Genomic DNA, 72,089 nt, shown 5'->3' on the forward strand with positions numbered 1-72,089 from the left:
CACTACAATAGTAAAGGAGGAATAGGAGAGTCAGTTGGCCTGTGCAAATACTAAAGTGAATTATGGGTTCCTAAAATATTTCAGTATAAAAGGCTAATCATAATTTCTCTTATATAATCACACTTGAGTGGGTAGCGGGGCACCCATAGCTTATGCACCCATAGGTTATGCTATGAGTCTGCCCGTGAATAAGTGGATTGGACAATTTTTTTATACGACATAAATATGACACAAAAATTTAATTAGTATTTATATTTTTATTTTGAGTACACTACATGAAAATATACGGCTACAAGTACACGATCGAAATAATGTTGGTTTTGCGTTTATATTTTGCATACGCGATATGACAGGAGACACATGAAATAAATATATTTATAATTAAATATTAATATTTTTTATAAATTGTTATGGATAAAAAATTAGGTTATAATTATTGCGGTATTTATTGCTAGGGTTTGCGAGCGCAGGGCCTTTAATGACTACACTTGTGTTTCGTAACTTAAATCCGTCTTAATAAGATGCCTATGTATCTCTGTGAATTTAGAGAATCAAGCCAAAACATATTCTGAATGGAGGGGTGAGACCCTTTATATAGATATCGGATATCCTTGAATTGGACTAGGGTTAGGAGACTTGTTAAATAAGTCTCTGTTTTAGAGTAGACTTTGGAGTCCTAATAAGTAGGAAGCAGATTCCTTATTGGTTTGGGTGCATTAGTGGCTACTCAATGAAGAAATCTATCCTTTATGAGATATACTTAATGAGCTGTTATTTTACCTTATTTATTTATTACAAAATTAATAAATAATCAATGCTTTGTACCTCATTAACTGGGCTTCTTTACCAGACCATATCGGGTTTAACTAATTCAACATTAATTATGCTTCTAGGCTAGTTTCAGGCCCACATCATTTGCCCCCAACTTTTACGAAACCTGGCAAAGACTTCGCAGAAATTAAAGTTTATACCTTTTTTAGCTATCGTTTTATCGTAAAGTGTGGAGCGACCTACACATTTACAATGATGCTCCCTTTGGAATTCATCCCTATGGGCTTCCCTAATTTTCCAGGAATTTTTTGGTACCTTTTGATATTTTTTATGATTTTTCCTTAAATTTCAGGAATATTCCAATACTCACAGGTATTTTCCTCAATTTTTCAGGAATATTTTGCTCAAAATTAATTTTAGAAGTTATTTTCTAATTTTTCTGAATTTTGGGATTTCCCCCTCCATTTTTCCTATTTTTTGGGAATTTTTGGCTATTTTTTCTAATTTTTAGCCCTTTTTCTGATTAATTAAATAACCAGAAAAAGGGCTGTAAGGTGTCATGCATCCTCGGCGTAAGTCACCCCCGCCTAGGAGACACTTTGCCAACAACCCCTAGAAATCATGTCTCCTAGGCGTTGGCTCTCATACTCACATTCATCCTAGCGTGGGTCATCCCCGCCTAGGAGACGCTTTGCCAACAACGCCTAGAAATCATGTCTCTTGGGCGTTGTTGGCTCACATACTCACATTCATCCTAGGTGTGGGTCACCCCCTCTAAGGAGACGCTTTATTAACAACGCCTAGAAATTATGTCTCTTGGGCGTTGTTTGCTCACATACTATCATTCATCCTAGGCGTGGGTCACCCCCGCCAATGAGACACTTTGCGAAAAATGCCTAGGATTTATGTCTCCTGGGCATTGTTTGTTCACATACTCTCATATATCCTTGGCGTGGGTCACCCCCTCATAGGAGACACTTTGTGAACAACGCCTAGAATTTATGACTCATGGGCATTGTTTGTTCACATATTCACTTATATCCTAGGTGTGGGTGACCCCCGCCTAGGAGACATGATTCAAACCATGCCTAGGATTTATGTCTCCTGGGTGTTGTTTATTCACATACTCACATATATCCTTGGCGTGGGTCACCCCCGCCTAGGAGACATGGTTCGAACCACGCCTAGGAATTGTATCCCCTAGACGTGGTTTGAAAGCCTTATTTCCCTTGTGATTTTTCACAAATTTTGGGTAAATAATATTATGCCCTTACTTTTTTGGTAAGGAACATTATAGAGTATTCTCGAATTTGGTAGTGCATTCCAAATTTTTACATTTTATGGGCTTCCCGCCCTTGATAATTGACATGCCCAATTTCTTTTGGCCCAAAGATAGTTGAGTTATCGCATATATGTTGAATGGCATTTATGAAACTTTATTATGCTCTAATAAGCTTTGAATTGGTGTATTTGTACTCAAGTTGTTATGTGTTTTAATGTGTTTTCTAATGTTTTTATATTTCAGGCACTATTCAGGTAATTAGATGAATTAGCATTGTTTTGGTGCTAATTTGGTGTCCAGGTGGTGTTGGAATAAAAGATCATGGAAAGCCAGCTCGAAGCAGCAAGTTTTAAGAAGAAATCTGAGTTTTTCCCAGAAGGACGGCGCGCCTGCGCTTTGATAGCGCGCGGATGCGCCGGGTTCCAGAAATGCAGCGCGCCCGCGCCGAGGCAAAATTTCAGAATCCTGTTTCTATTACAATTCTAAAAGGGAAGCTTCCAGATTGTTGAGGGCTGCTATATATATATTCATATTAGGTTGTTTTTAATAGATAACAAGGGAGAGACAGACCAGAGCGCAAGGAGAAGACGACAAGAGACCTTTACCATAATTCTACAAAGGCGAAGACGATCTAGTTTATTCTTGTGAATCTTTGTTTTGAGTTGTAATTTGGATGCTTGTTTCTTGTTTTGCTGAACCTATACTCTTGTTTGTACTTGGTTTTATTTATTCGTATAAAGACTACATTTGTTATATCATGTTTTCATCGGAACCCACGTTGATGATGAGTCCGATTATGGGCTAATCGTTATCGTGGGGTTCTAGAGAATTTATTTATGGATTTCTTTAGTTAAATTGTTTTATGCCTTAGTATGTGGTGATTGTATGATATCCTAGTATTGGTTGTGCGTATTCGTCTTATGAGCATCGCGAACTTATAAGATAGCGTGTTAATTCTTAATGAAGTGAAAATGAATTTAAGGATTTAGAACTTGCCATGCTAGGATAGGTTCATGTATTTGTTATGCATGATTCGTAGGTAATTTTTACCATCTTACTTGCCCTGTGTAATCAAGATATATAACTTGTGCTTAAACCGTTATGTTGTCAAATTCTATAGACATATAGGGTCTCAATATAACTGGTGCCTATTCAGCTTCTATCTCTTTTATGGATGTCTGGTATAATGGTACTCGTGCAATGAAAGTTGGCGTTTATCAGTTTCGTGTTATCTGATTAGTGTCATCACCATTGCATGCTAAGGTTAAGAACAAAAAGGCTATTGAATGAAGTATTTAATGAAGTTAGGATCACATGTTTATCATATATAGTAATTCAACCTCAATTCTCTTAGTTAATGTTATTTAGTATAATCTCTTAGTATAAACAATCTCAATTTATTATCATCTTAGCATTGGATAATAACCATACATTATTGCTTAGGTGCCTAAATTAGATAGTTAACCAATACAGTCTCTGTAGGAATGAACTAGAAAAGATTCTATACTACTTGCGAACTCGTATACTTGCGTGTATTATTAGCGCGTGTTTTGATAAGTGGCATTTTATACCACTTAGAACGTCTTAAAATGGCTTAAATTGGTGTCTTGAAATCAAGTATTTTGTGTATTTGATGCATTTTTCTAGTGTTTATGCATTTCAGGGTATTAGTTGCATTTCGGGGGAGGAATCATCAAGAATAAGCCTTGGCATGTGTTCACCATTGCGAGAGGAAAGGAATGGGCAGATTACGGCGAAGAAACGGAGCAAACCTGGATTTTTTCCAGTAGAGGCCTGCGCGCCCGCGCAGCAATGCTGAGCGGTCGCGCAGCAATCTGCGCGCCCGCGCAGCTATGCTGAGCGGCCGCGCAGGGTCGGGGAAAAAGATAAATTATTTTAGACTTCTACTTCTGTTTGGCTTCCAACTTCTATGTAATCTGAGTTTTATGGGACTATTATATAGGTAGATTTGAGACGTTTTCACAGAGAGTATTAAGGGAATTATGTTTTAGATTGTGTTTTACGCGAGAAGCGAAGGAGATAAGGAAGAAGACCGATTTAGCACACCGCAACGAAGAGGAGCATATTTTCTTGTGATTCTTGTTTCGTTGTAACGTTGGATGCTAGTTTTCTTGCTTTGACTTACTTACTCTTGTGACGTACTCTATTTTAATATAATTAGTTTAGTTATTATTTTCTTGTGTTTGTTTGTCATGATTTCATATGAACCCATGATGGCGATAAGTTCTATTATGGGCTAATCGTGATCATGGGGTTGCAACGGATTTATTATAGAATTCTTTAGTTAATTGTTTAATACTTTAGTGTGTGATGATTGCATGATATCTAGTATTGGTTGTGCGTATTCTTCTTATGTGCGTCGCGAACATATAAGATAGGGTGTTAGTCTCTTGTGAAGCGACGGTGGAACTTGAGATTTAGAACTTGCCATGCTAGCATAGGTTCATGTACGTTGAGCATGATTAGTGGGTAACTCTAACAGTTTTATTTGCCCTATGTAATCAAAAGGAATAACTTGAGCTTAAATCGTTGTGTTGTCAATTTCTGTAGACATATAGGAACTCAACATAATTGATGACTATTCAACTTCTATCTTAATTGTGGATGCTTGGTAGAATGGTATTAGTACAATGAAAGTTGGCTTTTATCAGTTTCGTGTTATTCGATTAATATCATCATTGTCACATGCTAAAGGTAATAACAATGGCTATAGAAGGAAGTAATAATGAAGTTGTGATCTCATGAGTGTTTTATTATTGATAAATTGAAGTGTTAGTTAAGTGGTTAATTAAGTAGTTAATTATAGTTAATATTTAATCAACAATCTTAAGTGTTATTATCTTAATATTGAGAAGTAATCATACATTGGTGAGTGAGTTAAATTAGACAATAATTTAGTCTGAGTCTCTGAGGGAACGAACTAGAAAATATTCTATATTACTTGCGAACGCGTATACTTGCGTGAATATTAGTGCGTGTTTTCGCCCTAACAAGTTTTTGGCGCCGCTGCCGGGGACTCGGCGTATTTGTTTAGTTTATGTACTTACCATCATTGGTCATTAGGACTCAGTGATTAGGACGTAGTAGTTACTTACTCTTTTCGGTTGTGTTTCAGGTACTTTAGCAAGCGTTTATGCAAACTCGTTCTCGTGCTCGCAAGAGGACTTTAGATACAGCTGAGGAGACAGACGAAGTTATTGATATTCCAGAGAAGTTAGATTTTGAGGATTCGGATTCAGGAACTGAGCAGAAAGAACCAGTAAACATGGGAGATCATATTGTTCAAGCTGATCCAGCTCTTATGGATTTTTCTCGGCCTAAAATTGATGACATTCAGTCAAGCATCCTTCATCCGGCTATTCAAGCTAACACTTTTGAAATCAAGCCGGGCACTATTCAGATGGTGCAGAATTCTGTTTCTTTTGGAGGAGCGGCAACTGAAGACCCCAACATGCACATAAGGAATTTTGTCGAGATTTGCAGCACTTTTAAGTATAATGGCGTGACTGATGAGGCTATCAAGTTGAGGCTTTTCCCATTTTCACTGAGGGATAAGGCTAAAGACTGGTTACATTCTGAACCAGCTGGGTCCATCACTACGTGGCAAGATCTTGCGCAAAAGTTTCTGGTGAAGTTTTATCCAATGGCAAAGACTGCTGCTATGAGGAGTGCTCTTACTCAGTTTGCGCAGTAACCTACAGAATCTATGTGCGAGGCTTGGGAACGCTACAAGGAAATGTTGAGAAAATGTCCACATCATGGAATGCCGGATTGGATGGTGATCACTGGTTTCTATAATGGTTTGAGGGCCCAATCTCGGCCCATGCTCGATGCAGCAGCTGGAGGAGCCTTATGGGCTAAAAGCTATACTGAGGCGTATAATCTTATCGAGACGATGGCTGCAAATGAGCATCAAAACCCAACTCAGAGGATGATGTCAGGCAAGGTAGCAGGTATTCTGGAAGTTGATGCAGCCACCGCTATTGCAGCCCAGCTCCAAGCGCTATCAATGAAGGTTGATTCTTTGGCTACGTATGGAGTTAATCAAATAGCTATGGTTTGTGAGCTTTGTGCAGGTTCTCATGCTACGGATCAGTGTTCTCTTGTCAACGAATCTGTTCAGTATGTGAATAATTATCAGCGACAACAGCAGCCGGTGCCAGCGACCTATCATCCTAATAACAGAAATCATCCAAATTTCAGCTGGGGGAATAATCAGAATGCTATTCAGCCACCATATCAGCAAGGAGTGAGTAAACAGTTTAACCCACCTGGATTCCAGCAACCACAGCAGTATGCTACAAGGCAATCATATCCTCAACAGGGAAGTGCAGCTGCACCTACTAGTGCTGATTTTGAGGAACTTAAGCTGTTGTGCAAGAGTCAGGCGGTTTCTATCAAGACCTTGGAAAATCAAATCGGTCAATTAGCCAATGCAGTGCTCAATCGTCAACCTGGCACTCTTCCCAGTGACACGGAAGTACCAGGCAGGAAGGAAGCTAAAGAGCAAGTCAAGGCTATTACCTTAAGGTCTGGAAAAGTGGCTGATGCTGAAAAGGCAAAGGAAGTCGAAGCTGAAATTAGAGGTGACGAATCTAAGCAAAAGGAGAAAGCGGCGGAACCAAGGAAGAATACTGTTGAACACACTCTGCCTGAGGCTAATACAGGGGAGAAACAGCTCTATCCTCCACCACCTTTTCCTAAGAGATTGCAGCAACAAAAGCTAGATAGACAGTTCGAGAAGTTTCTGAAGGTGTTCAAGAAACTTCACATCAATATACCTTTCGCTGAGGCTCTGGAACAAATGCCTAGTTATGCGAAGTTTATGAAGACTATTCTTTCAAGGAAGGTGAAACTGGATGACCTTGAAACCGTTGCTCTCACAGAAGAATGCAGCGCTGTTCTACAACAAAAGTTACCACCAAAACTGAAAGATCCAGGAAGCTTCACCATTCCTTGCACCATTGGCAATCTAACTTTTGATAAGTGCCTTTGTGATTTGGGAGCAAGCATTAATCTGATGCCGTTTTCGATCTTTAAAAAGCTGGATCTGCCTGATCCAAAACCCACATACATGTCGCTACAATTGGCTGACCGTTCCATTACTTACCCAAGGGGCATAGTTGAGGATGTGCTCGTCAAAGTGGATAAGCTCTTCTTTCCAGCAGATTTTGTTATTCTGGATTTTGAGGAAGATAAGAAGATTCCCATAATCTTGGGAAGGCCTTTCTTGGCTACTGGCCGTACCTTGATAGATGTGCAAAAAGGTGAACTTACTATGCGGGTCCAAGATCAGGATGTGACCTTCAATGTATTCAAGGCAATGAAATTCCCTACAGAAGATGAGGAGTGCTTAAAAGTGGATGTGATTGATACTGCGGTTACTTCGGAATTCGATCACATGCTAATGTCTGATGCATTGGAAAAGGCCTTAGTGGGGGATTTTGACAACGATGATGAAGATAGCAACGAGCAATTACAATATCTGAACGCTTCTCCCTGGAAGCGAAAGCTAGACATACCATTTGAATCTCTTGGTACTTCTGACCTTAAGAATGCTGAAGGGAAGCTCAAACCATCAATAGAGGAAGCACCTACCTTGGAGCTCAAACTGTAACACCCCCAAATCCGGGGTCGGGGATCCGGGTTGTCACGAGTTCCATTTCCCTTAATAACACCCAATCTTAATAATTACTCAACTACTCTGTACTGTGACCCCACAATAAACACACACACCACACGTTATAGTCTCAGAGATGAACATCCAAAAATAACCACAAGTCATTATATTCCACAATTATCTTCCAATACACCTTAAAAGGTTTTCTGAATAAATTTACATTTCTTTGCCATTATTACAATTCATAAATATACATAAATCTGGTACATCAAAAGTTGAAAGCCTAGCCTATTGGTAGTTCCTACCTCAGCTACAGCGACATCAACGCCTATAGGAAACTGCGGAATGTTTCCTATCCGCTCGCGAATTGGGAGCTTGGTCCTGTTCATCTTGCCTATCTGATGTTGTGTGATGAAAGAGGAAAGCAAGGGTGAACAGCAAGCCCACCAAAATAATATGTATAATGATTAACAATATATGAGCCTTCTCATAGTACTCATGAAAGTCTTGGTCAAAAGAAATGAACCAAGTTTGATATTTTAATGCGATGAAGTCGTAAAATATTTAGTATATATACATATATACTTTTCAAAATCTTGGAAGTCCTCTTCCATGCATAATATACACAAAGTTCCAGTTTATAACTGTATAAAAATATCGTTGCAAGGTGATCTAATATATCTAACCTTGTCTCAACGTTTTTCTGAAAATCTTTGTCATACATAAGATAATCATTTACTAGATATAAGTTTAAAAGATGAAGTTACAAGATACTCCAATATACTTATATCTTTTTCCAAATACTACTTGAACTACCACCGTTCAAGTTATAATTAACTTCAAAAGTTCATCACACTGATGAGACTACAAGATAAGACTTGAATAGATTCAATCTTTGAAATATTTTGAAGAAAATGAAGTTATGATATACTTCATTAAGTCCCGATATATATATATACACCTATATATATACATACGTTTCCTGAAAACCTCTGTCATGTAAAGTATGAACAGAATTGCAATATCCAATAAATTTGGAAAGGAAAGAATTTTGGCATAAACCTGATATCTTGCTGATCAGGCAAAGATACCAATAAGTAACCTTTTCTACTAGTAGATGGACGAATTCCCCACTGGTCATCACCCTGGTCGCAATAGGACCTTATGCTGGACTGCCACTCAGCCACTTATGCATTTGATGGACTCCCACTGAGCCACTTACACTATCATGGACGCCCACTGAGCCCATGTTGCTTATGCCGACTCAATAGATGGACTTACTTCCCGAACGTTGGGTAAGTAATCAATTTATTTACCAAAACAGCAACCTCGTTGCGAATATAAAATACACCACTGAGCCGGATTCCCCAGGTTTTGAGCGAATATTTAAATCCCCTTTGAAAGGAAGATCTTAAATATAAAAATGAGTTTTGGGATCCGCTCTAACTTTTAAAAATCATTTTGAAGACTCAAAAACATTTTTAAGAATGTTTGGAGTAATACTGATTTATTAAAATAAATCAGTCCCGATATGAAAGAAATATCTGAATATTATTATTTAAATAATATTCCCATAAGAATAATTGAGGTAGAAGTTGGAAAACTTATACTTGAATGAATAGCAAATAATCAAAGATATACTTATACGAAAGTAATATCTTTATTTGAATAATCAAAAATAAGTTTGATTATCGACACCTTATTCTTTAATACAATAAAGAATATTATTAAGTATTAAGCGGAGTCATAATACCTCGAATGAATACTATAAATAATATTCATAAAATAAAGGAGTCATACATCCTCAAATGAATATCCAAGTAATATTCAATAATAATATAAACTGAGTCATAAGCCCTCGAATGAATATTCAAATAATATTCAAATAATAAAATAAACTGAGTCATAAGCCCTCGAATGAATATTCAAATAATAAAATAAACTGAGTCATAAGCCCTCGAATGAATATTCAAATAATATTCAAATAATAAAATAAACTGAGTCATAAGCCCTCGAATGAATACTCAAATTAATATTCAATTAAGTAAAATAAAGGTATCGAATAAACCTTATTCGATCCATAGTTTTAAAAACTATATCCATATATATATAAATATATATATATATATATAATATACTCGGGAACATCGACTCCCGGTTTAGAAATATGTTCACCTTTTATCCCCTATACTAAGGGTATACGCAACTACTTGCTTATTTCTAGCATAGGTATTATGCAACTATAAGCATTGAAATCAACAGATAGATAACCAGATTACGAAACAGACATGCATATATACCATATCAGCATGCTCCAATATATCGCAAAATTTGCTAATAACAATCATGCACTATCACAAGATAATGCATATACATATATTTACATCACAACAACAGTATATCGGGTAGAAAACTTGCCTGAGCGACTAGGGGTTACGAATGGCTCGGGACGAGTCTGGTAACCTATAAGCAACAAGTAAGTTGGAATTAAACCAAAGTCACTTGTAAATCTATACTCTAACCAACTCAGACTCTAACGCTCGTTTTGCGCTTAACGATTTACTTAAGTCGCTCGAGTACCCTCGGCTCCACCATTTTTAATAATTTACCCATTACGAGTTTTAAGGCGATTATTTCGCGAGTGTCTTATCAACTGTCTAACACACTCTACATAAATGTTTCATGCTCCAATTAGTCATTTAAGGGCCTCAACCAAGGTTTCAAAGTAAGGCGAGGGGTAAAGGTTCGTTCGCGAAACACCGTTACTTAAAACGGTCGTTTCTCCTAAACCGTACATCGGATTCAAGCAAACCACATATCAAAACGAAGCTTGAAACATAACCTATCTAAGCATGGAAGTGGTTAGTTTATAGAAGTGGGTGTTCGGGTCCAACAGTTAATCACAAAACAGTTTATAGAAAATCGGGCATTACGACGGCTATAACCTAACGATTTCCAAAGTTTAAACTACACCAAATCATCACCAATTCAACAACAATCCAACATCCATCAACATCAAACTAAACCCATTCATCTAAGCACTATTATCATCCAAACAAACTAAACTTAAAACTAAGGGTTCAAGAGTTTATACCTTCCTTGGAGAGTGGGTAGTCACTAACAAGCCTCTAGGAACCTTGATCTATGCTTAATCAACCTTAAGCTTTCATGAAAATCAAGAAAATCAAAGTAAGTTACTATTCACTACTATTCATCATCATCTTTGATGAGTGGATTAGCTATGCAAACCATGGAATCTTGATCTTAAACTCATGGTATAACTAAGTTATGAAATATAGGATCCAAGGAAACAAACCTTGTAATTTTCCATGGCCTAGAACTTGAGTTTTGAAAATCTATTTCTTCATTTCTTGAAAAGGCCGAATGGAAGAAGAAAGAAATGGGGGAGAGCTTTTGCTTGCTTGTCTTGCCTTGATATTTGTGCAAAGAATGCATGGTTGTGGTTAATTATTGGCTAAATATCTTGTTTTCACTTGCTTATGTCATTGCTTGCATCACTACTTTGCCACATGTCTCATTCTTGTGGTGTGATGATGTCACCTTGCTTCTAACCACATGTTTTAGCTTATATTAGAAGCTTCCTTCTCATGTTACTTGCATGTGCTTGCCCCTTGGACGTTTATTTGTTTTACGGTTCGCTTAACTCTCTTTCTCGTTGATCGTTTGAGGGATCATACCCGGGATCTTATTACTTGGGTTCCCTTAACCTTTCTCAATACATTATATTCCTTTTTATAATCCTCTCTTATAATCCTTGAATTTAAATCCCTTTAATCATGTTACCTTATACTTAATTCTTTCGGTATCTGGTGGATTTTCGAGAAAAATCAAAGTGTTCGGAATTGGATTCTGACGATCTTTACATACACTTATTTACTTTATGGAATACTAATACGATCTTAGAATATCCATAACAACCCCTACATAGTGTGGCATGAAAAATTTTCTCATTCAGCAAAAACACTATTCATAAGGGTTTCAAAAATTTCCAAAAATTGGGGTTATTACACAAACCATTACCTGAACACTTGAGGTATGCTTTTTAGGTGATTCATCTACGTTACCTGTTATTATTTCATCTGACCTTTCAGGTAGTGAGGAAGACAAGCTCTTAAGGATTTTGAGAGAATTCAAATCGGCTATAGGATGGACCATAGCAGACATCAAGGGGATAAGTCCTTCATATTGTATGCATAAAATTCTGCTAGAGGAAGGTAGTAAGCCAACTGTGGAACAGCAGCGAAGACTGAATCCCATCATGAAGGAGGTGGTGAAGAAAGAAATTCTGAAATGGCTAGATGCAGGCATCATTTATCCTATTTTTGATAGCTCGTGGGTGAGCCCCGTACAATGTGTACCTAAGAAGGGAGGTATCACTGTGGTTGCAAATGAAAAGAATGAGCTCATCCCTACTCGAACAGTTACAGGATGGAGAGTATGCATGGATTATAGAAAATTGAACAAAGCCACAAGGAAGGATCGCTTCCCTCTTCCATTTATTGATCAGATGCTTGACAGATTGGCGGGGCATGAGTATTTTTGTCTTCTGGATGGTTATTCCGGGTATAATCAGATCTGTATTGCACCAGAGGATCAGGAAAAGACTACCTTCACTTGTCCATTTGGCACATTTGCTTTTCGCAGAGTTTCGTTTGGGTTATGTGGCGCACCGGCCACTTTTCAGAGATGTATGATGGCTATATTCTCTGACATGATTGGAAATAATGTTGAAGTGTTCATGGATGACTTCTCCGTCTTTGGACACTCATATGATGAATGTTTGAATAATCTGCGCGTCGTACTCAAAAGATGCGTGGAAACTAATTTGGTGCTTAATTGGGAGAAATGTCATTTTATGGTGCGTGAATGCATTATCCTTGGGCATAAGGTCTCTAGCAAGGGTCTGGAGGTGGACAAGGCCAAGGTGGGAGTCATTGAAAATCTTCCCCCACCTAATTCTGTGAAAGGAATCCGTAGTTTTCTTGGTCATAAGGGTTTTTATCGGCGATTCATCAAGGACTTTTCAAAGATATCTAAGCCGTTGTGCAATTTGCTTGAGAAAGATGTGCCTTTCAAATTTGATGATGAATGTTTGGCAGCATTCGAGACTCTCAAGGAGAGTTTGATCACGGCACCAGTCATTACAGCACCAGATTGGACAGAACCATTTGAGATGATGTGTGATGCGAGTGATTATGCGGTAGGTGCAGTTCTGGGACAGCGCAAGAAAAATCTCTTCCATGTGGTCTACTATGCGAGTAAGACTTTAAATGGTGCCCAATTGAACTACACCACTACTGAGAAGGAGCTTTTGGCTATAGTCTTTGGCTTTGAGAAATTTCGATCTTATCTGCTTGGTACGAAAGTAACAGTATTCACTGATCATGCAGCTATTCGCTATCTGGTTTCTAAGAAGGATTCGAAGCCGAGACTCATTCGTTGGGTGCTTTTACTTCAGGAATTTGAGTTAGAGATCAAAGATAGAAAAGGTACTGAGAATCAAGTAGCTGACCATCTCTCTAGGTTGGAGAATCCCGATTCTACTTCACAAGATAGGACGTCAATCAATGAATCTTTTCCGTATGAGCAGTTGTTTGCAATTCAGGAGGAAGAACCATGGTTTGCAGATATTGTAAACTATCTCGTCAGCAATATAATGCCTCGTAATTTGACATCCGCTCAAAAGAAGAAGTTTCTGCATGAGGTGAAGTGGTATATGTGGGATGAACCATATTTGTTTAGACAGGGAGCTGACCAGATCATCAGGAGATGTATCCCATTCTGTGAGACGGAGGGGATATTACGAGACTGCCATTCCACGGTTTATGGTGGACATTATAGAGGTGAGAAGACGGCAGCTCGTATTCTGCAAGCAGGTTTTTTCTGGCCTACTTTGTTCAAGGATGCTCATCAGTTTGTTTTAAGGTGTGATCGTTGCCAAAGAGTGGGAAATTTGTCAAGGAAGGATGAGATGCCATTAAATGTGATGCTTAAAGTCGAGGTCTTTGATGTGTGGGGAATCAATTTCATGGGGCCTTTTATCTCGTCTTGCAATAATCAGTACATCTTGCTGGCAGTCGATTATGTCTCAAAATGGGTCGAAGTTAAAGCTTTACCGACAAATGATGCAAAGGCAGTGCTAAATTTTCTTCATAAGCAAATTTTCACAAGGTTTGGAACACCTCGGGTAATCATAAGTGATGAAGGATCGCATTTTTGCAACCGTAAGTTCACTTCTATGATGCAGCGTTATAATGTGAATCATCGAGTAGTTACTGCCTATCATCCGCAAACAAATGGTCAAGCGGAAGTGTCTAATAGAGAGATAAAGCGCATTCTAGAGAAGGTTGTTTGTCCGTCAAGGAAGGATTGGTCTTTAAAGCTCGATGAAGCTGTTTGGGCTTACAGAACAGCATACAAAACTCCACTTGGGATGTCACCGTTTCAGTTGGTGACAAAGCTGTGTGTGGTAGTTGGTGTGCATAGGCCGGCATATGAGCAGTTACAGATTTCAAGTGCTCCGATCGATATTACTACTTTGGCTATGATGCATGAATGGGATGGAGGCAAGCCCGATCTGAAGGGGCTGGGGTATTCTTTTGACCACCTACCTGGTGGGAGGCCAGCTGCTGGTCAGGCGAGCAGGACTGCATGGAGATCTCAGTTTGGAGATGAAGGAGGACCATCACAGCAGCAGCAAGAGGCAGCAGGAGCGGACATGGGAGATGGTTTGAGCTCGACGCAGTATAGGTGTCTTGCGAGGAGGATGAATGTGATGCACGACATCCATAGTCGTTTTGCACAGGATCTCACCCAGGCACTTGGGACTGCATTTAGAGCCACCAGATTTGACATTCAGTGGCCAGTATTTGGTGAGGACTCTGTGTATCCGCCTCTTGACACACCTGACACTCCACCCATTGAGGGTGAGGATTCTGATTCAGAGTAGGTATGCCTGATTCCTTACTATTACCTTCACTGAGGATAATGAATATTTTAAGTTTGGGGGTAGTAGTTGAAGGAATATGTTTGTGTGAGTCTCTATAGTTTGCATATTCATGATAGTTTAGTTCATATAGTTTACATATTTTTCCATGTATTTTTTTTATTTTGGTAGTTTTTATGATATTTTGTTCATGTAGTTTCATGCATTTGCATTATAACATGATCCCTTAGATAATATTTCTGATTGACTTGCGATATTGATGCTAGTGTAGTGATCTCGTATTTAGTGATGTTGAGTCTTAGTGGATTGATTTACATGCTAGAGACACTTGTATTTCACTAAGTCTTATAGGTTGCTAGAGTGCTAGATCATAATCATGGTTTATTTGATTTGTCGAGGTTTAATCGCTTGTTTATATTTAGAATTTAGGGTATTCTCTTAATAATAAAAGACATGGATATTTAAAAATTGGAGAAATTGGATTTCATTGCTAGTTGTGTGGCTAGGTGTCAAATGGCTAGTAGCCGGCTCATATTTTTATGAGTTGTCTAGGGTTGAATGAGATGGAGCGAAACACACTCATTCAGAAATTGTGAAAAAAGAAAAAAATGAAAAAAATGAAAAAAGAAAAAAAGAAAAAAAATAATAAGTGTTATGTATAATTGATCACGAGTGGGCTCTTTAGTACTCGAGTTATTAAGTTCTTAGAGGACTTTGTGCCTAGTGATCTAAGGCTTTTATGGCCTGGGATCCGCTAACCTAACACTCGCTACATGGATACTATTGTATAAGTCTTTTGTGGACCTCACTCATTGCACGATCAAATAAGCATATATGTGTTGTTTTGTAGTGAATAAAAGCATGAATCCGTACAAAACTCCAATATAAGAATTGAAGTGTTATAAGTTATTTTGAGTCTAGCTTTTTATTTTATTTATAACCTTGTGATTGCCTTGATGAGTAGTGAGTCATGATTATTGATCTACTTGCGATAGTATATCTGTAAGCATCTTCACACACACACGTCTCTAGTTTGTAAGTTGATTTGTATGATTTGATTTATCTTCATGCGAATAACTGCATTTGTTGATATGTTGCTGGTTGGTTGGTTGAGTTATTCTATTGGGGATCGTTGCATTCATATAATTACATTCATGCATTTTGTTTCTTGTTCTTTGAGTTTGTTAATGCTTTAGGACAAGCATCGATTCAAGTTTGGGGGTATGTTGAGTGACATTTATGACACTTTATTATGCTCTAATAAGCTTTGAATTGGTGTATTTGTACTCAAGTTGTTATGTGTTTTAATGTGTTTTCTAGTATTTTTGCATTTCAGGCACTATTCAGGTAATCAGGTGAATTAGCATTGTTTTGGTGCTAATTTGGTGTCCAGGTGGTGTTGGAATAAAAGCTCGTGGAAAGCCGGCTCGAAGCAGCAAGTTGTAAGAAGAAATATGAGTTTTTCCCAGAAGAACGGCGCGCCCGCGCTGGGGTTCCAGAAATGCAGCGCGCCCGCGCTGTGATAGCGCGCAGCCGCACCGAGGCCGAATTTCAGAATCCTGTTTCTATTACAATTCTAAAAGGGAAGCTTCCAGATTGTTGAGGGCTGCTATATATATTCATATTGGGTCATTTTTAATAGATAACAAGGGAGAGACATACCAGAGCGCAAGGAGAAGATGACAAGAGACCTTTAGCACAATTCAACAAAGGCGAAGACGATCTAGTTTATTCTTGTGAATCTTTGTTTTGAGTTGTAATTTAGATGCTTGTTTCTTGTTTTGCTGAACCTATACTCTTGTTTGTACTTGGTTTTATTTATTCGTATAAAGACTACGTTTTTTATATCATGTTTTCATCGGAACCCACGTTGATGATGAGTCCGATTATGGGCTAATCGTTATCGTGGGGTTCTAGCGGATTTATTTATGGATTTCTTTAGTTAAATTGTTTGATGCCTTAGTATGTGGTGATTGTATGATATCCTAGTATTGGTTGTGCGTATTCGTCTTATGAGCGTCGCGAACTTATAAGATAGCGTGTTAATTCTTAATGAAGCGAAAGTGAGTTTAAGGATTTAGAACTTGCAATGCTAGCATAGGTTCATGTATTTGTTGTGCATGATTCGTAGGTAATTTTAACCATCTTAGTTGCCCTATGTAATCAAGATAGATAACTTGTGCTTAAACCGTTATGTTGTCAAATTATATAGACATATAGGGTCTCAATATAACTGGTGCCTATTCAGCTTCTATCTCCTTTGTGGATGTCTGGTAGAATGGTACTCATGCAATGAAAGTTGGCGTTTATTAGTTTCGTGTTATCTGATTAGTGTCATCACCATTGCATGCTAAGCTTAAGAACAAAAAGGTCATTGAATGAAGTATTTAATGAAGTTAGGATCCCATGTTTGTCATATATAGTAATTCAACCTCAATTCTCTTAGTTAATGTTAGTTAGTATAATCTCTTAGTATAAACAATCTCAATTTGTTATCGTCTTAACATTGGATAATAACCATACATTGTTGCTTAGGTGCATAAATTAGATAGTTAAACAATACAGTCTCTGTGGGAATGAACTAGAAAAGATTCTATACTACTTGCGAACTCGTATACTTGCGTATATTATTAGCGCGTGTTTAGTGACTAACAATATCGAGGGCTATATAAGGAGTGAGGTGTGAGCTCATTTCTCACACTTCACTTCCAAAAAACAATTCACTCTATACTTTTCTTTTTCTCTCCTTCTTTGCCAGCACAAGGTGATTTCCAGCTTCCTATACCACCGTAGTACTCCACCGATTTCTGAGTTTTCTTGAAGATCCCTTTTGAATCTTCATCTTCTTCCCCTCCTTAAAGGCTTTTCTGGGTTTTCAAGCATCTTTTGCAAGAATTTCCATGGCGGATTCCGACTCCCCCCTTTCTTAGCCTCCTCAGGCCGCTCTCCGTCCTTTTAGGGCCAATCGAGGTAAAATATTCCCTAGTTCATGCTTCCGTTATTTCTCTTAGGGATCCTTTAACAGAGTTTGGTGAAGCATTTCCTAACATGCTCCATTTAGATGCATATAATTACCCTTCTAAGTATGATCCTGACAAAGTAGGTATTGTAGCTCGTTTATTTGGAATTTCTACTCCTTATAGGGCTGAGGCCCCATGCCCAAATGATAGGGCTTGTTACCCAAAACCTGGGGCCATTCGTTTATATAAAGAAACTTTTTATGCTGGTTTTCGTCTTCCCCTACATCCTTTCATTTTTCGTCTTTTAGCTGAGGCTCGTGTATGTCCAACCCAACTTACGCCTAATTCTTGGCGCTTTATTCATTGTTATATGGCCCAATCTCGTAAGCATGGTTTTGAGCCCAATGTTTCTGTCTTTCACTATTTGCTTAAATTTTTAAATGCTCCTGACGATCAAGGATGGGTCAAAATAGTTCATAGGTCCCTTGCTCGTTCTTTCTTTGTTTCTGGTACCAACCCTGACTCGTATTCTCCTTGGAAGGGCGAGTGGTTTTATGTATATCAAGAGGTCGAGGAGGGTTGGGACCATTTTTTAGGCCCAATTTCTCTAAAAGCGTAGAAGGTTCTTTAAGGAATTTGAAATTGGGGATAGATGAAGATCTGGCCATCAAGGCCATAACAGCTGATAACTTGCACCGCTGTGCTTTCATCCTGTCATAGGCAATTTGCAAAATTTAAGTATAAGCGACCTGGGTCCCTAGGGTATCTCTTTCCCCTTTTTAACTTCATTATTTATTTTCGTGCATTATCATTTTTCTAATGTTTTTGCATTTTTGCAGCTAAGGCGACTTTAGACTCCATTTTTAAGAAAAGGGAGTCTCGCGCCTCTCGGGGCTCCGAAGTTGAAACTCATCGCGAGGAATGGGTGAGGATTGGTGACGTCCCTTCGGTCACCATTACAGAGGCCGTTCCTATTTTATATCTGAAAGGCCTCTCAGCCTTGATGAGGATACTTCCCCTTTCACTGTGACCTGGGGCCTACAGAGAAGGGACACAGTTGTGGGAGTTCTGAAGCGGCTGCTGTGTGGTCCGAGAGTGTGGTTACACCTCGTGACCGGGCTGAGATCGTGGAGTCTTCTGATGATCTTCAGATTGAGTGCCTTGGTTCCCAGGAAGTGGCTTAGTAAGCTTCTACTTCCCTCTTTTAGGAAAATTTTTGTTTTTCCTTTATACAAATAGCTTATTGTGCTAAAACATGTTTTTGGCAAATGAACACCTACCTTCAGGCTGCCCTTTATAACCTGAGAGATGTGAGAGCCAGCCGGGCTATCGCCGAGAGGGATAAGGATAGGTACCTCAAGGCTTTAGAGGCCAATTTCACGCACTTCTAGGAGGTGGAGAGAGATTTAGCCGAGGAGAAGGAGAAAGTTCGCAGGCTGGAGTTGGATGTTCAGAGGGGCCGAGTTGTAGTGATAGTAGACTATATGGCATCGGAGGACTTTCAGGAGGTCCTGAATGCTGAGTACGATGCTAACTTCCCTGTTACTTTTGCCACCTGCTGGGAGCAGATTGTGGGAGAGATTTGGAAGAAGGTTCCAGAGGTGACTCTTGCGGCGTACCCAGTGCCTCCTATTCCTGGGCTAGGGTCTGCTTTCGAGGATCTTCCACCTTCTCCCATTCCTACTACTTCTGTTGAGGCCACATCTTCTCCTTCCCGAAACACTACTCCTATGGAAGATGACCATGTTCTCCCTCCTCCTACTACTACTGATGGGGGGAACGATGATGATTTGTTTAAGGATTTAGAATAGTTTCCTTTTCTTGTTGCCCCATCATGGATTTATTGTATTAACTTATTGTACTTTGACCTTGTTACCATTCGGGGTTTTAATTATGTTATTTTCCTTGCTTTATTTGCTTGATTTTCATAGCCTTACCTTTAACTTTTCAAATACTTTTATATTAATTCTGAATTTCTCTTTTATTTTCTATCTATTACTCAGTCCATCACAATATAAATTTTTCTAAGTAAACAAAGTATAACTTGGTTCTTCAAAGTTTGAAATAACTTCAACTCAAGAATATAATTTGGTTTTTCAATACCTTATATAAGATGGGTTCGACCTTGTTAATCACAAGCTAGAACACAAATCCTACTAAAATTGAGATATAAAACCCTAAGCTAGCAAAGCTTCATGGTGCTTTTGAACCTTGTTACTGTTTTAATAAGTAAGTATGAACTATATGTAATAAATCTTTAAGTTTTGAGCATGCCAAGTCTGAGGTACTTATTCTTCATCCATGGTCTCCAATTTGTAAGACCCTCTTCCTTGAACGCCCTTAACTTTGTATGGCCCTTCCCAATTTGGGGCGAGCTTTCCTTTTTGCCCTACTCCAGAAGCTTCCAACTTCCTTAGGACTAAATCTCCTTGTTTGAAGAATCTCTCTTTCACCCTCAAGTTGTAGTAAAAAGAGGATTTCTTCTGATATTCCACAATCTTTGCGTGCGCTGCATCTCGTACTTCATCTATTAAATCCAAGGCTAGTCTTTGACCCTCCTCATTTTCCTCGGAATGCTTGGATCCTTGGGGACGAATGTGATATTTCTACTCATACAACTGCTTCTGCCCCGTATGCTAACATAAATGGTGTTGCTCCTGTAGTGACTCTACATGTGGTTTCCTTAAGCCTAAAGTATTGGAAGTATTTCATCCACCCAACTACTCCTGGATTTCTCAATCCTCTTCTTCAGTCCATCTAAATAACCCGATTTGTAACCTCTGCCTGTCCGTTGGCTTGAGGGTGTGCAACAGAAGTGAACCGCAACTCGATTTCATTCTCTTCTCAATACTTTTTAAACTCCTCGTTATTGAACTGTGTTCCATTATTGGTCCCCAAGATTCGGGGAATCCCATATCTGCACATGAAATTTTCCCACAGGAATTGGGCAACTTGTTTAGTTGTAATTTTGGCCAAAGGCTTGGATTCGATCCACTTCGTAAAGTAATCAATTGCCACGATCAAGAACTTCCTTTGAAAAGTAGCCATCGGAAAAGGCCCAAGGATATCCATTCCCCACATAGCAAACAAGATTGGGGAGTTTATGGAAGTAAGCATTTCGGGATGCTGCCTTATTACAGGGGCATGCTTCTGACAACAATCGCATCTTTTCATATATTTTTTGGCGTCAACCATCATTTCTAGCCAATAAAAGCCTAAGCGGGTAATTTTGTGGGATAAGGCCCTGCCCCCCCCAAGTGTTGGCCACATATACCCTCATGTACTTCCTCCAAATCAAGTCGAGCCTTATTCGGCCTGAGACACCTTAAGGAACTATGAAAGACCTTTTATAAAGAATCCCATCAATCAAAGAATATCTTAGAGCTCGTACATACAACTTTCTTGCTTCCACAAAATCACTAGGCAACCATCCAGTTTATAGATAAGCCTTAATAGGATCTATCCGTGACCCTTCAAGCCCTATGGGGGAAACTAGCTTGACGTCTATGCTCCGTGTTTTCAAAATACGAAATTACACACTTCCGGAGATTTCTTCTATTTCCGATGAGGCAAATTTGGATAATGCATCGGCCTTAACATTTTCTTCTCTTAGAATGTACTCAACATGACATTCATCAAACTGAGTCATCACGGCTCTCACTAGGCGTACATACTTTTCCATGGTTTCATCCCTTGCTTCGAACTCTCCTTTGACTTGGGATACCACAAGTTTCGAGTCCCCACTAACTTTCAAGTTTTTGACTCTCAACGTCCTTGCTAGGACAAAGCTAGCTATCAGAGCTTCATACTCAGCTACATTATTTATAGTTGGGAAATCTAACTTCATAGCATATTCAATCAAGAATCCATCGAGGCTTTGTAAAACTAGCCATGCTCCACTCAAATTTCTTTTTGATGCTCCATCAAAATAGAGAACCCAGAATTCCTTGTCCTTGTTCTGTCTTCCTTCATTATCCTTCATACCCTGAGGTTCAGTATCTTCCTACCCCCGACTTCTTGGTCGGGGATGGTATATTCAACCACGAAGTCAGCTAAGTCTTGGGCTTTTATCGTCGTTCGTGGCTTTTACTTTATGTTGAATTTTCCCAGCTCAATGGCCCACTTAATCAACCTTCCACTAGCTTTAGGAATGTGAATGATGTTTCTCAAAGGCTGATTCGTTAGTACCTCAATCTTATGAGCTTGGAAGTAAGGACGCAACTTCCCTGAGGCCATCACCAGGGCTAAAGAAAATTTTTCAATAGTCGAATAATTCAACTCAACTTCGTGCAGAATCTTAGTGACATAATATATGGGTTTCTGGAATTTAAGTTCCTCCTTAACCAACACGGCGCTCAAGGCATTTTCTGAAACGGCCAAATATAAGTACAAAGTTTCATTCATGACTGGTTTGGCCAACAACGCGGATTGAACCATGTATTTATTTAATCCTTCGAATGCCACTTGACTTTCCTCGGTCCATATGAAATCTTTTACTTTCTTCAAGGCTTTGAAGAATGGAAAGCACTTGTCTTCAGATTTGGAGATAAATCGTCCCAAGGCAGCAACCCTTCCAGTGAGTTTTTGAACATCCTTGATAGACCGCAGAGGCTCCATGTCCAAAATGGCCTTTATCTTATCAGGATTTGCTTCAATTCCCCTCTTGGAGACCATTAAACCCAAAAAATTTCCAGATCCCACTGGGAAAGCACACTTTGCAGGATTTAACATCATCTTGTGATACTTCAAAACCTCAAAAGCTTCCCTCAAGTGGGTTATGTGATCAGCCTTCACAAGACTCTTGACTAACATGTCATCTATGTATACTTTCATAGTTTTCCCAATAAGATCTTTAAAAATATTATTCACCAACCTTTGATAGGTAGCTCCTGCATTCTTGAGACCAAATGCCATAACTAGGTAACAAAAAGCACCAAAATCAGTGATGAATGATTCCTTTGGGATGTCATCCTTATGCATCTTGATCTGATTGTAGCCATTAAATCCATCCATAAATCTTAGCATCTCGTGACATGTAGTCGCATCTATCAGAGTGTCTATCATTGGCAGTGTGAAACAATCCTTTGGGCATGCATCATTCAGATCAGTAAAATCCACACATATTCTCCATTTTCTATTAGCCTTCTTTACCATTATAAGATTTTCTAACCATTCTGGAAATTGTGTCTCTTCAATGAAACCTGCCTCTAAGAGCTTCTCAACTTCTTGATTGATGGTTTCCTTCCTCTCTAGGGAAAAACTCATTTTCTTCTGCTTCACGATCTTTCGATTAGGATCTATGTTCAACTTGTGGGTGATCAATCCCGGGTCTATGTCGGGCATGTCTGCTGCCGACCATGCGAACACATCATTATTCTCTTATAAGAACCTTACTAACTTCCCTCTAAAGGGCTCCTTCAACGACGCTCCAATGAAAGTTACTTTTTCAGGGTCCCCGGGATCCAAAGGAACCAAGATCAAGTCTTCCGCTGGCTTTCCTTGTTTCTCATTATTCTCACGGATATCCAGGTTTTCAATAGGTAGGACCTGCCCCCTACTCCATCTGCCCTAAGGGAGGCCACATAACAACTCCTTACCATCTTTTGATCTCCTCTCTCTTATCCAATCCCGTTCCGGGTAGGAAACTTCATCACTGAATGGTAAGAAGAGGGGACTTCCTTAAAAGCATGTATTCTCGTTCTTCCTATGATTGCATTATAAGTTGAACCAGCCTTTACCACTACAAAGTTCAACATCTGTGTTGCTTGCCTTGGTTCCTGACCCATAGTCAAAGGCAACTTAATTATCCCTTCCACGGGGCATTCGACTTCAGCAAAACCATATATTGGCATATTAGTTGGGGCTAATTGAGAATTATTGTAACCCATCCTTATGAAGGTGTCATAGAGTAAAATTTCCACAGATGCTCCATTGTCTACAAGGACTCTTTTCACTGGATTGTTCCCTATAATGGGTGTTATGCCTAGGGGATCTTCAGGGGGAAACTTAATCATTTCCAAGTCAAAATCATCAAATACCATTGTTACTTCTGTCCTAGACCTTTTCAGAGCTTCTCCTACTATATGCATGACTTCTCTAGTATAAGCTTTCCTTGAGTTTTTAGACAATCCAGTAGCAGTTGGCCCTCCAAAGATGGTGTTTATCATTGGCCCTCGGGTTGAGGGTTTTGCCCTTGGTCATCTTGATCCCTCTTACGATCATCGAAATTCCTTCTTCCATTATTATTTTTTTCATCTTTCTCCTCACTTCCAGTATACTTGCTCATCCTTCCTTTTTGAATAAAGAATTCAATTGCATCCTTTAGTTGTCGGCACTCATCAGTGTCATGACCAGCATCCTTGTGAAATCTACAATATTTGTTCTTATCTAGCTTAACAAGATCAGCCTTCAAGGGCTTAGGCCAATGAAAATCCCTATCTCTCTCGATTTCCATTAAGATCTGACTTCTAGGAGCATTCAGCTTAGCATATTCAGTGAACTTTTGTCCAGGTCCCCCTTCTTCGGGGGTTGAACCAGCGTCTTTCTCAGTTCTAGGATACTTGTCTTTGGCATTTATTCTAGATCAGTTTTTCGCTTCTTGCCACCAGCGGGCTCGTTATTCACCACCATCTTCTTCATACTATCCTCCACATTGATATACTTTCTAACCTATCTTGGAGCTGTAACATACTTTCAGGGGGCGCTTAGCTAAAGACATCTTGAAGAACTCATCTCTAGTTCCCTGCTGCAGATCATAGCTACCTTGTCCATAAGACCAGAGACCTTCAAGGCTTCCTTTGTGAAACGATTCAGATAATCTCTCAAGTACTCCTTTTTTCCTTGCACAATGATCATGAGAGATGCCAAACTTTTCTCATGTACTCTTCCACTGATGAATTGCTTAATGAAAGCTTGACTTAAATCTTTGAAGGACCCAATTGAATTTAGAGGCAAACGACTATACCACCTTTGAGCCATTCCCGACAGGGTTTGAGAAATACCCGACATTTAATAGCATCGTTCACGGGCTGTAGTAACAATGCATTAGAGAATGTCCTGACATGATTAGCGGGAACTCCAGTACCATCATATACTTTGGTAGTGGGCATCTTAAACTTCTTTGAGATGTGGGCATTCATTATCTCTTTAGTGAATGGTGGAGTTGGATCATCAGGATCTTCTAGGGGCATAAGATCACTTGGATCGGCCCTTGCGGAAACAACCTTTCTAGGTATTGGACCATCCATGTGTATGATTGGAGGGTCTCTCCGCCTAAGAGCAATTGGGGGTCTTGGGGTCAGGTGCGCCTATAGGTCGCGCTTCATCCTTTGGATCTCAGCTTCATGAGCCCTGATCTTCTCCTGTACATCTTGGGGATTCTTCCCTCGAGTGCTCCTGGGGCACTGGTTAATATCACGCATCGGTACTTTACCAGCACGCCTCCTTCTCGGAGCCACATCATCATCCGATGATTCAGAGTCTTTTTCAGTATTGATCCCCCGAAATAGGAGCCAAACCACGTATTTCTTGGGGTGTCCACCCTTGTGCTTCACTCCGATTGGAGTGTCCACTTCCTCCAACCTCGGGGTATAGGGGCATCCCGTAAGGGCGGTTAGTGGTCATAATTGTTGAATAGTCATACCCAACGAGTTGTGGGTTCACAAGTGCATGTAGCTGCTGAAATCGGGGATTCATCCCTTGAGGAATCGGGGGATTCGTCCCTTGAGGCTGTGCTTCGGTGCTCCCACCAGGGTTCCCCCTTGGGTGGAGGCGTAGGTTGGGTGCGGGGGTATCTCTACCACTGATGAAATTGTTTGGGTCGTCCCAGCCGGTGTTCTTTCAGGGGCATTGTTTCTACTCCCGTGTTCATTATGGTTGTTGTTTTGCTTTCCCACAGACGGCGACAAATGTTATGGATAAAAAAATAGTTTATAATTATTGCGGTATTTATTGATAGGGTTCGCGAGCTAAGAGCCTTTAATGCTTGCACTTGTGTTTCGTAGCTTAAATCTGCCTTCACAAGATGCCTACGTATCTCTGTGAATTTAGAGAATCAAGCCAAAACGTAGTCATATATAGAGGGGTGAGACCCTCTATATAGATATTGGATGTCCTTGAATTGAGTCGGGGTTAGGAGACTTGATGAATAAGTCTCCGGTTTAGAGTAGACTTTGGAGTCCTAATAAGTACGAAGCAGATTCCTTATTTGTTTGGGTGCTTTGGTGGCTACTCAATGAAGAATTTTATCCTTTATGGGATATACTTAATGAGATTATATATTACCTTATTTATTAATTATGAAATTAATAAATAATCAATATTTTAGGCCTCATTAACTGGACTTCGTTACTGGACTTCGTTACTGGACCATATCGGGTTTAACTAATTCAACATTAATTATGCTTCTAGGCTAGTTTCAGGTCCATATCATAAATATTATGTTTATAATAGATAAATGTAAAAATATATATATGTATATATACATTGTTCTTGATCAGCAGGAGGATATTGGAAAATTGCTTATTTATCAAAAATAGTTTATCTTCTTTCATCATGCTTTTCCAAGTTGTTAAATTAACTTTTACAATATCAATGAAAATTTAAGTTCCAAGATTGAAGATTCTATTAACATTCCAAGCCGTTTCTACGTTTTTTAAAGTTTATTGGATTAACAAATATTATTTTATTATTTATACATTCTTAAATGGCTTCCTTTTAAAAAATTTTAAATACTCCTGTAATGTTTGATTTTTACTCCTATAATCTTGAACAATGGACCAAAATGTCATTTCTGAATGTTAAATGGTCCAAAATATCACTTTTGAAAACAATGACCCAAAATGTCACTTCATAACGGTACTTCGTCTAACGTTTTATTTTTTAATGCAAAACGGTACATTGTGTGCCGTTTTGGTACTTTATTATTATTTTTAATTTTTTTATAATGTGCAAAACGTTAGTTGAAATAACGTTTTGGCTCAAAACGACACATCATATAGCGTTTTGTACAAAAACGGAACTTTATCTACCGTTTTGCGCATAAAAAAATTCAAAATGACAAAATGTTACACGAAGTACCGTTTTAGGTCTTTTGCATAAACAGTACACAATATACCATTTTGAAGTGATATTTATGGCCATTTTTAACCCACAATGACATTTAGGTCCACCACCCTATAATTTTTGATTTTAAAAATACATTATCTTGTTACACAAATATTATATTATATTTTACAAAAAGGGGAAAAGAAGAGAATATAATATAACAGTTTGTAGTTGGTCAATGTATATTTTATTTATTTTTCACTTTTTTCTCTAAATAGAGCTATGTAACATGATACTAGAGCTGGACAAAGATTAATTGTAGTCATGCATATAAAGAGTGGTGAGGAATTGTTGTTTCGTACCTTCCTAACATGTGAATGCTATTTCACTTTTTTAAATACATTTAATAGTAGTGTTATCTGTGACAAAAAAAAATAGTAGTGTTATCTTAAATAAATGTTTTGTGAAAATAATTAAAATTTTAATGTTATGTATTAAATGAATGTTATGTTTCATAAACACTACTGTTCTGTTTTTTTGTAATAGTTATTTGATTTTTCTGCACTCATATTTTGAATACATAGTTAGAATTATAATTTTTGATTTTTTTCTGAATAAAATATATAACTTGAACTTTTATTTACAATTTTTTTAAAAACATAATAACTTTTACTATACGGTTAATATATTTTAAAATATGTGTAAAAAAATTAAGAGACAATTAAAATAACTTTTAAAATATTTTACTATACGGTTAATTTAACTTTGTAAGCCGTAACCTGTGCACAGTAACGGAGGTAGTGTGATGCATGGTGTGTCAAGTGAGACCCATCATTATTTTCAAGGAAAGAGTTTTTTATTACTAATACAGCTTATCTGATCAGGCTTGTGCTTCAGTTCTCGATCTCTATTCTTAAACTTTTGCATAAAAAGATCTGTTTCAGCTTGTATTTCAAAATCATCTCATTTGTTGCTCCTGTTGATGAAATAATTAAAAATTTATTTTATATTATAAGTAATATGTGAAATTGTGAAAAGATATTATACTTTCTATTCATTTTCACTTGTCGTCATTTAATTAATTTGTGGTTATTTTATTAATTTATGATTAAATAAGTGTATTATGTAGTATTTTAGACTCAATTAAAAAATTTAATCTGAATAAATTTATTTAATATTATTTAGTGACTCACCATTTATAAATTTCAGTATCCGTACACACGAATGTAAATGCCAATTTTAAATGAAATTTTAGTATTAAGTGAAAGAGCATGGTATATAAAAATATGGTATGTAACACATGCAACTTAGACTCGAAAAATGAAATTATAGTTGTATATTTGCATTTTGGAATCACGTCAGAGTTGTAATATACACGAGTATTTGCTAGATAATTAAAAATATATATCAAAATAATTATAAATTCATATTAGAAATTTTTGTAATAATACTCTACATTTGATTTTACAAACAGAAACCAATATTTTCAATTAATGTTTTGGCATGCATACATGACTGTCGTGTAACTCAAGAACATGTCATTTCTTAATCTTCAATTCAAGATTGAAAGTCCTTTTTTGTAATCTATAAATCAGGATCTCAGTATCTTTTCTAATTGAACCTCGTACTCTCTTGAAGTTTTGTACGGAATAACCCCCATTTTGTTGTTGGGAGCAGGCAACAAACAACTTTGCATTTGGTTTTCACATAACTGCAGTGTCAGCCTAGAAAACACTTTGATACACGCACGCACAAGAGTTGACCAGGTGTGTTGTGGGTGAGCTACCAGCCATACTCTCTCACACGCTGTGTAGCGTTGAATTCTTTAATCAAGTCATGCACAATCTCCCTTCTCGCCCCTGCTCCCATGCATGACTACACAGTTTTTACCTTGCTCTCTCCTTCTACTTATTTATATCCCCCCCCCCCTCTTTTACTATTACTTTATTCATCCTCCAACTGCAAACAAACCATAACCCAGTTTTCTATTAATTGATTCTCACCAAAATATTTACATATCTACTGCCCTTGGTTAGTTTAACAACAGAAACTTAAACAATTTTCTCATCCAAGTCTTTAAAAGAGAAGATGGGACGCATTCCTTGTTGCGAGAAGGACAATGTTAAGAGAGGACAATGGACTCCTGAAGAAGACAACAAGCTGTCTTCCTACATTGCACAATATGGCACCCGCAATTGGCGTCTCATACCCAAGAATGCTGGTTCTCAGACAGTCTTACATTTTTTCTATAATTTTGTTTTTCTAGAATAGTACTTTCTAATCTTGTAATGGTTGATTTACAGGCCTCCAAAGATGCGGAAAAAGTTGTAGGCTGCGTTGGACTAACTATCTTCGCCCTGATCTAAATCACAGCCAATTTACAGCTGATGAAGAACACGCCATTGTCAAGCTCCATTCAGTTGTTGGCAACAGGTACGTACATCACTTGTCATTTTTCAGCATGCAGCACTCTTCTCATTAGCTTCTAAAAGCTATCCCTCTGGTACACACATTGCACAATTGCACATGTGCATGCTCAGGTCTTTCCCTCTAACCTCACCTAGTTTTCTTGTTTCAAAATTTGGGGGTAAACAGATGGTCCTTAATTGCTGCTCAACTTCCTGGACGCACCGACAATGATGTAAAAAATCACTGGAACACCAAGATCAAGAAGAAACTTTCAGGGATGGGAATTGATCCAGTGACTCATAAGCCCTTCTCTCACCTCATGGCAGAAATAGCCACGACTCTAGCTCCGCCACAAGTGGCTAATCTGGCAGAAGCAGCTCTGGGCTGCTTTAAAGATGAAATGTTTCATCTACTTACCAAAAAACGCATAGATTTCCAGATCCAACAGTCTGGTGGAGCACCATTCCTTAACGAAAATTTGGCTGTTGATTTCAACAACACCAAAGAAGAGGTTAAGGATGATACTATTAATAGGATCAGACTGGGGTTATCGAGGGCCATCGTGCAAGAGCCTGAAAAGTTACCTTCATATAAAACTTGGGACTCAGAAGGGGCAACCTCTGCAAGCTTTGTTTTCCCCGCATCTCTTTCTGGATTCAATTGCGGAGCTTCCTCTTTTGGGAATGAAGCAGATGGATCTCCATGGAGTCAGTGTACCGGAAGCACGTGCCCAGCAGGAGACGAGCAGAGTCGCTTGCATGGGCAGCTAAAGGATGATAACGCAGAAAAATCTGAAGGGAAAGAAACAAGGGATGGGTCAGGTATTTTCAACTCAGATTGCGTTTTGTGGGATCTACCCTCAGATGATTTAATGAATCCAATTGCTTGAATAAGCTAACATGAAAGCACTTAGATATGAAAACAAACTCGCAAACAGTCTTAATAAATTTCGAGCCGTTAGGAAGATACAATTGTAATTTAGAACACTTATCTGAATAATAAATTACACTAAAGAATACAAAGACAACTCTTCTTGTGACTACTTTATTTTCACCTACTTGATGTTTAACCCATTTTTTTGTCTATGCTATGTTCATCTCCCGGAGGGGGGGATAGACGCGGGAATCATATGATAATGAAGAGGATTAATCAGCCAAACCTTTCAGAGTTTTCATAATGAAAGGTGATTAAATTGATAAGGCAATATGTTAAGTCATTAAATAAGGGTCAGCTTGACGTGTGAAGGGGGATGTTCACAACCCAAAACTACATCAAGTTGCTCTCTAGTAAATAAACCTTGATAATGAAGAGGATGCATCAGTCATACCTTTGGTAGTTATCACAAAGGAAGGTGATTAATATCATAGAGCAATCTGTTAAAGTCATTAAATCAGGGTCAGCTTGATGTGTAGAAACTAAAAAGATGTTCAGAGCCCAAACCTACGTCAAGTTGCTCTTGAGTAAGCAAATCTTGAGAAGTCCATGTATCTGCATGGGTTTGGAATTCAGCAACCGCTTTTGTAGCACTGGATTTGATTGGAGAAAGGTTCCTTGACAAATTAAGCAAGTAACATCATCTGGAAACAAACTGCAACATCAAACTTATGAGCAACATCAAACTTATGATCAGTTACAAAAGATCAGAAGTGATAAAGTCAGTAAATTTATTCACCTAAAGATAGAAAAAGCATTCTATAATCATTGACATATGACAACAGCTTCGGTGTTGGGGAACATAGACGGGTACTTCTCAACATTAGTTAGATAATACCTTATTATATATCACCATTAAGTACCTAGGCATAATAAGTTATGGATAATACGGAAGCTGTCAGAGCAAGAACCGGACCATGTGTAGAAGCTATCGACAAATTAGAGCTAGATCCTCTGTGGTAGCAAATAAGTTGGTAAATGAAACTACAGGTATATAAAATTATTATAATAGACAATTGCAAGTTATGTAAACTGATGCAAGCACTTCCACACAAACACTATACATGTTTTCCATGTAATTAGTACAACATGTATACATTAAGTGATGGACTTCATGGAATAGTAAACTGAATAAACTAAAATGAACAGCCTAGAGAAACACATGTAAGAAAAGATAATTTGTTTATCACATCATAGAGGTATGTAGTGTGAAGGAAAGACTGCATAATGAGGAAGTAATTGACGAGTGGAAGAAATATAAAACCTTGTTCAATAAAGTAAACCTTTATACTCTCCTCTAGCGTATGACTTGTGCCTGTGTGTAAGGTCTACTTTGAAAGACTACAGCTAGTTGTCCACCCTCCCCTTTCAACAGTCCTGATAAACCTGCAGCAGCGAATTCAATAAGTTAGTGTGAAGTACAAAATCATTTAGCTTAAAGACATTGGTTATTATCTTCCTGCAAAGGCCTAAAATCATGGAAATTTTGAAACATAAGTAAAACTCATGTTAGAGCCATTTTTCACCTATCAACTTGACTGTCTGAACTCCTTGTTTGCTGCTCTAAAACTAAGCAAGGGACCAGTTGTGTGTATAAGCAACATCTGGCAATCTTAAAATGAGCTTATGATAAGTGTAAACTCTTCTCAATCCTTTAAAATAGAGGGGCATAAAAATCACGGCTGGGGCATAAAAATCACGGCTGGAACAAGAGAAACGTTGTCCAATAATACCTGTGTGACGACAAGGTAGTATACTCTGATATAAACCAAAAGTTTTTTGGCATTTCAGAACTAGAAACTGCTTAGTGCTGCCTAGTCCTTGCCAACTTTACTTCAAAGGTATACATATAGATAACAAAACTTTAATATTTGATTCGTATTTGACTGTCGTGGTATGTTGCTGAACTTCTTGAGTTATGATAATATTACATAAATTCACAAAGAGATAATTGTGATAACTTTCCTCCTCTATGTCCTGGTACTTGGGAGATAAATTATGCTGTCACCACTAGAATACAGGCTGAGTAGTAAACTACCTTGTGAAGTGTGCGCTAAGCAAAGAATGCGTGCACACTGAATTTTCAAAGACACTGAATATCCTTTGATAATTTTCCTAGTAGCCTACTCCTAGGAATCACGGATTCCTGGGTCACCTAACGAATCCCCGTATCCTCACGCACCCCGTATCGGATACTCGGATTATTGAGAATACTCTGATATTTAAAATTCTCAACTAAAATACATATTTTTTAATATTTATACTACATATATAAGTAATTTTAGTTTAAATTCTTGTATTAGAGATGCTTATATGATGTATTTGATACAATTTGCATAAAACTATTAGTTTTGTTAATAGATTTCATAATATATTTATAATAATATATGTGACGTATCCCCGCACCTGAATTCCCATATTATTTTATTTACCGAATTCATGTATACCCGCACTACGCACCCATCCGCATCCCCGCACCCGTATCCGCGAAAATTCAGCAAGAAAAAAAAATTAAACAGAAATGCAGCAAGACATGCACATAAAGTTTATTTTATCATTTGTCATAGCTGAAATAATCCGAATGTAAATTTCACAATCACAACCACATCATCCAATGATACTCGACATTTTCTGAACATTCGTAGTTTAAAGCGGACTGTATATCACTATGAAAAATGTAGTGAAACTTGAACCATGAAAAAAGATTTGTGAATATCAGAGAGAGGGATAAGAATCACAACACCAGGTTAAGTGATACACTGCTGATAAAGAAGAAAGCAACAATATGCCAATATTGGAATTTTACTTTTCAATTATTGGAATTTTACTTTTCAATAATAATATTAATCTTATGTCGTATTTACTATGTAGAGTAACTATTTTCTGTTTTTCTATTTTGTCATTATTGAGATAAGGTGTGTTGGTGTGTTGACATTATGGTGTGTTGATGTGTTGGCATTCTCTTATTTTGTCAGCCAGCTAATCATTACCTTATCATAAATAAGGTAGTATGCTCGTAACATTGGCTCTTATGTTGAATATTACTATTACAAACGTCTTTCTTCCTCGTATTTCTATTTGCAAAACTTTCTGTGCAGCTGCTTCGTTAAATACTGTACAGTCATCATGGTATCAGAGCAGGGGATGCGTGTATAAGCTTGAGATAGTCATTTTATTCAAAATGTGGTTCTTATTTCACCATAAAACAAATCTCTACTCCTCTTCTGAAATATAAATCTTCACATGAGATTATCTTGAAACATCAACCTGACTATCAGATTCTCAAAATATTTGGTTGTTTGGCTTTTGCCACTAATCCAGTTACTACTGCAGATAAATTTGAGCACAGGGGTGCTCATTGTCTTTTTCTGGGGTATCCTCCTTTTAAAAAGTGGTACAAACTGAATAATCTACTTACCAATGAATATTTTGTATACAGAGACGTCCAATTCAAAGATGAGAGTTTTCCTTTCCATACATCTGATAAAACCAACTTTATGACACCTATACCACCATCCTACCAACCTGATCCATCCTCATATGAGGAATTTGATTTTTTAAACCCAATGCCCGAATTCAATTCTGACTCTACTGAGTCAAGCCACACATTTGCTATACACTCTCCTAACCCTTCAGTATCTACTCTACGCTCTCCTATGTCTGCTGAAATTCAACCTTTACCACCTAGAAAATCATCTCGAGCTCATCTTCCATCAGTATAGATGAAAGACTCTGTCACTACCAATAATGCTTCTGCAATTTCCACCCTGTTGAATACTGATATCTCTTCTCTTTTTCACTATTTTCTTTCGGCTCTCACCTCTACATCTGACCCTATATCCTTCAAAATTATTGTCCAAAAGTAAGAATGAATTAATGCTATAAATCAAGAGCTTGATGCTCTTGAGTTAAACAATACTTGAGAGGTTACTAAGATGCCAGCAGATTGTCATGCCATTGGTTGTAAATGGATTTACAAGACAAAGTTCCTGCCTGATGGTTCCATTGACAAACACAAAGCTCGTTTGGTGATTCTAGGCTGTTAGGTCACACTTTCACTGTAGAGGGGGTGAATACAGTGTTTATTACAATCAAATCAAAATTCAAGAACTTATGTAACAGAAAACAAACTTTATTGAAACAATAAACTCTGTTACAATCTGGAACTGTTATCTCTCAGTGATGAACAAAATATCACGAGAGCTGCTAGGGTTACAGTAAATAATATTCTCGATAATGATAACACTTATAGTGTAAACCCTATGTCTGTGTTTATATATTACACAGTTACAAGATAATCGCTAATTGATATGAAATATAATTCTGCTTCCTAATATATATCAATCAGATATCTTTCCTTCCAAGTATTCCATTCTTTACGGAATTCCTTCTTCATGCATATCTCTTCTTATGTTTATCTTGATCTTCTTAACTTTAATCAGCTACTGTCCTTATCTGATCGTCCTTCAGCACTTAAGTTCTGATATCTATCTCCTGATGCTTATCTCCTGATAACATAAGTACTGATATCCCTTAAGTTCTGACGTCCAGTATAAGTACTGATCAGTTAAGTACTGATTTGTTCTGTTCAAATAAGATCTGAAATCTAAACATAAAACATATTAGCCATGACATTATCAAATATATCTAACAATCTCCCCCAACTTGTAAATTATCAAAATATACAAGTTTAACAGATATTTGATGATGTCAAAAACATTAAGTACAAATGCATGAGAAATAGACAAGATAACTACAACTTACAGTCCTTAAAGCTTTTACCAATTCAACTTCTGATAACAACTTTAGTCTGTATACACATCAGAATTTAAGTAGTTGTAGATCTTTGACTTGGCTTCATCATTTTCTGATCTCTCTGATGTCAGGAGTTGTTCTGAGATAATTCTTCAACAAACATTTCTCAGCATATCTGAGTTCATCAATCATTCTCCGTTTGACATCTTTAAGCTCTGCAGTATCTTCACCAGTTTGAAATATTGCAGCTCTGAGATCATTAATCTTTGCTCTTCTCAACTCCCGATCTAGTCTTATGACATAAGCTTTGTTAGACTCTAGATTGAATTCAAGCCCCTTAATACCAAGATATGTTCTGATCTGTGCAGTATTAGGCTTCATATCAACAATATCACCATTGTGATTTCTGTACTTTGGAACATATATGCTGTCAGACTTAACAGAATAAAGTCTTTTCTGTCTCTGAATCTGTTCTTTCAAATAATTTGCAGCAGTCCCTGTCAATCTGTCATCCACTTGAAGTAAGAATAATACATGCTCCAATTCTTCAAAATACTTCAATGGAATGGCATTTTGTCTTATATGATAAACCCTACCATCTGTCATGAAATACAACAAGATGTGTTCCTCCAAGTAGGTATGGTAAACCATTTGTACAGATTCCAATTGATTTAATCTTTCAGGAGTTGCTCCAATTCCTGGTTCACACAAGGAAGTTGGATCATTGGTAGTGTTGTGTACTCTTCTTTCATCAGCACTTCCCAATCCAGTTTTATCTCTTGCTTCCTTTCCAGTAACTACTCTAGCTTCAAAACGACTTGCAGTAGTCTTCAAAGGTTGAGTTTGTTTTGCTTTAGTGAATCCTGGTAGGAGTGTATTTGATCTTCCTTCTGATATCAAGTTAACTTGAGCTGTGTCAGAGGTTACTTGCTTCTTTTGAATATCAGAACTTTTAATTTCTTGACTCTGAACAACTTGAGCTGTGTCAGAGGTTGTTTTAAGAACTTTTCTTGAAGTCAGAGCAAGATTATCTTTGTCATCAGTAATTTCTTCATCTTCAGGAGGTACATAGATTTTAACAGGTTCACCAACCTTTTCTTTACCCTTGTATCTTGGGTCTATCTTTGGTTGTGATTTAGCAAATGTTGCTTCAGTTTGTGCCTTTTCTTTAATCACAATACCTTTCAGTTTTGGAAATGACTTTTTACCAGAAGCTTCGGATTTAGATGTGACTTTCTCTGATTTAAGTCTAGCTTCTTCTTCCTTTAAACTTTCCAAGTCCATTCCTGGATTTTCTTGAAGAAATAACTGTCTTGACATTTCTTCATCAAGATCTAGAAGTTCATCAGAATTTATTCTTTTACCAGTATCAGAACTTAATCTCTTCCCAGTATCAGAACTTATCCTGTGACTTGTAATTTCAGCATTTCTTGATGAGAATCTTTTACTTTGACTATGACCTCCACCCATTCCAGAGTTTCCTTGGTCATCTTTTTCATCATCCTTTCCTTGCAGTGTCTTGTCATCCTTGCATTTGGACTTAATCACTTTCTCCCCCTTTTTGGCATCAGCAGGAAGTAGAAGAGAGATAAGCAATTCCACTGAAGATTGGATTTCTGTCAGTTGTGATTGCTGAGAAGCTTGATTTTGCAGAATTTTATCAATCTGTGCTTGTTGGCGATCTTGAGTCTTCTCAATATAAGCAATCCTGTCCATAGATGGTTGAAAGAACTTTTTCTTATCAAGTTTCCAAACTTGTTCTTGTTTGGTAAAGTTCTCCTGAATCTTGTGTATTTCGGCATGAGTAATTGAATGAAGACCTTGTAGATTTTTAGTACTCAATGCAGTGACACGAAGCTGAGCTTTGAAATCATCAGAATTTAACATTTCATCAGCTTTAGTAAAGTGCTCAGTAAGATGTAACGCAGATGGAATACATGAGACTGAGTTCCATTCCTTAGTCCACTCCTGTCCTGCAGGAGTTTCACTCCAAGGCACTTGTGGTTCCTCTGTAACATACTTCTTTACTAGTTCAGACTTTGAAAGAGGAATTTGTCCTGAAGGACCAGCTGCATCAGTATTTGCAGTTGGAGCAGCATCACCAGTATCCCCAGCATGTGCAGCATCAGAACTTATAGAATCAGTATCATCTGATATAATAGCAGTGTGAGTAGCAATGGAGGCGTCAGCATCCTCTAATTGCTGATCTGATGCTAAGTTCTGATCAACAGCCAAATCCTGATGCTCACCTAAAGTCTGATCATCAGTGTCTAGATGCAGAGAAGGTGACTTAGATAATTCCGGAGTTTTAATAGCATCAGTAACAGTTGTTGGCAAAAGATTTGTTGTTGTTGAAGCTTCTAAGAAAATTACTCCAGGCACAACTAAGTGTTGATCAGCATTATCAGCACTTGTGCCTTGATGACCAAGAGACACAGATGGGAATTTAGCCTTGTCAGATACAGTTTCCTGAGATTGAGTGGATGGAGAAGAAGTAACTGGAGCAAATTCTTTTTCTTGTGAGATCAGAGATTCCTGATCCCCTTCCTTAGCTGCTTCCTCTTCATCATCTGAAACTGGCCTTTTTGCCCTCTGTTTCTGGTATGTCCTTGGTAATTTAGAGTCCTTGGAAGTGTCAGGAATTGTCATTTTCCTAAGCCTCTTGAGAAGCTTAGATCCTCCAAGTTCAGAATCCTTCTGAGAAATCTTTTTCTCAGCTGCAGTTACCACAGGTTCTGAAGAAAGAATCGGTTCCTCAGAATCTGAGTCATCTCTCAAGGTGATCCTCCTCTTCTTCTGAGGTGTGTGAGAAACAGTCTTTGTTCTCTTTGGCTTGGAAGATATAGGTTTCACATAGGACTGGAGATATGTTCTGAGAGATGGTTGAGAGGTTTGAGGTGGCTGAGTAGAGATGGTAGGTGCTGATGAACCAGGTTCTGATGTTTGAACATCAGGATAAAGTGCAGTGTACTTAACAGGATCATAGGTGATTAAAGCTTGTTTGACAGATAAAGGTATTAAGAGGGGTCTTAACACAGCCTTTTTATTATCAGAAGATAATAAATCAGTAAAAGCTCTCTTAGCTATTCTGAAAGATGGAATGAGATCACCAAAATTTTGGGGGGAATTATAACAAAAATTATAAATAAGCTGACAAAATCTTGCAAAATATACAGTATTGCGATCTTCTGTCATCCTATCCCCAATAGAACCCAAAACTGCACGTGCATAATCAAAATCAGTGTGATTTAGAAGTGCATACCCGATTTGTTGGCTGAATATGGGAATTGCATCAAAATTTGTACATTTGTTGGCGAAAGCTTTGGTAATGCAATCAAAGAAGAAACTCCATTCCCTCCGTATGAAGGATCTCTTCAACTGTCCAAGCTTGGTCAATGTCCCTTCATATCCCAGACTAACCATCATATTTTGAAGAACTGAGTCATCAACAGTAGAATAAACACAGTCCTCAGGAAGCTGTAATGCCTGTCTAACCGTAGACAGAGTCACAACATACTCATTTTCCCCTGATGAAAATATTAAACTTGGGGACCCGTGAGCACCACCATTATCATATACTCCACTCCTCCAAAACTCCAGTACTTGAACCCCAGAAATTGATGTAGGCTCAGTTAGAGCAAACCCAATATCAGAACTTGTGAGAAAGTCTTGAATAAAATGAAATTCAGAGGGTGCCTCTGTAGTGTGTAGTATCGCAGAGAAGTTATTAGGAACAAACTTTGCTCCATCAAAGAAAATGTCCTTGGGTGCCATTATGTTTTGATAAGAAAACGGTAACCTGTAATGTGTTTGAGAAAATGCCTCTGAAAAGAAAATCGTCAGAAGATGAGAGAGTTTAAAAGTAAAGAGAGAGATAAAATATAATTGTAAATAAAAGATTTGACAATCTTTGCTCTCTTTTACTTATACACAAAAAGTAACCGTTGAGGACACATGGCAGACATGCATTTAAAAGTAGTGGGAAATACCTTGACACCTGTTTTACATAGAGAAAGCAAAAAGTAATGGGCACGGTAAATAAGGAATAATTACCACCCACTTGCAGTTTTTCAAGGAAAAACAAACCGTTTCACTTACCTAGATTCCATTAATCAAGGTGAATCAGTTTTAATTTAAATAACTGTTCCCACTAATTCAAATATTTTACTCTGCAATATTAATATTCCGAGAAAAAAAACTGTGTGTGAGAATGAGTAAAATCAATCAGTTAAGTAAGTACTGATAAAACAGTATCAGAACTTAAAATCAGACACAATTTATACGATCATCAGAATATTTATCAGGATTTATCAATGCATATCAAAATTTCTCAGAGACAAGATCATAAGACTTAAAACAAATTCCATTAATATATCAAAATAATACATTGATGAAATTGAAATTACATCAGAACTTTTACATTCTTGTCCTAAGCTTCTAAATCTAACATCAACAGCCTTAGTCCTAGCTAAGAAGCCTGACAAAGCTGAGGATGAAGAAGAACAGGAAGAAGACGAGATTAAGTCATCTTCCTCTTCCTATCTTCGACAAACAAGATAGCGAGTCGAATGATTCGCTCTTGCTGACGGATAGCTTCCCGCCGTTCCGCCTCCAATCGATCAAGATGAAGCTGGTAGTCTATCTCGAAGAACAAAAGTTGGTTCAGCACCGCCTGTGGGACAGAGCCCCATATCTCTTCAGGAATGGCAGTTACATGCCACTCCTGCTGCCAGTCGGCGCAGCTTAGCTCCATATGAAAATTTTGGTAATTCAAAAACATGTTGTATCGAACCATGATGCTTTTGAAAAAGAATATGAAGTTAAGATTGTGAGAAAAATTGATGAAAGGGCTAAAGTGAAGTGGCTGATTATATAGGCAAGAGAATGCCAGGAGACGCGAAGATATTTAATGCTGACAGATAAAGTTAAGTCTACCTCGTCTCCCTAGACTTGAAAAAGAATAATAGTCATTGGAAAAGGAATGTGCACTTGTAACAAGAGTGAACTGTTCAAGGACGAGTGCCATTATGTTTTAACCATAGACTATTAATCTTCCACTTCAACATTTCGAAATTAATCTGAGACTGTTACCTTATTTTACTCACAGATAAGTCAAGTAAAGGGTTAGACTGAAAAATCAGAACTTAGACCTATACCAGAACTTAACAGTCATCAGAACATAATGTCTTAACTCGAACAAGGAATATCTATCTTAGTAAGTTTTCATACAAGTTCTGAGTTATAGTCTTCAGGACTTAATCATCAGACCATATAACTAGAACGTGTCCTCAGAATTTGTGCAAAGGGACACAGTGACTGTTTGTCTAAAAGAACATAGACCACCACAAAAATTTCATCATTCATATGGAGTGATTTGTGTGTGCATTAAGCTAAATAACTAATAAAGAGTAAAGTCTGATTTACTTCAGTACATCTTAGAAATAAGTCATAATTAAAATTTTGCTAAAGAGCTGTCATTATCCTGAAACCTACTGATAAATGAGTTCATGCATGAGTCTACCTCAACTGTTTTTGTGCTAATTTTATGCATCTTTAAAATTCTCTTTTACAGTGGCTTCTCAGTGTAAGTGAGTCACGACTGCTTATCAGAATTTATGCTATTATCAGAGTATTTCTCCAGTAATCATAGAGTGTGAACAGTCACCAAGAAAAATATTTTGCTTTTCTAATGCATATTTACTTAATACCAGCTATGCACTTGGGTCGTCCCATTCACATTTTTACTCTAGATCTCAAAGGAGTACCTGATATTATTCTTTGATTTTTTTTTCTTCTTTTGATAAGTGAGGTTTATCAGCACTTAGTACATTCAGCAGTTTTACTAGAATCAGAACTTAAACAGATGAGTAGCATTATTCTAATTTTGGACTTAGTAATAAGATGAATAAAGTAAACTAAACTAAGCTCAAGTATCAGAATTTGCTTGTGTCATAAGATTTCCACAGAAATAATTACTTCTTTCATGGGATCATTTGTTTATTGAAGACTAGTAGGTCAGTATCTAGCACAATTATCCTCATAGGATCGAATGATTACTTAAACAGATATATCACTTATTAGAGTTAAGAGATATGTATCAGACAACAGTCAGTACTTAAAAACATTTATCAATTAATGCACAGAATATACAAAGAGATTAATTCTGTAAATACTGATCATAAAGTCTGATAACATAGAACAAGTTTAAGCAGATTTAGAGAAAGAACCTGAAATCATTCCAAGTTCATTTACCAATTTTGTAAAGGTAGCTTCACATAGTGGTTTTGTGAAGATATCTGCTACTTGTTGATCTGTGGGAACAAAATGCAATTCCACTGTACCTTCATCCACATGTTCCCTGATGAAATGGTACCTGATGCTGATGTGCTTTGTCATAGAGTGTTGAACTGGATTACCTGTCATAGCAATAGCACTTTGATTATCACAGTAAATAGGGATTTTGAAATATGTTAACCCATAATCCAGTAACTGATTCTTCATCCAAAGAATCTGTGCACAGCAGCTTCCTGCAGCAATATACTCTGCTTCTGCAGTTGATGTGGAAATTGACTTTTGTTCTTGCTATACCAAGAAACCAACCTGCCTCCAAGAAATTGGCAGCTACCACTTGTGCTTTTCCTGTCAATTTTGCAACCTGCAAAATCTGCATCTGAGTAACCTATTAATTTAAAATCTGATTCTCTAGGATACCATAATCCTAGATCAGCTGTTCCTTTAAGATACTTAAAGATTCTTTTTACAGCTGTTAAGTGAGGTTCTCTTGGATCTGCTTGAAATCTTGCACAAAGACAGGTAGCAAACATGATATCTGGTCTACTAACAGTTAGATAGAGAAGTGAGCCAATCATACCTCTGTAATCAGTGATATCTACTGAATTACCAGTATCCTTATCCAGTTTTGTTGCAGTGGCCATGGGAGTGGATGCATTTGAACAGTCTTGCATTCCAAATTTCTTCAGCAAGTTTCTGGTATACTTAGATTGACAAATAAAAGTTCCTTCTTCACTCTGCTTGACTTGAAGGCCCAGAAAATAACTAAGTTCTCCCATCATACTCATCTGATATCTTGACTGCATTAGTTTGGCAAACTTTTTGCAAAGTTTGTCATTTGGAGACCCAAAAATAATATCATCAACATAAATCTGGATCAAAAGTAAGTCCTTGCCATGGTTGAGATAGAACAGTGTTTTGTCAATAGTTCCTCTGTTGAATCCACTTTCCAGAAGAAACTGAGCTAAAGTCTCATACCATGCTCTAGGAGCTTGCTTAAGTCCATAAAGTGCTTTATCAAGCCTGTAGACATAATCTGGATGTTTGGAATCTACAAAGCCTGGAGGTTGTTCAACATATACTTCCTCTTCCAATTCTCCATTGAGAAAAGCACTTTTCACATCCATTTGAAAGACAATAAACTTTTTGTGAGCAGCATAAGCCATGAATATCCTTATGGCTTCTAACCTAGCAACTGGCGCAAATGTTTCATCATAGTCAACTCCCTCATGTTGAGAATATCCTTTTGCAACCAGCCTTGCCTTGTTCCTTACAATTATGCCATCACTGTCAGTTTTGTTTCTGAATACCCACTTTGTACCAACAACCGATCTATTCTTAGGTCTTGGCACTAAGGTCCAGACTTTGTTTCTTTCAAATTCATTCAACTCTTCCTGCATTGCTTGCACCCAATCAGCATCTTGAAGAGCTTCTTCCACTTTCTTTGGCTCAGACTGAGAGAGAAAAGAATTGTAAAGACATTCATTCGAAGTACCTGTTCTAGTTCTGACACCTGCCTCAGGATTTCCAATTATCAAATCAGGTGTATGTGATTTTGTCCACTTCCTTGCAGATGGAAGATTTTCTCTAGAACTGGATGCTCCCCCATGATTCATGCTGTCTTCGGTTTCATTTTCTGATGCTCCCCCTGAAACTATGCTCTCTGAGTTGGATCCTTCAGTATTTAGATTTTCAGTACTGTCAGTACTTGGCTTATCAGAACTTGACGAATCAGAATTTGAAGAGCCAGATGTATGTTCTGATGCTTCTTGAGATGTGATAATATCTTGAGTATGCTCCCCCTGCATTGGTGCATCTTCCTTTGACGTAGTCACCACAGTTTCAATAACATCAGAGTTTAATCCATCAGAATTTACAGTATCAGGACTTAGACTTTCAGGACTTGAGGTATCAGAATATGAATCTTCATTTTCAAATCTCAGCTGATCATGATCAATGCAATCTTCAAGTCCAGTGATCTTCTTGTCATCAAAAGAGACATTGATAGATTCCATGACCACTTTTGTTCTCAAATTATAGACTCTGAAGGCTTTTGTAGAAAGTGGATATCCAACAAAGATTCCCTCATCAGCTTTTAGATCAAACTTGGATAGCTGTTCAGGATGAGTCTTGAGAACAAAACACTTACATCCAAATACATGAAAGTATTTGAGATTTGGCTTCTTGTTCTTCACCATCTCATATGGTGTTTTTCCATGCTTGTTAATGAGTGTTGCATTTTGAGTAAAACAAGCAGTCTGCACAGCTTCAGCCCAGAAATAGGTTGGAAACTTTGCTTCTTCAAGCATTGTTCGTGCAGCTTCAATGAGAGTTCTATTCTTCCTTTCAACAACTCCATTTTGCTGTGGAGTTCCAGGAGCAGAAAATTCCTGCTTTATTCCATGATTTTTGCAGAACTCTTCCATTATCAGATTCTTGAATTCAGTGCCATTATCACTCCTCAAAATTTTCACAGAATCTTTGATCAATTTATCCAGATGTTTGACATGATCAATCAGGATAGATGCAGTTTCACTTTTTGTGTGCAAGAAATACACCCATGTGTATCTGGTGAACTCATCTACTATGACCAACGCATATTTCTTCTTTGCAATAGACATGACATTCACTGGACCAAATAGATCAACATGAAGTAGATAATAAGGCTCAAGAATTGATGATTCAGTCTTGCTCTTGAATGAAGATTTTCTTTGTTTAGCCTTCTGACATGAGTCACAAAGACCATCAGGAACAAACACTGATTTTGGCAGTCCTCTCACAAGATCTTTCTTGATCAGTTCATTTATCTTGTTGAAGTTTAAATGAGAGAGTTTCTTGTGCCAATTCCAGCTTTCTTCAGTTGAGGCTCTACTCACTAAACAGATTGCAGAACCATCAGAACTTGTTGAAAGCTTAGCTTCATTAATGTTACCACGCCTGAATCCCTTCAGAACAATTTTTTCTTTAGATTTACTAACTATTTCACAATGTTCTGCAAAGAAATCAACATGATAACCTCTGTCACAGATTTGACTTATACTCAGTAAGTTGTGTTTAAGTCCTGAGACCAGAGCTACATCTTTAATGATGACATTCCCAAGATTGATATTGCCATATCCCAAAGTTTTTCCAATGTTGCCATCTCCATAAGAAACACTTGGGCCAGCTTTCTCCACAAAGTCTGATAGCAGGGCCTTATTTCCAGTCATATGTCCTGAACATCCACTGTCCAGAACTAAAATATTTTTCCTGTTGCCCTGCAATAAAAAAGACCACTAATTATTAGTTTTAAGGACCCAGACTTGTTGGATCCTTTGGCCTTTTTAGGTTTGTTAACATTTGCAGCGGATTTAGCATCAGATTTTATGTTAACAGTTTTCTTATCAGAACTTATAATACCAGACTTTGAATCAGAACTTACACTAGAAGGAACAACAGAAACTTTCTTTAAAGAAGGTTTTATTTGATAATAATCATAGTACAAACTATGATATTCCTTACAAGTATAAATGGAATGCCATAAACTACCACAATGAAAACAAGGATCTTGTGGTTTGTATCTAACAGACTGACTCTTAACTCCTGATTTTGTAGATAAGGAGTTAATATTCTTATTCTTCCTGCAAAAAGAAGCCAGATGGTTAGAACTTCCACAGTTATGACACGCTTTCCTAGGAGCATCAGGAACAGATTTATAGTTATTGCTTTCATTCACACCTTCCTTTCCATTCCTGTTTTTCCTAGGTGATTTTACCTTGTTTGCATTCTTAACATCTTTCAGCTTATGCTTAAGCTGCTTCTTTGTCATTAAGCCTATGTTAACTTCAGCTGTCTTTTCCTGTTTTAGTTTGTCAGAAGCTAATTCCTTTTTAACTTCTGATTTCTCATTTTCAGATTTTTCAGTTACAAACTTAACAGGTTTTAACTTCGGCTTTTGCTTATCAACAGGCTTAATTTCTACAGTTCCTTTTTCATTTTTATTTTCTCCATAACCTAAGCCCTCTTTCCAGTTTCCACTGCTTAGCAAATTTTGAGTTGTTTTGCCAGAGTTAGTCCAAGTTCTGATAATCTCTCTCTCCTTTTCTAACTCAGTTTTTAGAGATTCATTCATTTTTAGCACTTCATCCCTAACATAAAAAGCATCATCTCTATCCTTCTGAGTTTGATGGAACATGACTAACTCTTTTTCTAAGAAATCATTTCTTTTCCTAAAAGCAAGATTTTCAGAAGTTAATCTTTCACATGTTAAAGTTTGATCTCTATAACTAACAAACATGGTTTTAAGATATCTTCTCAACTCATTAATATCATCAGTATGAAAAGCATAAGTAGTCTGAGGTACCTTTGTTTCAGCAGCTTCAGAACTGCTCTCAGAACTTTGTTTATCAGCATTTGCCATCAATGCATAGTTCTCCTCACTTTCAGAGTCTGAGGTGTCTGTCCAGCTTTTCTGCTTTGTGACAAGAGCTTTGCCTTTGTCACTCTTGGTCTTCTTACAATCAGGAGATATGTGGCCTTTTTCACCACAATTATAACATTTAACATTAGCGTAATCTCCTCTGTCAGACTTTCCTCCTCTTGCTTCAGATCTTCTGAAATTCTTCTTATCAGAACTTATGCCTTTCCTGGAAAACTTCTTTCCCTTCCTGAACTTCCTGTATGCAATCTTTGTGATTCCCTTCACCATAAGAGCACACAGCTTCATCATCTCCTCATCAGCATCAGTTTCAGGCAAGCTTTCAGAATCTGAGTCATCATTACTCTCAGAACTTGATGACTCAGTATCAGACTTTATGATAAGAGCTTTACCCTTGTCTTTCTTTGAGGAAGGTGGTTTGGGGGATTCCTCTTCAGCCTTGAGAGCAACCGTCCTTGACTTTCCTCCTTTCCTCTTGCTTCTTTGTTCCATCTCAAGTTCATGAGTCTTGAGCATTCCATAGATTTCATCAAGAGTTGTTTCATCAAGATTGTAGTTGTCTCTTATTGTTGTTGCCTTCAAATCCCAACATTCAGGAAGAGCTAACAGGAATTTAAGGTTTGTATCTTCAAGATCATACTCCTTATTAACCAATGACAAGTCATTCAAGAGTTTGACAAATCTATCATATACATCAGTCAATGACTCATTAGTCCTAGAGTCAAAGTGTTCATACTCTTGAGTGAGTATTGTCTTCCTGTTCTTCTTAACTGTTTCAGTTCCTTGACACCTTGTCTCCAGTGCATCCCATATCTCCTTAGCAGTCTTGCAGTTGATTACCCTGTTTGACATTACATTATCAATGGCACTATGCAATAAGTGTCGTACCTTGGCATCCTTAGCAATAGATGCTATATCTTCAGCAGTGTAATCACTCTTTTCCTTTGGTACGGTCTTTGCTGCTTCACCTGCAACTACAACAGCGAGCTTGGTAGGTTTGTGAGGCCCTTCCTTGATTCTATCAAGGTATTCTGGATCTGTTGCTTCCAGAAACATGGTCATCCTTACCTTCCATATGGGATATTCAGATGGTCTCAATATGGGAACTCTGATAGTCTCATATCGACTCTGAGTTGATGTCTTTGACGATTCCTCAGTTTTGGTAGGCTTAGTTGGAGTTTCTGTGTCAGACATGATTGTGTTTGGATCTTTAACTGTATGTGTGTTAACAGAAGGCTCTGATACCACTTGTTAGGTCACACTTTCACTGTAGAGGGGGTGAATACAGTGTTTATTACAATCAAATCAAAATTCAAGAACTTATGTAACAGAAAACAAACTTTATTGAAACAATAAACTCTGTTACAATCTGGAACTGTTATCTCTCAGTGATGAACAAAATATCACGAGAGCTGCTAGGGTTACAGTAAATAATATTCTCGATAATGATAACACTTATAGTGTAAACCCTATGTCTGTGTTTATATATTACACAGTTACAAGATAATCGCTAATTGATATGGAATATAATTCTGCTTCCTAATATATATCAATCAGATATCTTTCCTTCCAAGTATTCCATTCTTTACGGAATTCCTTCTTCATGCATATCTCTTCTTATGTTTATCTTGATCTTCTTAACTTTAATCAGCTACTGTCCTTATCTGATCGTCCTTCAGCACTTAAGTTCTGATATCTATCTCCTGATGCTTATCTCCTGATAACATAAGTACTGATATCCCTTAAGTTCTGACGTCCAGTATAAGTACTGATCAGTTAAGTACTGATTTGTTCTGTTCAAATAAGATCTGAAATCTAAACATAAAACATATTAGCCATGACATTATCAAATATATCTAACATAGGCTATCATCAAAAGTATGATATTGATTTTGCAGAAACTTTTGCTCAAGTGGCTAAATTAACCACTATTCGAACCCTTCTGGTTGTAGTTGCTATGGAGAATTGGATCACGTGCCAAATGGATGTTTCAAATGCTTTTTTGCACGGTGATCTATCTGAAGATGTCTACATGAAAATGCCATCAGGTTATACACACTTGGGTTGTAGAATCACAACCACTTTTGTAAGCAATTCCTTTACTATTCTAGTTTGCAAACTTAAAAAATCCTTATATGGCTTGAAACAAACCCCTCGAAATTGGTTTGCTAAATTATTTTCTACACTACTTCGTATGCAATATGTTCAGTCTAAGACTGACTATAGTTTGTTTATTCATCACACCTCAACTATCATTATTCTAGTTCTTGCTTATGTGGATGATTTGCTAATTATTGGCAATCGCTCTACCTCTATAAATAATTTGAAAACTATGTTGTCCCAAACCTTTCACATGAAAGATCTGGGCCCTTTGACTTACTTTCCTGGTTTGGAAATACATAGAGATGCTGCTGGCATATTCATGTGTCAAAAGAAGTATAGTTGTGACATCTTGAAATAGTACGGTTTGTTTACAGCTAAGCTTGTTCTTCTGCCTATGGATCCACATGTGAAATTGATTGCAGGCGATGGTGAATTATTGTCTGATCCTACTGTTTATCAGAGGCTGATTGGCAAGTTGATCTACTTGACCATCACCAGACCAGATATTACCTACACTGTGCAACTCTTGTCTCAGTTCATGCAACAACCAGCCTCAATTTCATTTTCAAGTTGCCAAACGATTGTTAAGATATCTGATTGGGACTTCTTCACAAGGAATTTTACTTGCTTCTTCTTTTGCTGCACAATTAACTGCCTATTATGACAGCGATTGGGCCTCATGTCTTATGAGACGGATATCAGTAACTGAATATTGTATATTTCTGGGTGATTCCCCTATCTCCTGGAAGTCTAAGAAGCAACCTGTGATGTCAAGGTTTTCAGCCAAAGCTGAGTACAGGGCTATGGCCCTTACCACGTGTGAGATTACCTGGCTCTATGCTTTTCTCAAAGACTTAGGTCTCAAAAATTTGCCTCCCACGATGCTCAGATGTGACAACAAGGTTGCATTAACCATTGCTGCTAGTCCAGTTTTACATGAGCGGATAAAACATGTAGAACTGGACTGTCAATATGTTAGAGAACCGATCCAAGCTGGCAACATCATCACTTCCTACACTTCTTCTAATGCTCAAGTAGCAGATGTTCTTACTAAAATCTTGCCTGTCAAACTTCATCATCAACACTACAGTAAGTTCTGAGATCCACTTCTACTGCATCACCAGCTTGAATGGGTGATAGAAAAGAAAGTAACAATATGCCAATATTGAAATTTTACTTTTTAATAATAATATTACTCATATGTGGTATTTACTACGTAGAGTAACTACTTTCTGTTTTCCTATTTTGTCATTATTAGAATAAGGTGTGTTGGTGTGTTAACATTCTCTTATTTTGTCAGCCAACTAATCATTCCCTTATTATAAATAAGATTATATGCTCATAACATTGACACCTAGATTGAACATTGCTATTACAAAAGCCTTTCTTTCTCATATTTTTATTTGCAGAGCTTTCTGTGCATCTGCTTCGTTAAATACTGTATAGTCATCGCAGATGGAGGAGAAGAGAACCATGCATTTATATGTCGATCATCCATCTATGATTCACCACAATGCCAACAAGTTAAAAGCCCTTTTCTTTCTTTATTCCAGGAGGAGTAGACCTTCCATGCATGATTTTGTTCCCCTGCCAGGAGTGTTATCTATGACATTGAATTTGGGTTAAATCTCAATATGGTCACTGAACTGAAGGGCACATATCAGAAAACACACTCAAGCTACCGGCGTCTCACTTGCACCACTGTAGTTGTAAGTAATGATAGGCCCGTTAGTCTTCGTTGTTGACTTGACGGGAGAATTGACGTGGCATGCATCTGTTTGACAGCGTGTATGTAACGGTTCTTTTTTTTTTTGACGTGGCTGACTGCAACGGCTACTTCTTTTACAGCTGAGTCAATATATATATAACAATTAGGGTTCTTGATTGTTGAATGAACCCAAATACAAATTCTCTTCATTTCACTTCAATTCGGATTATATAGCTATTGCTGATATGTCAACCAATAGAAGCCCCATGGGTAGAAGCACCGGAAGTTCCTCCTCTCTGCAGTCGGTGAAGAAGGAAGAACATAAATTGTGTTTTTGTGGGAGACAAGCTAGAATTTGTGTTTCTTGGACTTTAAAAAATCCTAGAAGGCGATTCTATACTTGTCACATAGCTAAGGTAATAATTTGTTTGCATTGAACACTTGATAATTTTTTTTTAAATTATGGTGGTTTGTAATTATAGGAAGGGCTAGGATGTCATTATTTTCAATGGTTTGAAGAGGATTTCTGTCCAAGAGCTTTGGAAGTGATTACTCACTTAAATCACAGGAGGATTTATTTGAAGGAGAAGTTGAAGCTTGTTGAAGATGATTTATCCGTGAGTGTTGAAAAAAAGAAGCTTTTGAAGGAAGAAAGAAAAGTGCTGATTGATGATAGAATTATGTTGGAGGCTGAGAAGCAAAAAATGAAAAGACAATTGAAGATTTGTATATTGGTAGCTGTGTTGGTGGTTGCATTTGTGATGAACATGTAGTAGTTGGTTTATAGCAGTAAATGTGTATGTGTAATGGTGGTTAGGAGTAATTATTTTGATCAGAATGTGTTGTATGTTTGACATATATGCAATGAATGAAAAGGTCATAAAGACCAAATTTTGCTACTTGTACTACTTTGCAATTTGTCATGACAATTATAATAAATTTTGACATATAACAGTTGAGAGTAACATGACAAAAATCTAAATAAATAGCATAAATTAGCCAATAAGTCTTGAATACCAAATCCAAAGAAGTCTTACAATTACATCAAAAGCACATCCAAGGTCTTAAACCAGCACAGATAATAAAATTACATCAAAAGCAAATCCAATGTCTTAAAGTCATAATGTTTAGGCCTAAAATGCAAACTTGATTCACTCAGCTAGGTTAATTGGATCTTCTGGAGTGTTCTTGAACCCACTCAGCCTCTTTAACTCAGTGCTTAGTCTAAATGCATAAGTCCTTTTCTCTGGTGAACTACTGCTCTGTTTAGCTCTTGTAGATGGTATGTTTGCAGGTGATGTACATCTTGGTGGTCTGAAAGGGACCAATCCTGGTGTAGGCATGAACACAGCCTTTGTCCCTATAGGACCTCTAAGTTTCTCACTGAACTGAGCATAGTCCTTGCCACTAACCTCCCATTCATCTGCACCCTTACCTTTCACCAAAGGCATCTTCTTTCTTGGAACTTTCTTAAAGAAAGCAAGGGGCTCATCATCAGCCATCTGAACTCCTTCTGTTCCACCTTCAGCCACTGCCTTGGCCTTCTTCTGTTTCATCCTAAATGTTGAAATTGTTTCCTCAATTAAATCATCAATGCCTTGACACTTCTCTGCATCCTCCCTTTCCTGGTGATCAGCTTCATCATTTGTATAATCCTGCTCAAACAATCTCCATACATCTTCTTCACCTATCTCACTTTCATCACTGTCATCTTTTTCTTCCTCCTGCATAGGCAACTTCCCTTTACCTTTATATGGTGGCTCATTTACCTTTTTAGCACCAGTCTGTGAGCTTTGAGTTTGTGGCTCATTAATTTTAATTCCTTTTTGAGGCCTTCTCACAGCTAGCTTTTGCCTTTTCTTCTCCTTGGCTGACTTGTTCACAGGTTCTGTGGTGTTGTCTTTTCTTTTCTTACTTGCCTCTTCATCAGGTGCAACTTCATTCTCACCAGACTTCTTAGTTGGGCATTTAGAGACTCTATGGCCTGGAAGTCTGCAATTACTATAATGTATTACTCTCTTATTGGTGAACCTCTGTAGTAAAACTCCAGGGGATGGTGTTGCTTGACTTCTGCTATCTCCCTCCCACTCCTCTCTCCTCCTCATTTTCTTGGGCCTTCCTCTTAGTTTTTTAGGAATATCTGGTGGCAACATTATTTCAATTGAGTGGAAATCCCAATATTCTTCCCCCTTCATTGCTTCCAGTGAAAATTTGTAGGTAGCAAGGTATTTATCCCTTTTATAGTACTCAGACACATAGTCAAGTGGTTCTTGTCTCCTTGAGTGGATAGCAGCAATGGCATGATGGCATGGTATGCCTGTGAGATCATACATTCTGCAGTCACAACTTCCATTCTCCAAATCAACTGTTATAGATCTTGTTCCACTCTTCACCTGAAACTTCTTGGCCCCATCCCAAGCAGCAGACCATTTTCTTGATTCTGTGACTAGAAAATCCAATTTCTTCTTAATTCTGGGACATATCTGGAGATTAGTGTTCAGCATCTCATCCCTTCTTGTAGTCATTCTTGTCATCAGCTTATAGTGAATCTCTTGTAGCATTGTAAGCAGGGGCATAAACCTAGTCCATAAAATAGACTGTGATCAAAATAGTTACATGTACAGGGGACACAAAACATTAAAAAAAGTTAAGTGTAAGTACCTTTCATTGATGATCCAGTTGTTGAAACTTTCAGACATGTTATTGTCTGTATTGTCAACCAAGGAATGGGTTACAAAATGAGATTTGCACCATTGCTTGGGGTCAAACTTTGACAGGTGTGCATGGGCAGCCTTAGAATGTTTTTCAAGTTCTCTCATACCTCTTGCATAAGCCACCTTGTGTGTTGATAATGCAATTGTCCAAAAGCACCTCTTCAAAATCCCAGTATTAAACCTGACATAAGTGGAAGCATTAGAAACATTACACTTGAAATAAAAACAGTGGAGTAAAGAAATTGAAGAGTAAGGTAAGTAACATTACTTCTTCTTGAAGTTGGCACAAAGATGCCTTGTGCAGAGTCTGTGTTCAACAGATGGTAGGAGCTCATTCACAGCATTTTCTAATCCCTTCTACTGATCACTTATTATTGTCAATCCAAAGCCATCTTCTAAATCCAAATCATCCCTCATCAAGGAAATAAACCATCTCCAAGAATCTGTGTTCTCAGATTCAACAACAGCATAACAAATTGGAAACATTTGGTTGTTTCCATCCCTTCCAACAGCAGATAATAACTGACCACCACAAACTGTTTTAAGAAAATATCCATCTAATCCTATTACTTTTCTACAACCAGCCTTCCAGCCACTTTTCAGAGCAAAGTAGCATAGATATATCCTCTTGAACTTGACAGGATCCTCTTCATTCAATCTGGTTGTTGAAATTTTTACAGTGTTGCGAGCATTACTAAGAAGGACCTCATGACCAAAATCTCTGACCCTTGAATAATGTTGTTTAAGACTGTCTGCAATTCCTTCAAGTGCCATTTTTCTCAACCTAAGAATCTTTATCTTAGGAACTTGAATTTCCAATTCATTTTTATAGTCTCAGCCATCTCCTTACAACTCCACTGAGGGTTCTTTCTAATCCTATCTCCAAACAAATCACACAAGTATCTAGCTGTTGCCATTTTGTTACTGTATGGTTTAGTGCACAAGTGTGAGTCAACAAGTGTTTTGATTGTGCATGTCTCACTGTCTTTGTCCCTACTACACCACATGTAGAAGGGACACTCTCCCTCACAACATACTTGGCATCTTTTACCATCATTAGTAACAAACTGAACCCCTCTTCTCTCAAGGACACCATATCTCCTCACAGACTCCCTAAATTCAGCCATGCTCACAAATTTCATCCCAACTTCCCATTTTGGAACCTCATCCCTACCTCCAATTTTCTTAAATGCTCTTCTTTTCTTGGGGTTAGGTGGACCTACATACCCAATTTTAGAATTCTCATCCTCACTTGGGGATGACAGAGACCTCAAGTTTTGAGACTCAAAGCTAGAGTCTTCACTTGGAGATTTCTGAGGTATATTTATAGCATTATAAAGGCTGTCTTTAAACTTCTTAGCATTGGCCCTTATAGCATGCAACTCATCATCACTTCCACATTCATTATCAGGAACTTCACTCTCTTCATTTGATTCCTCACTTTCACTCACATTTTCATACTCAGGATCATCAGGATCATCCGTGTCATCACTCAAACCATCCTCCTCCTTTTCATTATTATCACCAACTGTTTCTACTTCTACAATTTTCTCCACAACACTAGCAATCTTATTACTCTGTTTTGGGGTGTGTGGAACATTGACTAACTCATCAAGGTCAAAATGATCAACATAAAGGTCTATCCTACCATAGGGCTTAGATAATGCTACCATATCTCTGACAGATACATCATCATAAATTAATCTAGTCCCATCTTTAAAGTTGTGACCATCACACTTAAAATATACCAAAGCATTCACATCATATTCATATTTTACAGCAAAATCTTCAAGATCCCGAAACGATAACAAATCACTATCAAAATCTTTAATAACTTCAGTTCTACCCCCAACATAAGTGACAGTAGGAGGAGGTGTGAAATCACCGTGATGGTGAAGATATATAGTGGTAGACATGCCGTGAAAACACAAAATAACACATAAATATACACCTACATACATATAAAATTAAATGCACACATACATACATCTCAACACATACATGAGTTCATATATTAAACAACACAGACATACCTTTTACTGCAGAGATTGAAGATGTAGGTTGGTAATCCAACTCATAAACGCCCTCAATCGACCAATTTTATGAATGATCTAACCCTCAATTGACCGATTTTATGATTAGGGTTTTTTCCCCCAATTCTCCACTCGCACCTAATTGCTCTCTGTTTGTTTTATGACAGTTTATATTTCTTTTTCCCTATTATAATTCCTCCTGCTTAGTTGGCGTATACGTAAACCGCCACCTGTTGCCATATCACTCCACGTGTAACTTCCGTTACGACTATAACGTCTCCCGTCAAGTCAACAACGAAGACTAACAGGCCTATCATTACTTGCAACTACAGTGGTGCAAGTGAGACGCCGGTAGCTTGAGTGTGTTTTCTGATATGTGGCCTTCAGTTAAGTGACCATATTGAGATTTAACCCATTGAATTTCTTATTAGTACATGATTTTTTTTCTCTAGTGTTTTTTATTGATCCTTATCTGCAAAACTTGGATTTTTAATACAAAAATGCATTTTCTTAACTAAATTATACCGGAATCATTCCAATGCAGCTCTAACAAATAATTATATTTTTTTGGCTAAATTACAACTCTAAAGAGTAAGTCCAACAACTTCATTATCTAAGCCAAGTCTAGTTATAAGGAATTTGGCACCAATTTATGCTCCAAACACTATCTTAGAGCAACTCCAACAGCTCCCTTATATGAGCTCTTAAGTTCAATTATAAGGATTTTGACAAACAATGACACTCCAATAGTGTCTTATTACTTCCTTAAATTACTAAAAATGAGCATCATTCTTTATATTTAAGGAATTTTTAGTGCTCCCTTATAACATTTTTAGCAATAAAAAATTTATTTTTCTCTCTTCATTTTACTTTCCTCACTCTCTTTGTTCCACTTTTGGTCCATACCTTTTCAAATTTATTAATATAATAATAATAAGGAAGGAATATAAGGATCATTGTTGGAGTTGAAATTCAAAATCATGTCTTAAATTACTAAGAGTTAATATTTTATAATATTTATAAGGAACCGAATATAACCCTGTTGGACTTACTCTTAGTATTCCCTTAGAGCAAGTCCAACAACTCCCTTAAACATGCTCTTAAATCCAAATATAAGGAAAATGACATAAAATTGCACTCCAACAGTGTCTTAGTGGTTCCTTATATCACTAAGACACTTCTCTCATACCTTATCTTTAAGGAAACACAAGTCATCCCTTATATCATTTTTATCAATAAAAAATTGATTTCTCTTTCATCTTTTTAGTTCTTTTCTCTCTCTTTCTTTCATATCTCATTCAAATTTATTATTATTATAATAATAAGGATTGAAGATAAGGAACATTGTTGGAGTTGAAATTCAAAATTATGTCTTAAATCACTAAGAGTTAATATTTTATAATATTTATAAAAAATCTATTAAGAGACTGTTGGACTTGCTCTACAATCACTAAAATATCACCTTGATACCTTATCTTTAAAGAACTACTAGCCCTGTCTTATATCACTTTTATTAATAAAGAATTATTTCTCACTCTTTCTTTCATTTTTTTGTTTCTGTTTCTTCTACTTTTTACCGATATCTTTTCAAGTTTATTATTATAATAATAATAAGGAACGAGTTTAGGGATTATTGTTGGAGTTGAAATATTAAATCATGTCTTAACTTGCTAAAAGTTAATATTTTATAATATTTATAAGAAAGTTAGTGGCGGACTTGCTCTAACTCCTTTTATTTGAAAACAAAAAATTAAAACAATTAACGTTAATTGCATTTGATTGCAACCTGTTTATATAGATATATTTAGAAAATTAGTAAAGTCACGAATATTTTAGTTATAATTTTTCTTAAAACTATTCAGACAAGTTAATAAAAATATAAAACATATACCGCAATTTCCCAAAATTGTTTAGATCTCCTTTACATAATTTTGACCGTTGTAAAGCAACATAGAGCAAGAGAAAAAAACTAGCCGTTAGTTTCAGGCGTTACACAACAAAATCAAATATATACACAACCTGAATCCCCACTCTTGCTCACAAATCAAATCTTACTAGCCAACTCAAAAGCTCTCTTCACATATTTCAAGCAATTACTAACATCCCTCTCTCTTCTATTTCATTTTCGTTGTACGGTTATTTATTTAAATTTTCGACAACTTAGCTTAAAATGGCAGATCACAAAAATGCTCACCACATAGTCGAAATCCCAGTAGACCCAGAGCACCAACAGAAAATGGTCTCCGCAATGACCACGATCACCGCCATGCAAAACCACCCTTTGATGGAAATTTCCCAAAGCCCTGGTCACCTCTTACTTCTCAAGCTCTGGCAAAGAGAAGAAGATTTATTTGGTCGCAAAATTGCCCGAAAAGAGTCACGTCTCAACTCAATTCGATCAGAAATTTCCCAATTATGCTGTTTTTTCTTTTTGTTTCACGGGTTTTTTTTAACGATTTTATCTGCATCAGTAACTTATGTTAAGAATGTTAATGAGGAGCATGATCATGTTTGTCATATATGGTGGGTACCGTCTATTTTGTCATTGTGTACTTCACTTGTTTTGATATTTTGTGTTGAGGTGAAGTTGTGCAGGTACTGGAAAGTGTCGAAACAATTGCAGAGAGAGCGAAGCGATAACAGGAGTCTGACGAGGTGTGTTCAAGAGCTGAGGATGAAGGGGGCTAGCTTTGATTTGTCTAAAGAGCCTTTGAATGCAAAGAGGATGAAGAGCTCTAGTGTTGAGATCAAATGGAAGCCATTGACTTGGTGTTCACAGAGTGTCACAACTATCTGTTTGCTTTGTTTGACTGGCTTGCTGTTTCCTGCTTCCAGATTTATTCTCTGCGTTTAAGCCTAAATTCGGCTTTCAGAGTTGTCACACTCCTGGTACAAATTCTTTGTATTAGGTAGACAAAGGCCGATGTTTAAAACAGAAACAGAATTCTGTTCTGCTATCAAATTTAATTGCTAGGAGGAATCAGAGATGTCTATGTAGTTCCTTTCGTTTGTGTTATACTCCGTTATCTAATTTTGTACTATCTTGTTGCAGGGAGTACATTTACTAGTGCAGTATCTGTAGTCGATGTGATCCCAAACGTTGGCCACTTTAAACTCGAGCTCTCATGGAGTTGCAGAGACCTGGAATTGGGCAGTGATTAGTCCGGAAGCTGATTGAGGGTTCAACGTCCAAGGATGAAGTATCTACTTTAGTCTGGTTTGAGGGGGGATTGGCGATAATGGAACATTTTGCTGTATTGCAACCCTCGTTGCTAGTATGTATGTGTGTCTCAGAACCTGGATCACATGAAAAGGGCAGTGTTTGTGTTAATTGCAGAAAAGGGCAGTGTTTGAATATCTAAATTTATATTACTGTATTCCAAACACAAGCAGGCTTATATATTTGACACTAACAAACAGAACTGTATGAATTAAACAGATAGTTAGCCAGAAAAAAAAACACATGTACTGATGAGCAAGATAACATAACAATTCCATCATTCAATGGCTGATCAAAATTTGTGGGAAGCCAAAAATGGGAACCCTGTGAACCAACCTTCCGGTGACTGGGGAATTGTTGGAAGTCAGACTCAACCATCGGATTCATTCTATACTAGTGAATTGCAATTGCGACGGGAGTTCTAATAGAAGTGAAACTTGTAAGCATAATAAGGTATCGATTCATGTATAAGTGCTAGATAAATCGTAATTTACCAAGTCACATATCGTTCATATACAAATGCAGCGTAGCCTATTGATTCTAAAACATATATCTACATGTAACAATAATAAATTAAAAAAAAAATTGCGTTTTCTTACGAAAAGGGTTGTGTATGACTTATCTTTTATATCATGCTCTAACAAAATGAAAGAATAAATACAGTAACATAGACATAAAATCGAAGCAATTTGATGATGCTAGTTGCTCTCGCGCTTAGATCTGCAAACGTAGTAACCCGCTAGCAAGAAACTGCTGCTTAGGAGTGGAATAGCTCCTGATTTTGTTTACCATGCTGTTTTGATGACTATTATGAAATGCGAGTATGATTGCCTTAAAAGAAAAATACAGTAACAGAGAGAAACAGACAATGCATCAAAGCAACAGCAATTTTGGGAATATGTGAAATGTCCTTGGCAAGAGGCATGTCCTCACCTCCATGCTCTATGTTTATCATATATTATATGAAGGACAAATTATGAGAGAAGCTTTTATAGGGTGCAATACATCCTACATTAACAAAAAGGAAGATTTTAAAGTTTTTTCCATATCCACCCCCCAGTCACTCACACATAACCATGATTTATACTTTGCATTCTACTTTTTATAATATATATTACATGTACTTGAAGTCAAAACAGCAAATTGAAACTTAAATAAAACAACACAGTAATGTGCAAATAAAACAAATTACAAATATCTCTCTTATTTAACAACCTACCTGCATTAAGTTCCAACTCTACCATCATATTTACACACAAACCTGACACAGTAAGAAGTGCTCAGGGGTTGGGGCAGATAATTGAAAGAGCATAGCACCATTATACTGTACTAATGGAAAAATATGAGAATCTCATCCATTTTGTTATTCCAGTAGAAATTGTTGTTGCTGCAGATTTCAGTTCTCTGGAGGAAATAACATTTGGATTCAATTCTTCTGCGCTAAATCTTCATCCTCCTCATCGTCATTGTCTATTCCAACCCATCGAGTAAAAGCGAAAAGAAATTCTTTGAAGTTCACCATTCCATTTTTATCCCAATCCATCTCTTCTGCAACAACAATTAAATGTTCTTAGTCCAAACAAATGACAGAAACTATATACATTAACTATTTAGAATCTCTTTTTTCTGCCATTGCCTGATTTTTTTTTCTAAGATTCTCAAGTCATAAAAAACTTATATAATACAGGCTTGCCAGATCAAATATTTATGTTTGCATGATTGGGTAGTTTGTGTTGCGAACATGCTTAGTAAAGCGCCAAGTCGTTTAATTATATGTTACTTGGACTCTTCATTTTACCATCGAATACCCGTGTTGCACACTCAACACTCTGACTTGGACACTTATTTTAGGCCAAAAACATGTAAATTTTTCAAAATGTTGCCGAGTCCGATACTCGGACACGTATCCATGTCGGACACTTCTAGCCGAGTCCGAGTAACATAGATTTGATTACCTTCAAGCAGGCTCGTCAACAAGTCTTTTATATACATATATTTATCCTTAAAGATACACCTAAACACGCATCAATTTCATAGTTTAAATAAAAAAATAATAAAAATAATTATGTTGAACCCTATTTAAGATATTTTACTAGTATACCTCTCATGGCGGGAGGGAGCGGTAGATAGATAGATAGATAGATAGATAGAGAGAGAGAGAGAGAGAGCTGACCAAATCTTCTCATGGCTATACGCCCAGAAGAACGTCCCCCTGAAGTTGTTTCATTTATGGCTTCAACCATCTCTCTACGGCTGACGTGGCCATCATGATTCTTGTCCAAGAACACAAATGCTTCTACTAAAGTCTCAAATGTTGACTCCAGATCTGGTAATCCCATCCGTGATTTCTAGTAAGGGTCAAGGAATACGGCAATGCACAGCATGATCAATGAACAAACAAAAACAAGATAGAAACATATGCTTCCCGGTGATGCTTTGTTAGAATTTTCAATTAGTATGTCACTTGCATAGATATAATTATAATGACAACTCCAAGTGGTTTTAACTTTTAAGAGAATCCGATTAACATGTTTGGTACATTTTCTGGGATTAAGATATAATAAACAAAAATAAACATGCCAAAATGGAAATTGACTAGTCCGGGATCTCAGATAATTAGTCAATTCTAAGTAAAAAAAGAGTAATCTTGAGACATGTGGAACTATAGGAAAAGGGATGACTATACTATAGTATGGGGTCATTCAATAACCCCAACAACAGTTTAATCATAAAGAAAGCCATTTAATAAAAAGTATAACATGATGTAGGTAAATTTTGGATACGACAGGAAGGCCGGTTGAATCCTGCTTCAAAAGATAGACAAGGCAAAGAAGCACAATAAATTCATTAAATTTCATGCCCATTTCATCAGAAATATCGCATGCCTCAAATAGGTCGCTGACTTCCTCCTCTGTGAAATTAATCTTCAGCTCACGGAAACAGTTTTTCAATTCTTGTTGATCAATTACACCATTTGCATCCTCATCTAGCGGTAATTAACGGGCTACTATCAGAATTAAATTCGAACTATAAAGCGAGAATAATACGGAAGGATACAAACATCAATGGAGCAAAAAAGTACACTTAAAAGCAACAAAGGACAACTGTAAATGACTACTCATAACTGGATAATAACTCATTTGATGTTGAAGAAAAATGCTTCAAGATACAAAAGGACAATTGATAAAAACAAAAAATTTCACTTTCGGCTATATGAACAAGCATTAGGATTTCAAAAAACTTGGACAAGAGTAGTCCCATAATTAGATGTTGGTCTACCACTCCACGTGTTAGAGTACTGCGTCTATAATCTATTAGTCTTCAGAAAAATTGGTCTATATTTCCTCAGAATAAGACATGGTGTAGATCAACTGATATAAATAATCAAACATATAATGCACTACTAGTTCACTAACCAAATTGTTGAAAAGTAGCTTTGCATTTTCGTAAGCTTGTATCAATTTTTGGGAATTTCAGGATAATGCTGTTAAATGATTTTATGGAAGTTCCTTTAGATTCTCTCTGCTGCATTGCCTCAACTATTTTAATCTCAAGATTTTTCTCAGGCATTAAAGCCTTAGGTAAGTTCTGCTTTGCTACTGCACCTCCCATCTCACTCAGTAAGATAACGTAGCGTATGACACCAACCCTGTAAACAAATATATATTCAGATTGCAAACAATAACACCACAAAATAATAATGTCTTACTATAGGCAGTGAATCTGAATGAAATAATGTTCAATAAATAGGAACAATTAAAAAAATGATCATAACATCTCTCTTTAAAATTGTACAAACTAAAGATAAACTCCCTGTGAAAGGCACTTTAGTGAAGTTGTTGTTGAAAATACTGATTATTATAGCAACGTAGAGGCAGTTATATATCATATTAAACAAGCCAAGGCCAAGCAAGTTGAAACAAAACGTGAAGGTAAAATACATGCATGTCAGTGACTGTAAAAGTAGAGGAAGGAAAGAAGTTGTACCAGTAGCCATAGCTTGAGGCAAAAACATGTACAACAAGAAAATTACAAGAACAGCTGAGTCGTCAGGCCTTATACGAAGACCTGACTGCTCTTGAAGAGATAATTGCCCCCACCTGCTGCACTGGGAATGCTTGCAACACCTCCTCCAGGATAAAACAGCTCAGAGCTTTGAATTACAGCACCTTCGAAGCTCAACCACGACTAGCTCCTCACTCGCCGGAAAACCAACTGCTGACTGACTTGTGTTTGGGAGAGAGAGCAGAGAACAGAGAGGAAGAGGAGAAGAGAATGTAGGGTGTGGTGTGTGAAACTCAGCAGCTTAGTCCTTTATTTATACTAGAGGCTAAGTGTAACTGACCACCCCAAATTTAATATATGAATTTAAACTGCACATTTAAAATAAATCGTAACAGCTGATTTATTATAATGTAACAGCTGATATATATTAATCCACACATTAAACCATCCGTTTTATATATATATACTTTAATTTCTGAATATATATCATCAGTTACAAGTCTAGGTTCATTGTATCTGACTTAGCCCAATTATGCAATCCGACCCAGTCCAATTGAGCCCAACAGACACAACCCAGCCCAACTGATAAATAAATTCTAATTAAAATATTATATTAAATCGATACGAAATAAAATTCCCCGCCCAGGTCGCCTCGCGTACGCGAGACGCCGAGACATTCGCCCTTCGACCCGACCCGACCCGACCCGTGACGTGACGTGACGTGACGTGACGTGACGTGACGTGACGTGCCGAGCCGAGCCGAGGCGTGGCGGGGCGGGGCGGCGGCGGCGGCGCGCGCGTGGGCTCGTGAGAACACCACGCACCATAACACACCTTAGTAGTTATGCACTACCCATGTGTGTTATACTATATAAAGCCAACACCCCTTTTATTTCTTTCTATGTGGGACAAACACATTCTCAAAACAAGCTTTTCCAAGCTACTAACTTCAACTTCATTTCTCTTATGGATTTCATTAAGAAAATTCTTAAACCCATACATGAAAGTTTAAGTCCCGATATCTAGAACCAACTTCCAATCATTAGATTATGGAATTAACAACAAGAACATAATAAAATTATGAACTTAATAACTCCATTTTCTAACAATCCCCCACAAATCCATACAGAAATGCGTTTCAGGTTTCTCATCATGACTTGTTTTTTTCAGAGTCGGTACCCTTCCGGGTTTGAACCCTCCTAAGTTCTCTACTTCAATGGCTACCGGATTCAGATGGAATATTGCACCTTGAATCTTAATCCGTTGGGTGTTACCACTTTCCATAGACAACAACAAATCAACGGCTATGGAGCCAATCTACGGCTTTGAGACATTAATGGTCATGTCTCGATCCTGTTCGTCGAATGCTTCAAGGAATAACCCTTTCCTCTAATTGCGACCACACAATTACATTCGCTTAGCTGGGCATCTCCAGAGATATACTGCTAATATCTCGTCTAACGACTTGATCCCATTCAGAGTTGTAACACTCTTACTTTCTTAGCAGTCACAGTACCTTCTAGGTTTACAGGGGATAGACTCAGATACATGAGTATCATCTATGTAGCAAAGGTACTACCAATTCACCCTTACAGCTTGTTATTACCACATTGAATACACTTCGAGGGATCTCCTCTCATGTGTATTGGGTTCCTACTGTTGATGAATTATGATGGGTTGACAGTCCCATCCCCAACCTTGACTTAAGGACTACTGCAGGTTCCAGTCCTTTAGTCAAAGGATCAGCTATATTATTCTGAGTTCCTATGAACTCTATAGCTATAATCCTGTCAGACACTAACCCCCTTATAGACTTAAGTCTAACTTGGATGTGTCTCTTTGTTTTAGCATTATGCTTTTTACTGCTAATCTTGTCAATAGTTGTTCGACTATCACAATGAATAGCAATCGCAGGAAGCGGTCTGCTTACTACAGGTAACGTGGACATAAGCCCATGTAGCCATTCAGCCTCCGTCCCAGTGGCATCAAGTGCACACAGCTCAGCCTCAAATGTCGACCGAGTCACAATAGTCTGTCTAGTCGACTTCCAGGATACTGCTCCACCCGCAAGGGTAAACACATATCCAGTCACTCCATTGGAACCAGACTTCTTAGCTATCCAACTTGCATCACTGTACCCTTCAAGTACACCAGGAAACCTCCTGTAGTGTAAACTAAGGTACATTGTGCCTTTCAGATATCTAAGTACTCTATCAAGAGCATCCCAATGAGTTCTGTTTGGACAGCTTGTATATCTAGCCAATTTAGACACAGAATATGAAATATCTGGTCTAGTACAGTTAGCAAGATATTGCAAGCTCCCAATAATCTGAGAATACCTTAACTGAGACACAGGCACTCCTGAAGTATTCTTGACAAGGGAAACTTTCGAATCATAAGGTGTACTAGCGATTCTACACTGTGAATAACCATATTTCTCAAGTATAGATTTCTCTATATAATGAGATTGAGTCAAGGTTATTCCTTCAGTGGACTGAATCAATTTGATTCCAAGAATCACACTTGCCTCACCCATATCCTTCATTTCAAAATGCCTTTTCAAGAATTCTTTAGTCTCGTTAATAATCTCAATATTGGTTCCAATCAATAAAATATCATCCACATATAGGCACAAGATAACACACTCATTACCTTTAACTTTAGTGTAGACACACTTATCACTTTCATTAATCTTATAACTGAAAGGCAATATAGTTTCATCAAACTTTTTATGCCAATCTCTGGGAGCTTGTTTCAAGCCATAGATGGACTTGATCAACTTACATACTTTCCTTTCATTGCCTGATGCAACAAATCCATCAGGCTGATCCATATATCTCTTCCTCAAGTTCACCATGAAGAAAAGCCGTCTTTACATCCATCTGATGGATGATAAGACCATGGACTGAAGCCAATGCTATAAGCATTCGGATTGTTACCATTCTTGCAACCGGAGAGTATGTATCAAAATAATCAATTCCTTCCTTTTGCTTAAAACCCTTAGCTACCAGTCTAGCTTTGTACTTATCTATTGAGCCGTCAGGGTTCAACTTCCTTTTAAAAACCCATTTGCACCCAATAGTAGAACACCCAGGAGGGAGATCAACCAACTCCCATGTTCCATTGGAAACAATAGAGTCAATTTCACTCTTGACAGCGCCCTTCCAGTGCCTTGACTCAGAAGAATCCATAGCTTGCCGGAAAGTTAAAGGTTCGTCCTCGATATTGTAAGTGATGAAATCACCTCCAAAATCCTTGACTACCTTTGCACGCTTACTTCTCCTTGGTTCCTCTAGTTCCTTAGGACTAGAGCTACTACTAGGTTCCGCCCCCACATTTGTTATCTTTTCCACATGATCAGGAATAGAACTTGATGTGTGAGTAGGATCTTCCTCAGAAGTCGTTTCAGGTATTCCAGTCTTCATAGGGTAGACATCCTCAAAGAACGTCGCATCTCGAAATTCAACTATCGTGTTTGCCACTATACCATCTATGTCAGATTTTAACACTAAAAATCTCATAGCTGTAGTGGTTTCAAGATAGCCCAGAAAGATACAGTCAACAGTTTTTGGACCTAGTTTCTTTCTCTTGTGTTCAGGAACAAGCACCTTAGCAAGGCACCCCCACACACGAAGATACTTAAGACTAGTCATCCTGCCTTTCCATAACTCCAAGGGTGTTTTATCCATGTGTTTCAGAGGGACTCTATTCAAAATATGGCAAGCCGTATTTAGAGCCTCTCCCCACATGTATTTAGGCAACCCAGAGTTAATAAGCATACTATTAATCATATCTTTAAATGTTCTGTTCTTTCGCTCAGCAACCCCATTAGACTCAGGTGTGTATGGTGGAGTAACTTCATGAACTATACCATTGTTTGCACAAAATTCATTAAAAGCATTACTCGTATACTCACCACCTCTATCAGATCTCAATTTTTTAAGTAGCTTACTAGTTTGTTTTTCAACTTCAGTTTTATATATAATGAATTTACTAAGTGCTTCATCCTTATGTCTAAGTAAATAAACATAACAGTATCTACTACTATCATCTATAAAAGTAATGAAGTATCTAAACTGGTCCTTGGTCAACACACCACCAAATTCACAAATATCAGTGTGTACTAAATCTAACAAGTCTGAATCCCTAACAACGTTATGAAAAGGTTTCCTTATCTGTTTAGCAGACACACATACTTGACATTTAGAATTCTTTTCTATGGTATGTTTTGGAATCAACTCTAAGTTCATCATATTCTTAAGAGCACCAAAGTTTAAGTGACCTAGTCTAGCGTGCCATAAACTTGAGGATTCAACACAATTCACAGAAGGAAGAATAACATTATTTAATGTACCCAAAACGGGTTCAGCATTAATTACAAATAAACCATTTGACAAGTAACCCTTGCCAAAAAATGTACCAGTGTGAATAAGAACTACTTTATTACATTTGAAGGAAATTTCAAAGCCATTGGAAACTAAACAGCTTCCACTTATTATATTTCTACGCATGTCGGGAACATAATGCACTCTAGTTAGGGATAGAATACGTCCAGAAGGGAACTTCAGGTCTACGTTTCCTATTCCATGTACTTGAGCAGCACTAGCATTCCCCATCGTCACTGTCAAGCTATGACTCTGTTGATAAGATACAAATAGACTAATATCAGCACAAATATGCACATTAGCTCCAGTATCTATCAACCATTCATTTGACAGATAGGTAGAAAATAATACAGGGTTGTAGGAAACATACCGGTCTGCGTTGGTTTCAGAAGCCGTGGCCTCACCAACAACCATGTTCACTACGGGCCCACTTGTAGTTGCAAGCACAGCATTCGCTTGTGCTACCACCTCAGCCTTCTTCGCCTTCTTTGTAGGGCAGTCCTTACTCCAGTGCCCAACCTGCCCACAAGACCAACACGGTTTGTTTGCCTTGGGTTTCTTGGCCTTGTCCTTGTCACTCTTAGGTTTATTAGCGCTAACTTTCTTAGCCACACCCTTCCTTTTCTGTCCTACAGTTGCTACATTTACCTTCGAGCTCCCGGCCTCAGTTGGCATCACATGTCCTTGTTTGGACTTGTGTTGTTCTTGAACCGAGATGTCCAGCATAAGGTTGGTCCAGGTGATCTCTCCTTTCTGTCTTTTCAGGGATAGAGAGAACTCCTCCCAAGACTTCGGAAGCTTTTCAATCACACTCATAACCTTGAACTTTTCAGGGAGGTCCATTCCGGACTCCTTCAAAGCATGCACTATCATCTCGAATTCATGCACTTGCTCAGTCATGGACTTGTTGTCCACCAGCTTGAATTCAAGGAACTTAGCCACAGAATACTTCTCAAGACCCTGAGAGTCAGTATTATGTGTCTGGTCCAGCTTCTCCCATAAGAGTTTTGCAGAGTAGGCATCAGAAGAATACACATCAAACAATGTGTTAGTGAGAGCAGCCAGAATGGCCGCCCTGGCCACACCATCCTTCTCAGCCCACTTCGCAAAACCCTTAACAGTTTCAGCCTTCTCTTGATCCACCACTGGTTTCTCATACTCCACAACAGGCCATAGACCCTTTACAGTCAACCACAATTTCATTCTTTTCTGCCAGCGAGAAAAGCCTACACCACCATTGAACTTCTCTGGCAAGCCAGTTAATTCAACGGCTTGTGGAAAACTGTAAGTGGTCCAATCAATGGCCACAACAGATGCACCAGAACCACTACCACCACCAACAACGGGAACCTCAGTTTCGCTCGACATTATGCTAAATATTATATAACAACTTATCTCTTCAAGAATGTTGAAAATACTGATTATTATAGCAACGTAGAGGCAGTTATATATCATATTAAACAAGCCAAGGCCAAGCAAGTTGAAACAAAACGTGAAGGTAAAATACATGCATGTCAGTGACTGTAAAAGTAGAGGAAGGAAAGAAGTTGTACCAGTAGCCATAGCTTGAGGCAAAAACATGTACAACAAGAAAATTAGAAGAACAGCTGAGTCGTCAGGCCTTATACGAAGACCTGACTGCTCTTGAAGAGATAATTGCCCCCACCTGCTGCACTGGGAATGCTTGCAACACCTCCTCCAGGATAAAACAGCTCAGAGCTTTGAATTACAGCACCTTCGAAGCTCAACCACGACTAGCTCCTCACTCGCCGGAAAACCAACTGCTGACTGACTTGTGTTTGGGAGAGAGAGCAGAGAACAGAGAGGAAGAGGAGAAGAGAATGTAGGGTGTGGTGTGTGAAACTCAGCAGCTTAGTCCTTTATTTATACTAGAGGCTAAGTGTAACTGACCACCCCAAATTTAATATATGAATTTAAACTGCACATTTAAAATAAATCGTAACAGCTGATATATATTAATCCACACATTAAACCATCCGTTTTATATATATATACTTTAATTTCTGAATATATATCATCAGTTACAAGTCTAGGTTCATTGTATCTGACTTAGCCCAATTATGCAATCCGACCCAGTCCAATTGAGCCCAACAGACACAACCCAGCCCAACTGATAAATAAATTCTAATTAAAATATTATATTAAATCGATACGAAATAAAATTCCCCGCCCAGGTCGCCTCGCGTACGCGAGACGCCGAGACATTCGCCCAAATCGACCCGACCCGACCCGTGACGTGACGTGACGTGACGTGCCGAGCCGAGCCGAGCCGAGCCGAGGCGTGGCGGGGCGGCGGCGGCGGCGCGCGCGTGGGCTCGTGAGAACACCACGCACCATAACACACCTTAGTAGTTATGCACTACCCATGTGTGTTATACTATATAAAGCCAACACCCCTTTTATTTCTTTCTATGTGGGACAAACACATTCTCAAAACAAGCTTTTCCAAGCTACTAACTTCAACTTCATTTCTCTTATGGATTTCATTAAGAAAATTCTTAAACCCATACATGAAAGTTTAAGTCCCGATATCTAGAACCAACTTCCAATCATTAGATTATGGAATTAACAACAAGAACATAATAAAATTATGAACTTAATAACTCCATTTTCTAACAGTTGTACTATGAATTATAACATGCTTAATAATTATTCACATTAAAAGACGTATGCAATAAACAAGTTGTATATGTTTCTTTTGCTCATAGTGGTGTCTAATAGATAGCACCAGAAAACACTAATCATATACGTTTCTAGTTCATGAAAAAATTAAGTATATACAAGAGCAAATGAAGACATAAAAACGAGCACATGAGTGAAGTATGGCCAACCAGCACAAGTACGCAAATGGGGTCAAATAAAAAAGTAGGCATCTTCTTGCTGTTTAGCAAAAGTGACAAATAGTTTTATCAACCCATTTACATAAAACAACCTTTTAACAAAAAATTAATTATATCTTGGCCTTGTAAGTAAAATTATATACCGGCATTCTGAGGAACAAGCTCCACATAGCTGTTGCTTTCATCCACTATAAAGTCGAAAACTTGACATTTAAAATCTAAACAAGCATCCCACCAAAATGAATTACCAGAAGTAGCTTATGCTGCTTAGTTATATAAAAAATAAACTTGCCCATGACCATTTATATAATATAACATCTAAAAGTCTAAACATACATAGAGCATCTAGCTCAACTAACAAAAAGATCTCATTTTGATCACTAACACTAAACTATTTTCTTGATTAAACAATAAAAAGGGTACATAATAGCTCTTTTATATACTTAGAACAAGAATTGCATAACAAAATCAAACCAAGTATAGTGAGCATCAAAGGGTAAGAGAAAATCAGAAAGACAATAAAGGTGAGTTTGGAAGAGAATAAAGCCAAGGAGACAAACCTCAAAGGGAAGAATATGAAAAACAGCAACAAGGGTGGTCTGAATGAAAACAGACCCAAAACATAGGATATGCTGATATGGTATGAAACCCACTAACTATATAGTGGTAGCATACAATACAATATAGCAAGTACAATAAGGATTAGTTTTTGCAGGAGATAATGAAGAAAGGGTCAAATGGGGTTTTCATTCATGTCCACTCTATCATCCCCCGAGAATGTAAATTTTTTCCTTTCTTTTTATTCAATAATTCGTAATTAAATTTTACAGTAGTTGGTAATCGTAAGCATTAAATTTTTAGTTGGGTGAGCTAACTTTGTTTTGCGCACGTAACTAGCAACTACCCCCCACGTTTGTCCTTTCCCAAATTCCTACCATGGCGCCGGGTGTTTCGGGTTTTGGGTGGGGTCCGTGCCGTGTTAGAGGTACATGTACCTGAATTTTTTATATTTAAATTCGACCCGAATCCGATTCAAAACGAATTCAAAAATTATGATATGAATGTAAATTGGTAGATACCTGAATTATTCGAAGCTGATTTGTTTGACCCGAAATTTAAAATAAATCAATAAAAAAAGGTTTTAATATGCAACATTACAAAAATAAAATGTTACGCCAAATTAACATAGAAAATAAAAATGTAACTAAACACAATGTTATAAATATTTTATAAAAAATAACCAGTAAACAGTCCTAGTTTGGGTAATTCGTGTCAACCCGAAAATGACCCAATTATTTTGGAAATTTTTTTCCCAACCCGAATCCGACCCGAAAGTCAAAAATACCGACCCCAATTCGTACTTTTACGGGCCGGGTTTGTGTCGGTTTTCAAGTCGTGTCTGATTTTCATAGCTCATGCTAGATGTGTATTTGACTATTAATTATGAAACCAACCAAACTTCTTAAAAACCGCATAAAAGTCTAGGATGAATATAATATATGCGGTATTACCCCACTTAAAAAAATAAGAGACTGTTTTCACAAACATGTCCAGTTTTTTAATAGAAATGTAATACATTACCAGTACAATTGTCGTAAGTCATTTCTATTCCTCATATTACACTCATTTTAATACTTTCAAGGGCTCTTTCAAAATTAGATGCTTTGAATTCACCACATGCATGTCCAAAAACTCAAACAAAACACGACCTAACTACCATACAATAAATATGTTTAAATGAAAAGAAAAAAGTGAAAATTTTGCACATACATGAGCAGATAAAAGACTATGACTGAGGTTTGAAACAACCTATCTAAATTATTTAACATAAGTATTAAAAGAAATAAAAAAAGAAAATTATTAAATTAGAAGTATAAAAACTTGAAAACCATACAAACCGCGAACTACGATAATCAATAATCCCAAAAACTAATCCACCACTCTGATCTGACGACACTAAATTCTTCTAACTGAGGTCTTGTCATCTCTAAGGTTTAAGGCCCTCAAATTCAGTGTGAGAAGATCAGCCCAAGTCCGTCTTGACCTCCATTTCCTTCTTGATACTAATATCACTAAATTCTCCACCCTATGCACTAGAACGAATATCCGTTTTTTCCAAACATGGCCAAACCAACGCAACTGACATCTCTCACTTTTTCTAGAAATAGACGTAACTCATAATTGATTTCGGAAAAAAAAACCAATTGGCAATCTATCCAACATGGTACGTTCACAAATCCACCTTAACATTCGCATTTCCGCTACCTCTAATTTATACTTTTGGGCCTTTTTTAATGCCTAGCACTTCGACCCATATAATAAAGCAGGTTAAATCGCTACCATGTAAAATTTTCCTTTTAATTTTAAAGGAATCTTCCCATCACACAATACTCATCTAGCCACCCTCCACTTAATTTTTTTTGACATTTTTACTTTTAACACGTATTTTTATCCATTTCTATAATATATAGTTGAAATTAATATTTTTTTTATTATTAGATATAATTTATGATATCAGTGTTTAGAACTATTAGAGTTTTCCATCAGAGTTTGTTGACTGGAAGATATCAGAGTTTATGAAGCCATCAGTATTTGACAGATCAGAGTTTAATATAAGCATTTGTTTATCATTATCTGTCAAGACTGATTTCCGGGAAGTAATTGATTCTAACTAGAAGACTTTGATTTGCAGTGATATGTCGGTGTAGGACTTTACTTATTGTAGCAATCAATAGTTGGATATGTATTAGGATTCCTTATTTATGCATATCATATCAACTGATTGATTATGCAATTGTGCAGTATATAGGCACATATTAGGTTAACACTTGATGTGTCTAGCATTGTTATATCATACACATAACCTAGCATCTCTCAAGGATATATGTTCATCCTTGAGAGATTTTTGTAATAAGTTTTTATTCATAAATATAAAATTGTTCTTCATTGTTGAGTATTTAATTTATTTGATTGTTATAAGTGTATTCATCCCCCTCTACAATTACTTAAAGCCCTAACAATTGGTATCAGAGCTTGCTGTTGATACACAAACAATTTAAGATCTAGAAAATAATAATTAATGAAAGACAAAGAAACTCAACAAAATCCCCCACCACCACCAGCCACAAACCAAATCAACCATAATATGAGCACATATGAGGCCATCAAGGTTCCAATCTTGAAGATTAATGAATATCATATTTGTAAAGTTAAGATGGTTATGTGTCTGGAAGAAATAGATCCTGAATATCTGAACATGATTTATGATGGACCTCACAGGCCCATGAAACTGGCTGTTGTTGTTCCTGGTCAGCAGAAGAAGATGGTTGACAAGGATAAAAAGGATTATACTCTTGAGGATCTTTTATCTATTATGAAAGATGCAAAAGTCAAATATCTTTTGGAAAACAGTCTAGATAGTGTGATGTCCAATAGGGTGATTTGATGCAAAATAGCCAAGAAAATTTGGGACACTTTGGGGCTTAAGTGTCAAAATATAACTGCTATCAAGAAGAATCTAAGGACAATACTCACTCAGGAGTATGAGCACTTTGACTCAAAAGCTGATAAGTCCTTGACTAAAATCTAT

The 72,089-nt window shown here is 37.4% G+C and overlaps 3 protein-coding genes and 1 non-coding gene across 6 annotated transcripts; 2 read left to right on the forward strand and 2 right to left on the reverse strand.

Moving 5' to 3' along the window:
- Positions 1 to 5,732: 5,732 nt before the first annotated feature.
- Positions 5,733 to 5,839, reverse strand: LOC141709928 (small nucleolar RNA R71). Its single transcript, XR_012570480.1, has one exon. It is a non-coding gene; the product is annotated as a small nucleolar RNA R71 (small nucleolar RNA).
- Positions 5,840 to 28,618: 22,779 nt separating this feature from the next.
- On the forward strand, positions 28,619 to 30,163 carry LOC141706294 (transcription factor MYB80-like). Its single transcript, XM_074509091.1, has 3 exons — positions 28,619 to 28,887; positions 28,970 to 29,099; positions 29,262 to 30,163. Exons 1-3 carry the CDS (start codon positions 28,755 to 28,757, stop codon positions 29,962 to 29,964), a joined length of 966 nt encoding a protein of 321 aa, XP_074365192.1. The 5' UTR covers positions 28,619 to 28,754; the 3' UTR covers positions 29,965 to 30,163.
- A 25,898-nt stretch (positions 30,164 to 56,061) lies between these two features.
- Positions 56,062 to 57,406, forward strand: LOC141708470 (uncharacterized). Of its 2 annotated transcripts, none has more exons than XR_012569499.1 (2): positions 56,062 to 56,938; positions 57,082 to 57,406. XR_012569499.1 is itself a non-coding variant. In XM_074512123.1 (2 exons), the coding sequence occupies exon 1, from the start codon at positions 56,200 to 56,202 to the stop codon at positions 56,881 to 56,883; it is 684 nt and encodes a 227-aa protein (XP_074368224.1). In that variant the 5' UTR covers positions 56,063 to 56,199; the 3' UTR covers positions 56,884 to 56,918; positions 57,082 to 57,406. The 2 variants fall into 2 exon arrangements, 1 of the variants encoding a protein (XP_074368224.1); XM_074512123.1 differs by having other exon boundaries at positions 56,063 to 56,918.
- A 907-nt stretch (positions 57,407 to 58,313) lies between these two features.
- Positions 58,314 to 69,279, reverse strand: LOC141708469 (putative calcium-binding protein CML21). 2 transcript variants are annotated; one of them, XM_074512121.1, is made up of 5 exons: positions 69,061 to 69,279; positions 60,666 to 60,898; positions 60,033 to 60,235; positions 59,423 to 59,597; positions 58,314 to 58,797 (listed from the first exon to the last, which is right to left on the reverse strand). In XM_074512121.1, exons 2-5 carry the CDS (start codon positions 60,859 to 60,861, stop codon positions 58,676 to 58,678), a joined length of 696 nt encoding a protein of 231 aa, XP_074368222.1. In that variant the 5' UTR covers positions 60,862 to 60,898; positions 69,061 to 69,279; the 3' UTR covers positions 58,314 to 58,675. The 2 variants fall into 2 exon arrangements, with proteins under 2 accessions (XP_074368222.1, XP_074368223.1); XM_074512122.1 differs by lacking the exon at positions 69,061 to 69,279 and adding an exon at positions 61,237 to 61,382.
- Positions 69,280 to 72,089: the final 2,810 nt, after the last annotated feature.

The sequence above is a fragment of the Apium graveolens genome, chromosome 2, assembly GCF_009905375.1.
Source record: "Apium graveolens cultivar Ventura chromosome 2, ASM990537v1, whole genome shotgun sequence".
Classification (NCBI taxonomy): Eukaryota; Viridiplantae; Streptophyta; class Magnoliopsida; order Apiales; family Apiaceae; genus Apium; species Apium graveolens.

Excerpts from the sequence above, each read along its gene's own strand:
- LOC141706294 (XM_074509091.1), top strand. The coding sequence starts at position 28,755 with ATGGGACGCATTCCTTGTTGCGAGAAGGACAATGTTAAGAGAGGACAA. Across the intron at positions 28,888-28,969 it reads TCTCATACCCAAGAATGCTG|GCCTCCAAAGATGCGGAAAA; the intron begins GTTCTCAGACAG and ends GTTGATTTACAG. Across the intron at positions 29,100-29,261 it reads CATTCAGTTGTTGGCAACAG|ATGGTCCTTAATTGCTGCTC; the intron begins GTACGTACATCA and ends GGGGGTAAACAG.
- LOC141708470 (XM_074512123.1), top strand. The coding sequence starts at position 56,200 with ATGGCAGATCACAAAAATGCTCACCACATAGTCGAAATCCCAGTAGAC.
- LOC141708469 (XM_074512121.1), bottom strand. The coding sequence starts at position 60,861 with ATGGGAGGTGCAGTAGCAAAGCAGAACTTACCTAAGGCTTTAATGCCT. Across the intron at positions 59,598-60,032 it reads ATTCAACCGGCCTTCCTGTC|AAATCACGGATGGGATTACC; the intron begins GTATCCAAAATT and ends GACCCTTACTAG. Across the intron at positions 58,798-59,422 it reads TATAGCCATGAGAAGATTTG|AAGAGATGGATTGGGATAAA; the intron begins GTCAGCTCTCTC and ends TTGTTGTTGCAG.